This window comes from Enhydra lutris, unplaced genomic scaffold (assembly GCF_002288905.1).
Source record: "Enhydra lutris kenyoni isolate GAN:26980312 unplaced genomic scaffold, ASM228890v2 scaffoldscaffold7, whole genome shotgun sequence".
Classification (NCBI taxonomy): domain Eukaryota; kingdom Metazoa; phylum Chordata; class Mammalia; order Carnivora; family Mustelidae; genus Enhydra; species Enhydra lutris.
The window spans coordinates 36,335,911-36,407,999 of record NW_019154091.1 but is presented as its reverse complement, the minus strand read 5'-3'; the positions used below and the strand labels follow the sequence as shown (position 1 = coordinate 36,407,999).

Sequence of the window (72,089 nt, the reverse complement as noted above, 5' to 3'; positions counted from 1 at the left end):
GTTGCATACATATGCATAGGAGCAGAAGAGGAGTAATGGGCTCGGGTGAACTGTCTCTATAGTAACAATTACAGAAATCTAGTATATGTATATACACTTTCAGAAATACCTATCCATGTGCTACAAACAGATATGGTGCCCAGGAATACTTTATGGCATCTCCAATCATACTTGTATATATCTTACAAGGGACTATGTTTCCTTCTCCACAGGAAACTTGTCAGAGCAACAGAATGTCAGTGGGGTTTATCAGGCATTGGCTTTCAGGGTCAATGTCTCTGAGGACTAAGATGCAAGAAGTTCATTATAAGATACTTACCATATTCAAGTTGAACCAAAAAGAGAAAGGACTTTTTTTTAACAGCTGGAAAGAAAGTGAAAGATCCATGAGTCTAATTTTTTTTCCATTTTACATGTGAAAGCTACTTATAGTTGACTTGGATAAGTCACAGATTAAGCATTAATTGAGCCAAGACTAAATACTAGATTTATCCCAATCAGTCCTTGCTTCTTTCTATTTCTGTGTTTCTTCCACTTTCCAGCATGCCTATGTGAATGTTAACTTCTCAATTTTAAGTGTGAATTTTCTCTGTGATTCTTACCTCCAAGATTTTTACACATTTCTCTAGTTGAAGATGTTGTGTTAGGAAGTATGCTTTTCTGGAAGCTCCTTTCACTGCAGAAGCGTCCCTATGAAAATTCAAAAGTGAGTCTATCGCCACCTTGTGACCATCGTGTGCAGCTGCAACTGTAAAAGTGCAGTTTGGGGGGCACCTGTGTGACTCAATAGGTTAAGCCTCTGACTTTTGGTCTCTGCTCAGATCATGACGTCAGGGTCCTGGAACGGAGCCTCCAGTTGGGCTCTGGGCTGAACGCGGAGTCTACTTGTCTCTCTCCCTCGCTCCTACCCCTCCTAGTGCACTCTCTCTCTTGCTATCTCTCATAAATAAATAAAATCTTTAAAAAATAAGTAAATAAAAGTGCAGTTTCCAGAGGGAAAGTTTCACATTTACAAAAAAAGTTCAATAAACATCAGTATTTTCCTTACCTAGATCTAATACTTATTACAACTTTTCCATGTGAACTTTACCTCTCTTTTGCTTTTTATCACTTTATTTATCTCTTTTCTGAATGATTTGAAAGTTGCACACAATAGAAATTGATATATGCAAATTAAAAATTATTTAATGTATATTCTAAGATATATTTTGTATCCAGATTTTCCCAAAATGTCTTTAGAACCCCTTCCTTCCTTAAAAATAAATAAATAAATAAATAATAAAATCCTGGTTTAAAGGGATACCTATTCTGTTTACTCTACTACCATACATATGTTTTCAACAAAATGTCTCAATCTGTAAAATACTGTTTCTCAGTGTTACATGTGAGTGCTATATGACTTTTAATATCATCCCCACATCATTTATTTTTTTGTTTTGTTTGCTTCAGAGATGAGATAGGAGCTCACTTTTTTTATCACTTTTTTCTAAAAGTCTTTTCTGAACAGAAGTGTAATATAGATTAAGCAATGAGAAAATAAATGGGTTCAAGTCCTAATCCAGCCACAGAAATTGTATGATCTTGCATAAGTGAGTTAAACTCTTGGATATTTAATTTATCTACTGATAACAAGAGCGCTCAAGACAATGACATTCTTTCTGGGTAGGAAATTGGCCCCAATCCTATACTTAGGATTATGCAATGCTGTCAATATCATTTATTATAAATTATTGTTGAAATTCTCTTTTGTTCAAGAATTATTTAGAAGAGTGATCTACTTTTTTTCCGAGCATTGAGTTTTTTGTTTTAAATGTTTTAGTGGTTTCTAAAATAATGACAATATATTTAACTTTATGCTTTGTATTTTTTCAAAAAGAAATGGTGTATTCTCTGAGGTGCATAATTTAAATAGCTCATGAATCTGCCCTATTATTTGTATTACAGTGTGTTGTATCTTTATGCATCTTTAGTCAAGTGAATCTATAGAATGTGGCATCTGGGATGACAAAGTTTCCCACTGTAATTTTCATTCTACATATTCCACATATATCTTAAAACATTTCTGTAGATATTCATAATCTGTACTGTGGTACATTAAAATTCAGAATCAATTATTCATTGAAGAAATAGTGGCTGACCTACACGCCTGCCAATTTTTGTCTCTTGGGATATGTCAGTGAACATAGCAGAGAAAGATCCCAGACCTCATTAAGCTTCCACTCTTTAATGTTTAGAATAACAAAAAAAATAAGTACACATGTAAAAGGTGTTAAATAATAAGGAAGGAAAAAAAGGAAACAAAAGGTGATGGATGTGAGGGATACTGGTGGTATAGACTGCTCTACTAAAAAAGACGGTCAATGTCAGATATATTGAGCATAACCTGGAAGAGAGTAGATGAGACAGGCAAGAGACTACCACAGTGAAAGCAGATCCCGGTAAAAAGGAAGAGCCAATGAAAATCAAAAGTAGGGCCAGCACGTTCCAGGAACAGCAAGATGGCTGGAGCTAAGTCAATGACGGTGCAGTGGCAGGAGCTGGTGTCAGCAAGATAACAAGGTAGGATGGCACAAGCCCTCTAGGTCATTGTAAGGAGTTTGGCTTTCCCTCTGTGGGAAATGGGAAGCCATTGTGAGGTTTAGAGCACAGCAAGGGCTTGAGCTGGTTTACATTTTTAAATGTTCCGTGTGGTTTCTGTATTAAGAGACTCTGCAGGGCAAAGACAAGCAAGGGAACAGGTACGGAAGCAGCTGTGATAACGTGGGAAGGCAAGGATGGTGGCTCCGAGCGGGGTGACAGCAGTGGGTGTGGCGAGAGGTGCTTAGATTCTGGATATATTTTAAAGGAGAAATTAATAGGGTTTCCTGAAAGATTGGTGTGGGATGTGAGAAGTAGAGGACAGTTGGGAATAACTCCAGATTTTATGGCCTTAGCATTGAAATTTGTTATCAAATGAAATGGGGGAAGACTTTGAGCAGAAACAGGTTTGGGGTAGATTCAGGGATCTGTTTTGTACAGGTGGGACACAGATGCTCATTAGATCCCTAGCATGTAACTCAATACTCACATTTCCAGTTAGGGCTCTGGGCTGCAACCAGAAATACGGAGGTTGTTAGCCTATAAAGCTAAGGAACTAAATGAGGCCATTGAGAAAGGGAATGTTTACAGGAAAGAGAAGGGCCTAGGACTTCACCCGGGTGCCACCCCAACACTGAACAACGGAAGCAGAAGAATCAACAAAGACTGTGGGCGAGACATGAATGAGAAGAAGGAAAACCACATAGGGGCGGTTCCCTGCGAGGTAAGGGAACCAAAGGTATAACGAAAGAGGAAGGGTGTCAAATGGTGATTTTTCTTTTGTAGTTAAGATATTATCAGCTCAACTTCCTTTTTTTTTTTTTTGATACCCAGAAGTAGCCACTTTAATATTTTCATACACAAATTCCAAAGAGCTTTTCATAAATACATTTAGATTATGTTGTATTCCAAAAATTGCATTAATTATAAGTGTTTTGAGTCAGTATTATGCTGGAAATATCTTGTTCCAATGTCAACACATGGAATTATCTACTTTCTTAATTCGCTTAGGTAGAAGCTAGACAGGAGCTGTGGAAGGATGGCCCCGAGGCAGAGTCTCAAGTCCCTGCAGCAGAATGATAGAGACAGGAGTAGGAAGCAAGGATGGTGATGAATGAACTACACCTTATAAGCCCAGAAGCTCAACATCCAGACCTTGTGGCTTCCAAGACCCTGGGCCTGACAGATCAAAAACCACAGGTGCAGAATGTGTGCCCTCCTCCTCCACCTCTCTCCAGGGTAACCCCTAGACTCATTATAATTCATTTGCATATCAGGTACCGCCCATCTGCTGGACAAAGGCTGTCCCAACTGTTCAGGACACTTGGAAGGTCAAAAACGCCCCCTGACAACCTGTGCAAGGAGTTTCCCAAAAGACTGGAAGCAGCCTCGGTTATAGACCACTCGAGAGTGTATTTTCTCTTTAATCAATTGCTTTGTGCTTGCTGCTTTCCTTCTGGTGGTCTTTATTCTGGGCCTGGATCCCCACCTTTCACACAAAGCCGACCTCTCTCTCACCCCTAACAAATCCATGAATAACTTATAATGTTGTTCAGGGTAATATTCTCAGGTCAAAATCTCAATACAAACAGACACAAAACCTCTGTAGGCGGCCTCTTGTAGTCTCCTAGTAATTAGAGCACAGAAGTGGCGACCAGCCTGGTTTTGTTCTTGGAAGAAAATCTGTGGGTTTATCGCTGGTCCCCAGTCTCCAGTCCCACTTCTAGCCTTTTCTTACAATAAAAGGACAATTTTAAAGGCTATTACTAGGCATCATTCTCTCTTAAGAGATAGCTTTAATTATATGCTGATTTTCAGTTTGTGTCAGCTAAATCCAAAAACAGACCTGATCGCTCTTGTTTGTTTTGCTGATCTACACTTTATCCTAAAACAAAGGAGTATATTAGTGGGATTATGGAAGAGTCTTATAAACATTTCCCCTGGGCTTACTGTTCTTCTAAATAGAGACCAGCAGATCAAGACTTTCCTTTTTGCATCATTCCTTTTCTTTTTTTTTTTTTAACCTTCCTGCACTGTCTCATACACACATGGAAGACACTCTCTCCAGTTTCCAGTACCCATGCAAGTTTTCTGTTTTTGTTTTTTATTCTTCTTTATATTTCGAGGGTTCTGGAAGAGAACAGTTTTATGGCTACATTTATAGTTCATTGCTAGCCTCTAGCTAGCTAGGTTACTTCACCATTTCCAGCTGTCCAACTTATTATCTTTCAGGAACAAGAAAGAAAAGAAGAAAGAATGTTAAGTCTTTTAATTTTTTAATGCAGAGCAGTTCAGTTCTCCTTAACCCTGACCCCAAACATTTTTCTGGGCCTTCTTTTATATATAAAATGATACATTACTATACTCTTCTAAACGTAGCCGTATACTATGGTTCCATCTGTTTTCTCTCTAAACGTTCTGTTCAAAAAGTAAAAGGGAGGGGTACCTGGGTGGTGCAGTAGATTAAGCTCTGATTCTTGGTTTTGGCTTAGGTCTCAATCTTAGGGTCACGAAATCGAGCCCCACGGTAGGCAGGCTCCACGCTCAACATGGAGTCTGCTTGAGACTTTCTGTCCCTCTCCCTCTACTCCTCTACCCCGTGCTCATGTGTTTGCTCTCTCTTACTCTCTCTCTCTCAAATACATAAATAAATCTTTTTTTTTTTTAAGTAGACTGTAGTATAGATCTTTGTTTTCCATTGATACAAGCTATGTCTGTCCACTTTGGTGGCAAGACGTCTACCTTGATTTCCCACATCGATGTCTGCCAGCTGAAGACAAGGACAAATATGAGTGTGCTATAGCAAGGGGTACCCACACCATAGGAATTCACAGGTGTAAAGTTTTTGACAGTTGGGATATTTGAGCAATTCCAAGACTCCACAGAGCATACTCACGTAAGCCCTTTACCTAAAAGGCACAGACACAGTCCAGCCAGAGAAAGAGATGTAGGCAAACATTTGGGATCCTGGAGACTTCTGGGCACAGTCAGCCCAGGGTTCTTGTTCACACATAGTTTGCATTCTGTTTCCAAATGGAACGATCAGTATCTATGCAAGGAACTGTAGTTCTGGGAAAGCTCAGGACAGAAGTTCCCATCTGGGTTTTTATTCCCCATTGGCCACATTATTGTCAGGCTGCCTAATGGGTTGTGGCCAGTTGAAAACCATCAACAAACTAGCCCTAGGGGTCACCATGGGAGTTTTGAAGTTTCAATAGTGCATCATAAATCTCACTGTGCTTATCTCTGCTGAAAGTCAAAGACAGACAACCAACAGTCCTCAGAGGTTATAGCTGTTCTTGTCCAGTTCAACTGTAAGTCAACTCTATCTTCCATAATGGAATATTTGAGTAGGAGAGTATTAGGGAGGACTTGTTTTAGGGTTTGGCCTTATGCTGGGTGATTTAGGGAAAAGGGTCAAAACATGGCCTTGCTCTGGATTGGATACTTTCAGAAACTAGCATTTTGGTCCACAGGGCAATTTGATTATTGAGTATAGTAGAGGGATAGGGCTAACCTACAGCTGTTTTGTGGTAGCCCTATCATCATTTCCAGAGATGCTTGAATAAGTGTGCTAGTTAATAATTTATTATGTGAGGTTCAACATGCCAAGAAGCACATGCATGTGCCCTCTATCAGCTCAACTCTAATTTTCACTGAAAATATACAGATTGATGTTCTGTACAAGGTTAACCTGGTTTCAGAGGCTGGTTTGGCTATGTGACCAGTGGGCGATAAAAAACCTCTCAATAGACTTGTCCCTTGATTTCCCTGAGACCAAAATATCATACCCACATCATGGCAGTTCATGTTCCAGAGACCAAGAATGCCTGTGTGGAAGGAAGAGGACCTGGTTGGTGTATAGGGATATCTAAGACCTTAGTGATATTTGCCTTTTTTTTTTCTTATGGATACAGATCTTTTGTCTTTATCCAAACTTTGTCTAGGCATGCTGTTTGGAGATTCCTTTCACTTATATACCCTGTGTAATTGCTGAAGGTTTCTCAGTAGTTTTCATGTAGGAAGCAGGAAGATCATAGCAAGACCTGAGCTTGAGAAAGAAGCTGGAGTCATGCATGTCTCTGAAATAGGGAGATATTTGATTAGTTTTAGAGTTTTCACAAGGTTCTGATTTGAGTTTGTACTATGAGTCGTACTAGTACTAGGAGTGGCCTTGCTCTTGTCCCACACTGATGTGATCCCAGAGTGATCTTGGGTTGTGTTTGCAGTGTGTAAAATTATTATGTTCAGCAGGAACACCCGCTAAGAGTTGGCACGTTGGTTTTTTTTCTATTTAGTCCCCCGCTTTTGGTTAAAGGCAGAAGAATTCAAGCCATTAAGACATTAATCAGTGATGCCCAGGTCTTCAGGTCTTCAGCATTACTGAAATTCTGTAAATCAGGAGATTTTCTAGAAAATGTTGTTTGCAGTTGGATGAAGAGTTACTCCTTCATGCAGTGACAAGTTGTGGAATCGTGTGATATGATAATGGATGTGTGGTGGCATCTACAAAACTGGATAAAATGCAGTCAAAGCCAACACAGACATCTGCCAACAGCAAAACTCTATTAGTCGTTGAAATAGATAACAAAGCAGGAAACTTAGATAACCATATCAGACCATTTAAACGTGTCTCAATATCCTTTCTAGGTCAGTTTCAGAGACCTTGGTGGCTTTTTCCATTAGCTTAGTCATGGGCTGTTTACTTGAATGTATTTATATGGTACAGAAGGAAGATTTGCTATGGCACAAACACCCACCCCCTTGGGAGTTCCTTAAGAGGTAATCATAGGCATGCTAGATTTGGTTGTGAATTTAAAATGGTTTCTTGAGGCTTGTTGTTGTCGTTGTTGTTTTAAATTTTATTTATTTATTTGACAGAGAGAGAGCACACAAGCAGGGGGAGTGGCAAGCAGAGGTAGAAGGAGGCTCCCTGCTGAGCAAGGAGCTCAGTGCAGCACTTGATCCCAGAATCCTGGGATCATGACCTGAGCAGAAGGCCAACCCAACCAGGCATCCTTGTTGAGTTTTAAGAGTAGAAGTCATGTCCATGTCCATGTAGGAAGTTGTAGCCCCTAGATGAGCACAGTCCCCACTGGTAATATAAGTATCATTCATTCCAACAGGAATGAATCAATCATTTGTCCCTTAAGGCAGTCACATTTTCTGAGTAGAGTTAAATCATTTCTGAAGTGTCGCTGAGAAAACAGAAGAGATACTATTTTACAAATGATAGTTCTGAAATTAGTATACTTCCAATGGGCTGGATTTAGCTGCTAAGAATACAATGACCTCAGGGTGCCTGCGTGGCTCAGAGGGTTAAGCCTCTGCCTTCGGCTCAGGTCATGATCTCAGGGTCTTGGGATCAAGTCCCGCATTGGGTTCTCTGTTCAGCAGGGAGCCTGCTTCGCCCCCTCTCTCTCTGCCTGCCTCTCAGCCTACTTGTGATCTCTCTCTCTCTGTCAAATAAATAAATAAAATCTTAAAAAAAAAATTAAAAAAAAGAATGCAATGACCTCAACAGAAGTATTCTATTGGAGGGGTGTGAGGGAGTCAAGGCCCAATTTTTACAAGATTAAAGGTTATAATTAATAATGTAAGGGTAATTTAAGTACCAGACAAGACCTGCAAAAGAAAATCTAACTTTTGAAATATTTTTCCAATGTTTCTCAATCTTTCTTCAGTTTTGTTCCCCTAAGGAGCACTTTTGGGCATTTTGTTTCTAATCGTCATACCCAAGAAATTTTAATACCAAAAATTTAGATATGCTGTATACCTGTTTATGCACTATATGTATAACCATGCTTATACATATAAAACTAAGACATTTTCAACCCATGAGAACTTATTTTTGCTCTCGTAGAGACCATGTCACCCCTGTTGAGAATGCATATTTTAAAGAAACAGCTGTTGGATGCTCGATAGCAGGAACAGATGGAGGTTGATAGACGCACCTGACACTTCATTCAAAGTGGTAGCTATGGTCAGAAAATGCATAAGAAAATTTTGTTTTTCCTGAATGACAGAAGACCACAGTTTGTCAACAGTAAAAAGACGGAGAAAGACTCCCTCAGGGGAGATTTTTTGGGAAATCATTCAGTCAGTCAATAGGGGATGTTAAAATACAATAGTAGGCAAGATTAGAGAAGAGAAAACAGAAAGAAATATGATGGTGGGGAAGCAAAAAATTAATTTTATTCTGTCATCTTATATGGAAGTTTTCTATTCCCTGTAGCTGCCTCTTTTTAGAGGACACTTAAGAACCTACACTTTAAATTCTTCCAGGAAAGTGGATACCAGTGATCAGAACAAATGATACCCAGTGGTCAAGAGAAGATGCTGTCTTCTTAAGTGGGAAACATGGATCTAAGGAGCAACACTTTGGAGTTTTACTGCAAAATTAGTTGTTATGTTACCAGTTTAGATCTTTTCCTTCAAAAGACAGGGATGGATATTTTTTTATGGTATTTCTTTGAGAGGACTAAATTTCCATGTCCACATTAGGAAGGGATGTGTTGAGTGACTATTTTAGAAAAAGTGTTTGTACCTATTTAATAAGATTGGTTGTATCTAGTTGTGTCTGTTCATAATAGGGAAGTACCCTACCATATGGGGCAGCCTGTTATTAATCTATAAGGGAGAGTCTGTATCCCATGTATCATCAAGGTTTATGGAAATTCCTTAGGACATGGAAGTTCTAGAGTCTCTGAGACCTTTGCTACTTTTTGGGTTTTTTAATTCCATTTGTTCTCCTTCATTTCACTGAAGATTGAGGAGAAGAACAATAATTTTTAAGTAAAAAGTAAAGAAGACTTACAAAGGTATTTAATAACATTCTCAGTGAGAGGTAGTTCTTAAAATAAGCAAATAATGACCAGGCATACTAGAACATGATAAGTGTTGATCTTTATCTTTTTTTAACCTGGAAGGCCCAGATGAGGATAATTAACTCCGTCATGTGGATTAATTCAAATTCAGGAAGTGGTTCATGTTCCAAGATTGAATTTAAATCTGTAATTGGATAGCCTTCTTGATAATTTCAAGTTTTTCTTTTAAGTGTTAACCATTATAAAATAAAATTAAATCAGGATTATCCAAGGAAATTACAAAAGGCCTGTGTACGTATAAAGCATAGAACATTTTCTAGCAGAGATTATACCACTGAGGAGTTTTGTTAAGTAGAGGAAGGAGCACTCCTGGGTTCAGCACATTACAGTGGTTTTTGCTATGTTATCAGAGACAAATATGAGGACTTTAGTATAACTCCAAGTGCCTTCAGTTAACAAGAGTACTTAAAACTAGGATCCTAGAAACAACAAATTTTTGTAGACAATTATCATACCAGTCTTTATGCCTCAACATGGGTGTCCTTTTTTTAAGCTTTTTTTTTTGTAATCCTTATTTATAATCATTGTACTATGCTCACAATATATTACTTAGCTTATATGTAATAAATCTAGGAAAATGTACTTTCTTCTAAATTTATCAGTTCTTTTAAGTTCAGTAAAAAAGTATTCTTACAGGGTGCCTGAATGGCTCAGTGGGTTAACCTCTGCCTTCGGCTGGTGTCATGATCTCAGGGTCCTGGGATGCTCTCACTCTCTGCCTGCCTCTCTGCCTGCTTGTGATCTCTCTCTGTCAAATATATAAATAAAATCTTTTTTTAAAAAAGTATTCTTACAGTAGTGTGAAATGTCAAATTTTGAGGCTGACAAACAAACTTGATTATTTTTATTATTACTACCCTACTTCTTTGAATAAAGTAAAGGAATAAATGTGGTACCTGGGGACCTTTCTGGGACCCAAAAATTGTTTATACAAAAAAAGATATCTCAACAGTTCTATTATTCCTATTTTGGGACCTAAATTTGAGAAAGGCAAAATTGACTATTGCCAAAGGAATAAGAGATAAATAGAATACTCTGTTTTAAAGATACATTTCAACGAGAACCTAAGATGAACATGAACATTTAATATTAAAAAAAAAAAAGAAGAAGAAGAATTGGGCGCCTGGGTGGCTCAGTGGGTTAAGCCTCTGCCTTTGGCTCGGGTCATGATCTCAGAGTTCTGGGATGGAGTCCCGCATCGGGCTCTCTGCTCAGCAGGGAGCCTGCTTCCTCCTTTCTCTCTCTCTCTCTACTCTCTCTCTTTCTGTGACTACTTGTGATCTCTCTCTGTCAAATAAATAAAATCTTAAAAAAAAAAAAGAATTTTGTTAAAATACATCAAGATCAAGTTTAACAGAATAGATTGGCAAACAAAAAGAGCATTAGTTATCCGGACACAGAAAAATAGTCATTTTATGGAAAAAGAAAAAAAATTATAATTTTGCTCATGTGTACCATTTATGTGAAAGTTTGCAGTAAAGAAGATTTATTAACACATTTCTATGTATGCATTTACACATACAAATATATATATGTATGTATAACTATACAAATGGAAGATAAATTTAACTAAAAATTAAAGTAAATTTAACTTAAGATATAATTAACACAGTACATTAAATATCACATTCTCTGTATTATATTACAACATAACAATGTTACATTTGGGCACCCGGGTGGCTCAGTCAATTAAGCATCTGCCTTCTGCTCAGGTCATAATCCTGGGGTCCTAGGATAGAGCCCCACATCGGGCTCCTTGCTCAGTGGAGAGCCTGTTTCTCCATCTCCCTCTGTCCCTCCCCCTGCTTGTGGTCTCTCTCTCTCTGTCAGATAAATAAATAAAACCTGTTTCAAAAAATCAACAATGTTACATTGATAATACAGGATAATATTCATATTATATTGAAATTGCCATCCTAATAAAGTGTAAAAATGTCCTTAATGAGCAGATAAATCATATTATCTTGTATACAAATTCATGTTTCTCTGTAAGCATTGAACCAAAAATGTTTAGTCATTTAGATTAATTACTATATTCAACCACATTGATAATTCTCTATATACGGGTAGCCTCTATAATTTAGTGCATGCAGAACAAGTAATTTTTTTAACTTGCATTCGTTTGGCTCATACAGACTTACGGATTTTCATATTTAAAGAAAAAGATATTCTATGTAAGTGAAAAGAATTTATTATAATGTAGTGTACTAGATGTAGAGAAGACAGTTTTTTAGTCTCTGCCCTCATTAAGGTCACATTTAAGTAGAAGAGAGCAAACACTGAATTATCGATTTCAAATGCAATACAATATGAAGGAGGAATCATTAAGTGGTTCCATGGGTTAAAAAAAGGATTATGATAGTTTGAAGATTTCATTTCCTAATATATTATCTTACACCTATGATCTAGGATAAAGGTATTCTAAGAAATGAAAAATAAAAGTTTCTTCATTATAGAGCATAGTATGGGTAAAAGACCTTTCTATTTGAGGAACTGAAAGAAGGCCACCAGATCTTAAGTGGGGCAAATATTTTTTTTAAAATACATTTGCAGGGCTGCCTGGGTGGCTCAGTGGGTTAAGCCTCTACCTTCAGCTAAGGTCATGATCTCAGGGTCCTGGAACTGAGCCTCACATTGGGCTCTCTGCTCAGCAGGAAGCCTGCTTCCCCCTCTTTCTCTGCCTGCCTTTCTGCCTACTTGTGATCTCTCTCTCTGTCAAATAAATAAAATCTTTAAAAATAAATAATACATTTGCAAAAAATAAAGAAAAAAGAACAAAAAAGAAAATACATTCACTTTTGTTGAAGACTTTTGAGCTCAGGCTTTGTTATTGTAAATTAGGGTTTGAAAAATGAAAGCAAATTCTAACTAGAAAATTTGCCTTATTCTAAAGTTATGTTAATGAAATCATATAAAGCAAAGACTGCCAGGGCTCCACATCTTCCAAGAAACAGACAACCTTTGTTTACAGTTTTTTTTTCCATTTTATTTTATTTTTTTCTATTCAGTATTCCAGCACTCACTGTTTATGCACCACACCCAGTGTTCCAAATAATACGTGCCCTCCATAATACCCATCACCAGGCTCACTCAACCCCCCATTCCCCTACCCTCCAAAACCCTCAGTTTGTTTCTCAGAGTCCACAGTCTCTCATGGTTTGTCTTCCCCTCCTATTTACCCCAACTCACTTCTCCTTTCCATCTCCCCATGTCCTCCATGTTATTCCTTATGCTCCACAAGTAAGTGAAACCATATGATGATTGACTCTCTCTGCTTGACTTATTTCACTCAGCATAATCTCCTCCAGTCCCATCCAAGTTGGTGCAGAAGTTAGGTATTCATCCTTTCTGATGGCTGAGTAATATCCCATTGTGTATATGAACCACATCTTCTTTATCCATTCATCTGTTGAAGGACATGTTGGCTCCTTCCACAGTTTGGCTATTGTGGACATTGCTGCTATGAAGATTGGGGATACATACGGCCCCTCTTTTCACTACATCTGTATCTTTGGGGTAAATACCCAGTAGTGCAATTGCAGGGTCATAGGGTAGCTCTATTTTTAACTTTCTGAGGAAACTCCATGCTGTTTTCCAAAGTGGCTGCACCAACTGGCATTCCCGCCAATAGTGTAAGAGGGTTCTCATCCTTTCTGATGGAGGCTTATTACTCCATAGTATATATGGATCATATCTTCTTTATCCATTCATCTATTGAAGGGCATCTTGGTTCTTTCTACAATTTGGCGACTGTGGCCATTGCTGCTATGAACATTGGGGTACAGGTGGCCCTTCTTTTCACTACATCTGAATCTTTGGTGTAAACTACCCAGTAGTTTGTTTAGAGTCTTGACCTCTGTTAGTTATACTGGCTCTAATGCAAGGTCAGCTCCTTTGGCTAGGCACCTCAAGCCTCAGGGTTATTCTTTTTTTTTTAACATTTTATTTACTTATTTGACAAAGAGAGACACAACGGGAGAGAGAACACAAGTGGGGGTGTGGAAGAGGGAGAAGCAAGCTACCCATGGAGCAGGGATCCCAATACTGGACTCCATCCCTGGACCTCGGCCAGGATCATGACCCGAGCTGGAGGCAGGTGCCCAGGTGCCCGAGGGTTATTCTTGGTCATTTTCATAAATAGACTAAAGTCCATAGTCCTACATATTGTAATATAGAGGAAAGTGAATATGATTCGACTTAAATATTGAAAGAGGGAGAATTTTCATCTATTTTTGGTAAAATTTTTTGTTCGATTGCATATTGCAAAGGCATTAGCAAAACTGTACTCCTACAGATACAATGAGGCAAAAACTAGTTGGTTCAAAATATTAGCTTGCTTTAGCCATGGCCCAATTATATAGGTAGTAATATTTCACAGACATGAATAGAAAGGATCTAAAATACAGGTGGAGGAAGAATTTATCTTAAATGAAGGAGGGACATTTAACCTTCTGACATTAAAAAAAGAAAAGAGAGAGTTGAGGAAAAATGGATTCAAATATTTGAAAGTTTGTGAGAGATGTGGAATGAATCATATATGATGTTCTCAATTTTATTGATGCAATAGGATAAAACTATGAAAAAGTAGAATTCACATGTAATACTGAGTGACTTAACTAGCTGAACCATCACCAGTTTTGCTCTACAAAGTGTTAACTTGCGCAGTTGTGTTATTTCTTCAAAACTAGGCCCTGATTAAAAAGAAGGGCACATTTATTCTTGGTCAAGGCTATCTAGAAAAATAAGGATTTTACAATTTAAAAATGCTCCATTTCTTTTGTTTGATGTAGGATAATAGATTGGTAGCTTCTCTCTTCTTTGTAATACTTTAAAGATATCACATGTCAATAGACGAAAGAAACATACATCATTCATATCTTTAAGAGGCTTTCAACAAAGATTTAGTCATTTGTGACTCTAGAATATTTTCTAATCCCAAATAAGTGCTTTCTTATTTATACAATCTTTAGTTTACAAAGGAAAATGCCTGACTTTCTAAAAGCTGAGTTACCCTTGGATTTTTTTTTCCCTTTGGTCCCAGAATGGGTTTGGTAAGAAAGAAAACTGCCCATGTTTGCATTGGACTAGATTAATCAAATATTGTTGTACTAATTTACACAATTGCAGACCAATTAGGCAGAGTCCAAGTCACAGCAAGCAACTGATTCTCCTTCCTCCTTCCTGGAACAATGCAAATTACTGCTTTGGCACCAAGCAAATGACCACTTGCTCTCCCAAACAATCAATTCTATTTATTTCTTAGAATATCAGTTAGTCTAACCTCAGAGGTAGGATGTATAAACATAGAAGGAATCATAGAGATTGTGTATTGCTCATTCACCACCTTCTACAAAAGCAGACTTGAGTTTTACTTTGCTTATACCACGTGTCTTACCTTCCCTTATATGTCCTAACATTTATTGAGTTTTTACTATGTGACAAAGATTGTTTGCTTTATTTTTAATAACACATTTAATCCTCAGAAGAACTCTGTAAGATTGGTACTGTTATTTTCCTTATTTTTGCAAATGAGGATATCAGTTTCCAAGAGGTTTCAACATGCCCAATATCAACTCATTTGTAAGTGAAAGAGCCTGGATTTGAACCCTGTCAGGCTCCACAGCCTACACTTTAAACATAATATATTCTACTTCTCCTAATACTAGCAATATTGCCTAATGAATTTACTCACATGTGTAAGATTATACACAAATATTTTCAATACTATATCAGTATGACTTAGTCACATTTTACCTATCTTATTTGTCAGTGTTAAGAACATAATTTAAACTATACTTACTTAACTTTAATAAATATTGTATTTATAGGTTTAGACAATTATGAATCCCTACCCAATGTCTACTCATCCCACTGAAACCTTTATGAAATGTAGCAAGGTACTAACACTGAATCCATTACATATATTACACCACAAAGTAAGCAGCAGTGTTTCTTTAGAAATTTTATACTACAATATCTACCCCCTTTCCTAGTCAGATAATAACATCAAATCTTAATTACAATCAATAAAGCATTTTCCCCCCAAGGCAAAAACAAAACCCAGCTTATTTCTTTCCTTTGCTATTTAAAAGGATGATCTCCATTGCCAGGCATATAGCAGGCACTCAATAAATATGACAAATTAATGCGTAGAGAGAAAAGAACAAATTCATGCACATCACTGAAATCTGAATTTTTTTCTGTGTGATTACAATCTGTAGAATCTTCTACCTAAATGGTAGTGAAAATATATATATCTGAAAGTGTCATTATCTGTAGACAATATTACTCAAAGGAATCATTTGACATATTCCTATAAAACAAGTCAGCAAAATATAAAATGAATATTCAGAAATCAATGGTCTTCATGTGCAAAATAAAAGACCTCTTATAATACATAATTAAAGATAGCATTTTAGTAGTAACAAAGAATAAAATAAAATAACTCAGAATAAACTTAATAGAATAAACAGAGTAACTTATTAAAATATCCCAGAAGGTAACAAAAGAGACTTGACAGATTGAACAGACATGCAATGCATTAAATGGGAAAATTCAACATTAAAAAGCATCAGTTCTTCCTAATTTAATGCAACTCCAATAAAACCGACAACAGATTTTTCTTTTATCCCAGAAATAAGCTGACTCTAAAAAGGTTATGGTGAAAGAAACAGTCAAGATGAGTCAAGAAAACTCTAAAAAGCAAAAGCACCAAAGTAGGCATGGAAATTAGAGAGAAGGCAAGCATGACCAGATATTAGAATATATAAAAAAATTTTTATCATGTAAGTGGGTGCTTGTTTATTTTACATGACTGAGTAGTAAAACTAAAGGAAAGGAAGAGAAAAATAAGAAGTAAACTAATATATGAATGGAAATTAAGTATTTGATATAAACAACATCCAAAAAAGCAACGAGGTAATAAATGATACTTGAACAGCTAGATAGCCATCTGGAAGTGGAAAAGTTGGAACTAAACCTCACACTGTACATCAACATAATTACCAAATTGATCAAATTGTAGCTGTAAAAGAAACCCATAAAAAAGCTTAAAAGACAATGGAGGGTAATTTCTTCCTTACTTTGAGTGAGAGAACTTTCTAAAGATAACTCATAAAGAACAACGGCACAGTGAACCATAGGGGAAGGGAGGGAAAACTGAATGGGAAGAAATCAGAGAGGGAGACAAACCATGAGTGACTCTGGACTCTGGAAAACAATCTGAGGGTTGCAGAAGGGAGGCGGGGTGGAGGGATGGGTATGGGTAAGGGATGAAGGGGGACAGGGTGGTGGGTATTAAGGAGGGTATGTGTGGTGATGAGCACTGGGCATTATACACAACAAATGAATCATTGAACACTACATCAAAAACTAATGATGTACTGTATGTTGCCTAATTGAACATAATAATAAAAAAATAAAGTAAAAATAAAAAAGTAAAGATAACTCAACATCTAGAAGCCAAAAGAGAAAAGATTTTAAAATTTGTCTACATAAAAATAAAGGTGCCTGCATCATTTAAAGAAAAAAAGTCATAAGCAATGTCAAAGACAAATGAAAACATCACAACACGAAGACCTCATTTTCTTTGGGTATAGATAGCTACCAGAAATGGAAAAAATCAGAACAACCCAGTGGAAAAATAAACAAAAAATGTTTTAACCAAAACTTAGCAAATAAACAAATACACATGGCATTTAAACATATGAAAAGATGTTCAATTTCACTCATCATAAAACACAAACCAAAATTACTATTTTCACCTACCATATTGGGATGAGTCTCAAAGTTGGGCTGTACATTCTGTTGATAAGGCAGTTATCTAACAGGCATCGCTAGTGGTAGTGCTAAATGCTACAGCACATATGCAGACAATTAACCAGTCTTTATTCTAATTGAAATTACATTAACTTTGACCTAGTCAATTCCACTTCTGGCAAAGTTTTCCAACCAATAACACTTGTCCATGTATAAAAAGATTATATTAGAAGTTATTGTAGCACTGTTCCTAGGGGCAAAATATTTGAATTAATCTAAGGGTCTGGATAATTATATCTCTGCTTTTGTAAAAGCCAGTGATGACGCACTCCATGTAAAATTTCTAAAACAGATTAGCAAATTTAAAAAGAAAGAAGCAAAACAATGCATACAATATACAAATATTACTGGTAGACAACTGTCCACAGGTTTCTCTGCATATTGTGGGAATAGAGACACTAATAATTTTTTCTCCCAGACTGTCTTTTCAAGGATACAGTGGACAACCTTGGATAATACAGACCATGTCTTCCTCCAAAGCAGAAGGAAGATTCATTTGCTGTCCAATATAATAAAAGTAATGTCTCTTTTATTTAAAAAACATTATTTAAGCTATTTTTAGTATTTAAAAAGAATAACCTTTGTCTGAACCAAAGATCAGGTAGGTTTGTTGGAAGCCTAGTGTAAAAGATCAAAGTTTCTCTTTTTTAAGAATGAATTTATTTATTTATTTATTTATTTGACAGAGAGACAGAGAGAGAGCACAAGCAGGCAGAATGGCAGGGAGAGGGAGAGGAAGAAGAGAAGAAGAACCACTGAGGGGAGAGACTGACACAGGGCTCAATCCCAGGACCCCAGGATCATGACCTGAGCCAAAGGCAGACACTTAACCAACCAAGTCACCCAGGTGACCGAAGATCAAAGTTTCTTATGGCTGGGGCTGCTGAGCTGTGACTCACACCCACTACCTATGCAGTATCTCTCTGGGTCACCCAATGTTGTCCCAGTGGAACTGGGAGGGACCATGGAAACCAAAGTGAACCGTGATTTAAACTGCTTACCATGAATTATAAAGTTGTTTGTTTCTGCTGGAGTCTAGTGTCTAGTGTCTAGTGTCTTCTGCTGGCATTCACGAAATAGATAGCTAACTTTGTTAGCTTGAAAATAGGATAAAACTTCAGATTCTTCACAGTTTTTTGACACTTTTGGAGGATGAAAATGGGATACTCACAGATCATGCCCTCTAGAAGAGAAAGAACAAGAGTTCCATGGGTCAAGCTAGGACAGTCACTGAAATGTTCAGGTGGACAGTGGTTCCAGCAAAGAATCACATAACTATGAATACTACATCATATTATCATTCTTATGCATTCTTCTTCCATCTCATCCACCCCTCACCTCAGCCTTTTTCTCTGGTAAAGAAAAGGGTTATAGAACTGAAGGTGTCTGAACCCCCATATGAGTAGCATTTGGTAAAGACTCCATTTGACATTCGTCTGTAAATTTATTTGTCTGTTTGGGAGATTAATATTATTTAGGAGTGGTAGTGGGTGTTTAGGCAAATGGAAGGATAAAACTGCCCTAAATGATCTTGAATAATCTCTTTGTCGACCCTGATGATTTTTGTTTGCAGAGTTGAAAACTATGGCTTTGTAAGCCTAGTCATATCATAAGTATTCATGTGGCCATTCATCATCCATCTGTTTTTCCCCATTACTTATATTTTAATCACTTATCCACAGGTGGGTATTATGTGATTAGAAATTTCTTGGCAGACTTAACAACCAATCAGTGATGCAGAAGATAAACATCTCAGAACAAGAAGGGCGATTTCACTTGTCAAACAGGTTGTTTTAGGAGGAGAAGGTGATTTCCTTTTCAATGGATTGCAACATCAGGAACTGAATAGTTTTATTTTAAAACATAATTAACTGTCTATATTTTACTGGTCTTGAGAAATACTCTTATATGTAGTGTTGACTTAAACATTGCATAAAGGGGAGCCAGAAGTTCAAGATTTTCTCAGGAACTCTGAAATATTTTAAATTTCTGACACTTAAATTGACTAATATTAATTATGTAGCTAAGAAAATCAAGAAAAATTTTCTTGTTTCTCAAAGAATTTGTGCAACATATAATGTCAAAACATTTTAAGGGATTGCGTCAGATCCACCTCAATGGTGCCAGGGAAATAAACCAATATTGCCCCATGCCTGATAAATATCACTCAGCTGAAGTAGCAGAGAAGCTAGATCTTCACCAGTCCATGAGATTTAACATCATATATGTGATGTAATGATTTCCAAATCTATGTACACATCTCCAACTTTTTTCAGGCCACCAGATTTATTATTTAAACTGTCTACTGGGTATCCCATCTTTATTGCACTGTAGTTCCCTCATGTTTAGTATATACCAAACTTAAATCATCACTTCATCTATATATTCATTTTGTCTTTTCTATCTTGTCTAATTGCAATGTCGCTCAGCTGGAGTGTAAAAAATGTTTCTTGAGGAGATACTGCCATTGTCCAGTCTCGTACCTTTATAACTTAGAATAGTCTTTGAGAAAACTTACTTATGGCTCTCTTGCCATATTTTTACTCCTTTCTGTTTTCCATGGAGTACAGTCATTATATCCACTACCCTTCAAAATAACATTCAGTCTCCTTAGCACAAGAAAAAGACTTCTCACAAGCCAACCACAACCTTTTTCAATTTCCTTATTGAATGTCATTGCATGCCACATTGCTTTCTCCACCAATAGGACCTATCATTTTAAAAATATACATAATATTTGATTGTAGTTTTATAGTTTTCTTCAAAAAGCTGTTATGTCCAGAAACAACAAATGTTGGTGAAGTTGTGAGGAAAAAGGAACTCTCATACAGGGTTGGCAGGAATGCAAGCTGGAGCAGCCACTGTGGAAAAGAGTGTGGAAGCTCCTCAAAAAATTCAAAACACAGATACCATATGATCCAGTAATTCCACTACTGGGTATTTGCCCAAAGAAAACAAAAAACTAACTTGAAAAGGTGTATGGACCCCTACGATTTTCACAGCATTATTTATAATAGCCAGGATATGGAAGCAGCCAAACCCAACCATAGATGAATGGATACAGAAGCTGTGGTCTACACATATACAATGGAATACTACTCAGCCGTAAAGGAAAATGAAATCTTGCCATTTGCCACAACATGAATGGATCTAGAGGGTATAATGCTAAGTGAAATAAGTCAATCAGAGAAAAACAAATACCATATGATTTACTCACATGTGGAATTTAAGAAACAAATGAACAAAGAAAAAAAGACACAAACAAAAAAACCAGAATCTTAAATATGGAGAACAAACTGGTGTTTGCCAGAGAGGAGGTGGGTGAAGGGATGGGTGAAATAGGTGAAAGATGAAGAGTCCACTTATCATGATGAGTACTGAGTAATGGATAGAATTGTTGAATCATTGCATCATATACCTGAAAATGATATAACACTGTATAGTAATTATACTTGAATTTAAAAAAAACTTTATTAAAGCTGTTACATCCGTAATAGTTTCAATTTTACTATACCTGGAAAATTCGTAATCATGTCAATATTCCCAACTCAAAGCCTTCTTATTAAATTCTTTTCCAACTTTCCAATTTATTGTTTTAAAGTGATTCCACTGAGCATTGCTCATGGTTTCAATATAGGGTAGTTCTTGCAGCACATGGCATTGCATTTTGTGTTTACACATTCTGCCGAGGGAACAATGAACTATTCTAGGAAAAGAAATGGGCCCGCTCATCTGTTCATCACCAGGATCTGGTTTAATACTAAGCACTCCTCAACACGTATTCCCATGGTGCCCTGTTGTTGTTCCTCTTCTGCTTAACATGATTATAATGAGTTACTAGTTATTGAGCCTTTGCCCTTCCTGATGGAATGAAAATCCCAAAACTTAAATTCACCTCTTCATTCCTACCATCTACCACAATTCTGGCAGATAGAAGGTACTTAATAAATATGTACTGAATGAATAAGTAAATAGAGTTATTCCTGTAGCAGTAAATACCAATAATTCAAGTAGTATTGAATATGTCAAATGATGACATAATATGTTTTCCATTGCATATGCTTTTGCTTAGCAGAAACCTACTGAGAACTTAGAACATAGTATATTAATCCATGTCCTTTCATGTTCCTACATATGAACATTCAATGTCATTCAATTTATGTCATTAAATTTGTCATTCAATTTGATGTCATTCAATTTATGATTGTTAAAAGAACTTCTTCCCAGACTTACTGTCTGAGAAACTCCATGAAAATTAATGACTTTTTCTGAGACTGTATATTCTTATCTGTAAGATGAGATGAAGTAATACACATTTTCTGAGAATTCAATGAGATACTATCACCATCAGCCCCTAGTATACTGCCTGCTACATGGTGAGTACTCAGGAAATACCCTCTCTTGTCTGTAGTTCCTCTCCTCCTTCATCCTTTCTCTCCTTCTTCCCTTCTCCCATGTCCTTCCCCCTTTCCCTCGCTTCCTTTCTTCCTTCCCTTTTTTTTCTTTCTTCCTTCTCTTCTATCCTCCCTTACTACCTTCCTTCATTCTCTTCTCTACTAGAAGGTAAACTCCTTTAGAGAATTGATTCTTATCCATCTTTTGACCTCTAGAGCCTAACACTATTGCTGATACATCACAAGTATTCAATAGATAAGTTTGGATTCATACCTGAAGTCTCTGGGAGAAGAGCCCATTAACCTGTAGACCCCCTTAATCAGATAAAATTATATTTGGGGAAAGAGATATCATAAAAACATGTTAGTCCTGAAGATGAATTAAGACAATTGGGTAAAACATACATTTTTGTTAGCAGTAAATTGCCTTGATTAAAGTTAAGATAAACCGTGTCACTTAATCAGCATGAAAGTTTTACATTTGGAAAAATGCAAATATTTTTTTGTTTTTTAAGATTTTATTCTGGAGGGGAGGGAGCCTCTCAGTCAGTGGAGGGTATGACTTTTTCTTTTTTAATATTTTTATTTATTTGACAGACAGAGATCACAAGCAGGCAGAGATAGAGGGAAGCAGTCTCCCCACTGAGCAGAGAGCCCAATGCAGGGTTGGATCCCAGGACCCTGGGATCATGACCTGAGCCGAAAGCAGAGGCTTTAACTCATTGAGCCACCGAGGTGCCCCAGAAAAAATGCAAATATTTCAAAGAAGTTTCAATCCTTTGGATTTATCAGCCATGGGAATAAAGAATTAGTTGCTTGGATCTCTAAGCAATCTGCCTCATGGAGCCGTTTATCTTGAATACTAGTGAGTAAAAGCTGGTGAGCTTTAATTGTTTGGGAAGTTAGTGATTTCATTTATTTTGTGAGTCTGGGGAGTGGAGTGGAGAGAGTGTTCCAATAATAAGCCTGAGGGGATATCAGAGGTTAAGGTGTTATTCAAAAACAGAGAGGTTCCAGGGGAAATAAATCATAAATCTGGCAGGATGGGTTGAGAATTGAGCATTAGCGCTGAAGCAGAAATTTCAGGGGAGATGGTTTCCTTCACCGGGTTAGAGAAAAGACAGACAAAAACCAAAGTCCTATATAGAAATGAGGAAGGGAGCAATGTCTCAATTGTACTGAGAGAGCAACAGGGTCAGAGCTTTTGTGAACACACTTCTGCACTGGAGCACAAAGTGTGCTCCACTAGGAGCCCTCCCTCTCACGTTCCTGAGGCTTTTTACTACCTCACTACAGCTCCTCATCTGTATATTTGCTATCGTTTTTCCCTTTGGATTTGCCCTTGCCCTGTTGCTAGCCAGCCTGACTGAAACCAGTTCTCTCTTCATGACACAATGTAACATTCTTCAAACCAGATGTTTTAACTCTGGTTAGTAATAAAATATTATTATTATAAATAATACAAATATTATATATTATATATTATATATATATTATAAATAAAACAAATATTATAAAATATTTGCAATAAAAATATGTTTTAAAAAAAGGAAAGGAAGATAAGTGGGAAAATTAACACACAAGAGACACAGTCAAGAGGTGGTCAGTTTCTATGGCTCATTTTCCCTGTAGAAACATTTTACGATCAAAATTATGATAAAACCCCTCCTCCTTCTTTTTTTTTTTTTTTGGCCAAGAAGTGATCAGTAGGTGTGTACACAGTCACACATAAATTTATTACCTTTTATTTATTTGTTTTTATTATATTTAGGGTAGAAAAGGATACTGAACATTGTAAAGAAAATCTTCCTGAGAAAATCATAGTAAAAGTTGACTGCATATCAACATTGTAAATGTTGTATTCTGTATTAGGAATGTATAAAAGAATAACAGTTTCAATTATCTGTAAAATGAGCCTATATTGAGATATCTAATTGTATCTGTGTTTTGACAATATCAGATACACTACTTTTCTCAGCAGCCTGAAAAATTTACCTTTTAACAATTGGGATGGTAATAGCTCTTTGAAGAGGTATTTTTCTTATTAATGCTTTTGATACTGCAGTCAGCCCTGGAACAGAAATGCTGAATTAAACTAATGAACTCCCACGTGTCACACAATCGCTTTCTTTGTTCTCTCTTTCTTCCTGTACAACCTGTGCTGCTGATTCCAAAAGCAGAAAGCTTTTGAAAGCATCCAGTGAACTTGAGAAGGAAGTTGTATACAAAATGACAACCTCCACCCCTTACACACCGCCCAGCCAAGTAATGGGAGAGGCCATTTAATTGTGATTGGTGGGTCCCTGTGACTTTTTCCAAAACGTATCTGATCCTTCGTTGACTTTAAAAGCAAAGAGGTACAGAGAGAGGCAGAGTAGAAGGAAGAAAAGAAAGTGGATAGTTGGGGCAGCTAACATCTACTAAGAAAAAAAGAGAGAGAAAGATTAAATATTTACGTTGAAGTCTTTATGATTCAGACACTGGGATAAGATGGAGCCCGTCATTTTTCTGAGCACCTTTTTGCTTCATTTTGCTGTTTCTGTGGCTTCAGAACCGTAAGGAAATGTTATATCCTTTATTCTTACTATAGTACTAGCAAAGTGACCTTATTAAATGCATTCTATGTTAAAATTTGACTGTAGTTCACCATTTCAACTTCTGAGATTGAGTGCTGGTTTGCCTTATAAATTTTGAACAAGTGTAAGAAGGGAATTGACATCTTTTTCTTAGCCCTCTCTGCATACTCAAGTTTATTATATGTAATACTATGAAAATATTTCAGGAATATTTCAATAAGCCAAAATTGTTTTTATGTTTTGCATTTCAGCTACACTTGTTTAAAGTGTTGATCACTTTCTTTGTGTAGACAGTATATACTATGGGTCTCCTCCGTGATCCAGAGTCATTCTGCCGAAAAGGCTTGTCTCCACCTTTCAAATCTCAATGAATCTGTATCCTTGAGTGTCGTCTTAGAATCTGATGGCTACAATACCACTATTTTTGACCAGTCTGTGGAAGAGGATAACTTTTATGCTTGTGCAGATTTCCAGGTGAGGCACTAGATTTGCCCCTTCTCATTTTCTGTTAGGGTGATGAAATTATGACATAAAAATCATTTTAGGAGAGATAAATCTTGATTTGGGATGAATTGTGGAAGCTAGGGAGTGTAATTAGAGAATTCCTGAGAGGAACCCATGCAACAAAATTTGTGAAATATTGCCATTTTTCTTTCACAGGAAGTGATAATAAAATGCAATCACTTCTTTTTAGATACAACTATTTAACAATATGAGGAAAGAGAATCCAGATAGAGAGAAGCAAGACTGGGACTCAGGGCAACGAAAAAAGAAAACAGAAGATTAGCAGGCATAAAAATAAGTTTATTAGAAACTGCCCTAATGCTATTTAAATAAAAGAATTGTAAAAAGTGGTGTCCATATCTCCCATTAAGAAATAATTTATTCTCTGGAGGCTCTCAGCTTGAGAAACCAAATTAAGACACTGTTTGCAAGCTTGATGTCTAAAACTTGTTTTCCCATTCTCTGCTCTGTAACATAAACAGGTTTCTCAGAAGTCGTCCGAGCAGTTGGCTTTTGTGACATTGCTGGCTAAGGGAGAGACGCTTAGAATCTTTGAGAGGAGATCTGTAGCACTCACTTCAGAGGAGACAGTAAGTTTTATGCAAACAGATAAACCCATCTACAAACCCGGAGAGAATGGTAAGTCAGTGTTCGTGTTTCCTTCATATCATTGGCCTCAGGAGCACATCCTTCAGATTGAGAGCAATCCAAACACATGAATGTCAGAGTCTTCAATTTAAAATGTTATGGGATCAGGATACCTGGGTGGCTCAGTTGATGGGGCTCCCTGCTCAGCAAGGAGGCTGCTTCTCCCTCTCAATCTGCCGGCTGCTCCCCCTGCTTGTGCCCTCTCTCCTGCATGCGTGCTCTCTCTCTGCAACTAAATAAAGTCTTGGTGGTGGTATTATGGAGGGCACATATTGCATGGAGCACTGGGTGTGGTGCGTAAACAATGAATTCTGTTACACTGAAAAGAAATTAAATAAAAAATTAATTAATTAATTAAAGTTACGGGATTGTGGATTTCTTGAATTTCTACTGGTTGTCCAGATCAGTTATGAAACAGTTTCCTGTTTATTTGGTTTCATTTGTTTCTCCATAATTTACCAATTGCGCAAGCTAATTAAACCTGTGTTTAAACTCATTTCTTTTCCTCTTTAGAATAGAGATACTAAAAATGACTCACTTGCAGAAATATTGTGAGAATAAAATAAGATAGTCAATGTAAAGTAGTACCTAGCACCCAGTAAAGACTCTGCAAATGATATTATTAATTATTATTATTATTCATACCAGTAGAAATAATCACAAATCTGATAACCTAAGCAGAGTCGTTCTAATTTTCTTTATTATTGCATTAAGTAAAAGGCAGCAGAAAGAACACCAAACTAGGATTCTAAAGGATGTGGTCTTTGTTTTGAGTTTTTTGATAAATTATTGGGTTTTGTCAAGTAAATTCAGCTCTTTGAGACCTTCAGTTTTTTCATTTGTAAAATTAAGGGGTTGGATGATAGCATCTATGTATTATCTTCTAAAATTATGTACTTATATGATTAATTTAAAAGAAATAAAAGAGTTAAAACAGAATTCATATTGTGAGATTTTTTTTGCTGCATTGCATTCTATCGGCTTGTTAAAATGCTTTGATGACAGTTATTATACAAAGGTAGTTAAAATGATCTTTCTGGAATTCTGCTGAAATTAATTTAATGTTTGCTAACATTAATAAATTTTCCAAGAAAATTATAGGAGGAATGTAACTTCTACTATATATATTTCACATTTGTCTTTCTATGATTAATTCCAGCACCAATTTTTAAGGTATCCCTGTGGGCCATTAGGGTAGAAGTTTCTGGTGGTGGCAGCCGCTAGTGTCAGCTTTGGTAATAATAACAAAGCAATTGACAACAGAGGAATTACAAATGTATTAATAAGAGATCGTTCCAAATAGAACCCAAATTTCAAAGGGTCAAGTGAGAGCTAGGGGAGAAGGGAGTATAGCATTCTGTAATAGCAAGGTAATTAATTTCTATATCTATTTATAAGCAATCATACCTGGAAAGGAAATAACAAGAAAAAATATTGTCCCCTCTTCCTCTTTTCTTTTAGTTCAAATTCGCATTGTGACACTGGATACCAGGTTCAGACCTGTTGAGGATTTGGTGAGTTCAATAATTGCAAATGGTACAATGAAATTGAAGCAAATTAAACAAATCCATTGCTGTGTAAAGTGTCATCAGAAAGTTTTCCATAAGTACACAAATCAGTTCTAGCATGGAATGCTATACAGGTATACTTTCAATGCTGACCGCCAAATTTAAAACTTCCCTCTATAGTGAGCTAACTGATACTTTTTTTAGGTCTTCTTATAATATAAGGGGGAAAATGGGTTGCATGGAACCTGCTTTCGACTTCCTGGTGAAGGTCAGGCTCTCCTTAGCATTTGGGGTTTCCTTGGCATGCTTCATTGTAGAAATTTTGTCTACAAAAAAACCACTATTACAATATTAACCTGCATTTTTTTTTCTTTTCAGTATCCATTGATCACACTTCAGGTAAGCGATCTGCTTTATCACAATTTCTCAAGATTATTTTCTGAAAGCACTCGCTTTTTATTTTTTTAATTTTATTTATTTTTTTATAATGTTATGTTTGTCACCATACCATAAAACGTCATTAGTTTTTAATGTAGTGTTCCAAGATTCATTGTTTGTGTATAACAGCCAGTGCTCCATGCAATCTGTGCCCTCGTTAATACCCACCACTGGGCTCACCCATCACCCCACTCCTCTCCCCTCCAAAACCCTCAGTTTGTTTCTCAGAGTCCACAGCCTTTCATGGTTCGTCTGATCTCCTCCCCTTCATTTTTCCCTTCCTTCTTCAAATGTCCTCCATGCTATTCCTTATGTTCCATAAGTAAGTGAATATTATCTGAAAGCACTCATTTTTTAAATATTCAGATAAATTCCATGTAGTTAGAAATTAAGATAACTGAAATAAGGAGAAGAAAAACCTTTATCTACATACGCAGTGTAAGGCATCAGATGAAGATGTAAATGAAGGGCTGCCATGTTTAGTGGAGGTCCTGTGTGGCAAGCACCATAATGAGTTTTCATGGAAAATGAAAGATTGGGCTCCTTCTAAGGGAGGTTTATATTTAAAATTGCTTGGTTTGGGCTACTGGCTCTTTTCAATCTTAATTTAATCACATCTTATCTTAAGGAAATAGAAAACCTATAAAGGTTTGAAATAAGTTAGGTGATATTATTACAAAATGGACGCTTTGCTTTCAAATCTCTATTGCAGTGTGACTTTCAAACTCATTTCAAATCTCATGTCTGTCATTAAATCATTTGTATCAATCAACTCCAACATAAGCATTTTAATTTCTACATGCAATATGTACCATTACTATTAACTCAGTCTAAATGTTGTTACATTGAGATCATCATTAATGAACATGTATGTAAATGCCTACTTCAAATAGCCTTCTTTATAATTTGAATTTTTTTGACTCTGTTATATGGGTGGCAAATAGTTCATCCTTCTAGTAGGATAAATATCAAGTTGGCCATTTTCATACGTCATTAGTAATCCATGAATAGTACTATCTTCAGATCCTAAATCAGCTAGTGTCTGTTCCACTGAAAGCAATAGAAAGCTTAACTAACATTGGCTTCAGAGAGTAAAAGGTTTATTGTTTTCACAAACTGTTATGTCTAAGTGTAGGTGCTTTGGGATGGGGATGGTAACAGCATAATATTACCAAGGATCCAGGCTTCTTCTACTTAACCTCCCTGCCATCCTCTGTGCATTGTTTTATTCTCAATGCCAGCTGCATCTGATTTTTGTAGAAATAATCTCCCAGTGACTTCTACTTGTATTCAGTTGGCCAACACTTGGTCATATGGGCAATCCTTACTGAAAGGCCGCATGGAAAATTAATTTAGTTTTCTAGACTTAATCATAGAGGAAAGGAAAAAGAATTAAAACTAAGTGAGTAGTAAATACTATTTTTGTTTCTTTGTAGAAACCTTTTTATCAGGAGTTCTTTACTCACAACTGGATGATACCAACAAACTTATAGAACCAGGCTCACATAAGCTGCAGGATACTAAAAGCAAATAAAGGAGAAAGGGTGGCATTATCTATCTTTCTTTTTTCTTGTGTCAATCCTTTCTTATTGTAGAACTTCCATTGAACCACTGTTGCATGCAGTGTGAAAATTCATGACCAATTTACTTACCAAATGAACACCACGGACAACCTGTACAACTATCTGTGAGGATAAATACCTCCTTATGCATCTGTTGGTGTGGGTCTACTCTACTTTGGAAAACACTCCACTGGAACAGACACACTGAGTTTTAAATTTTTTAACTTTGCAGCTCTGGTTCAGGAAGATAAAAATTCAAAGCATTCATTACAGGTTATTGTTCTTATCTTTTGGGGGCTTACTAGAGATATACTAGATCAGTTGAATATTAATATTAATTAAATATGAGTCCTTGAGAAAGTTATGTTATTTTTACAGTGTGAGATATCAGTTCAATAAAATGGTAGTTTTCTTTATTTACAATAACTACAGAACATACCCAAAATAAAGAAGGAAAGACTAATACTCTTTATGACCTCTGATTTTATTTCTTCTTTATTTCCAGGATCCTCAAAACAATAGAATTTTTCAATGGCAAAATGTGACCTCTTCTCAAAATATCACCCAACTCTCCTTCCAACTGATTTCAGAACCAATGTTTGGAGATTACTCTGTTTTTGTGAGAAGAATATCAGGAAATACGTTGACACACCAATTTACTGTTGATAGATATGGTAACCAACTACTGCCTGGTTGTTCTGAGTAAATGTAGAGCTCAAAGGACTCAACAAAACAATTTTTATGTTAGATTTAAGCAAAAGTCAATGAGGCTTGATTTAGTTTTCTGTCATTTTCCTTTCTTGGGGTTTTCTGCTTTATCATCTTTCTTTTCTTGTTCCTCACTCCTGGTCCCATCGCCTGATTCTAACCTCTGACTCTTCTACCAAGGAAATATCTTCTACAATCCAGACAATCTTCTACATGATGTAAAAGATTACAATAAATAAAATGTGATGTTCTGAGAGCAGGAAAGAGAAAGGAAAGACACTATCACTTACACAGAATTTGGGGCAGTTGAATTGTGGTTTATATAGATGCATACATAGGACAGTGTTGTGCACAGAGGTGTACTTAGTTACCTGATTGCTCTAAGTTTTTCTCACCAGTGAGTGTAAGAACTGAAGTCTGTTTCTTTGTATTTCCAGTGTTGCCTAAGTTTGAAGTTAAGGTCAGTGCGCCACAAACAATAACTATTTCGGATGATGAATTCCAAGTGAATGTATGTGCTAAGTAAGTATTAAGGAAATTTGACTACACAGGTCAATACAAAGCTCAAAAAGAATGAGAAATAAAATTAACCATGTAACTTTAATTACTTATTTGCTTACATTAAGATTATTAGAGAAGTAATGAATTTTCATTGTAAAATATTTGAGAGATAAGGAAAAATATAAGAAATTACATATAATTAATTCTACCAATTGCCATTTGCGTTGTGATTTATTTTCTTCCAAACTTTTGTGAATATTTTGCAAAACTGCAATCATACTTTTCTAGCCATTGTAATTAAGAAAACATGTCTTCATACTCAGCCACACTTTCATAAATCCTAACTCCTTGCTGCATAAACATATCACTATATGGTCATGCCAAATTAACTCTTCTTTTATTATATAACACATAAGAAATTTGATTTTGTTTTCCCAGTAACAAATACTATTATAGCCTATGTCTTTGTGTATAAGAACTTCTGAATTAAAAAATATTTACTTAAGGGGCGCCTGGGTGGCTCAGTGGGTTGGGCCGCTGCCTTCGGCTCGGGTCGTGATCTCGGGGTCCTGGGATCGGGTCCCGCGTCGGGCTCTCTGCTCGGCGGGGAGCCTGCTTCCCTCTCTCTCTCTCTCTCTGCCTGCCTCTCTGTCTACTTGTGATCTCTCTCTGTCAAATAAATAAATAAAATCTTTAGAAAAAAAAAATATTTAGTTAATAAAGATGTCCAGTATTGGAACTATCAAAACAAAATGTATATGCTCTTTCAGGTTTTGATTGCCATATTACCCACTAAATACGTTGTGTCAGCGTTCAATTCTAACAACTGATACAGAAGTACCTGCCTCATTAAATCATCACCATAATTGGAGTTTTCATTTAAAAAATAAATGAAAGAAAAGAAACTCTTGAAAATGTCATAGTGGGGAAAAAAGATATTTTATCAATTTAATTAGGATGAATTTGAATCCTCTTAATGTGAAAAGAATTCCTATACGATTTGAGAAATTTTCATTTTCTTTTTGAGAACTTGTTTCTAATGTCTTATATTTTTTTAAAAGTGTGATGCCTTTTCTCAAATTTCTGATAATAATTAATATAGTTACTATTTACTGAATGCTGATTACTGCATTGAGCATTGCATTCATTATAGTCTTACCACAGTGCTACAAAACAAAAGCTATTATCATCTCTATTTTAGAAAGAAAAATAATAAGATACAGAGAACTAAAATAATTTATCAATTAGTGGAGCTTTTGGATGGCAGACCTAGCACTGGATTTAGACAAATGCTATTTGGCTTCAGAGGTATTCTCCTAACCAAAACCTCTGTTATAATTTATGTAAGCAATTAAAAATGTAATATTTGATCTATTTGTTTAAACTGTTTATTTAACTGAGGACATGGAAATTATTTGCTTTTGAGCATTTTCAAAGTATTTAAAATTTTTTTTAGTATTTTTAAATTATTTTGAGACTATTCAAAGTATTTTCAGGACATACTGGGTAAAAGGCTGACACTTTTTACAATGTCCTTTGGACTCTAGGAAAATCATAACAATATTTTTCTTGTTGTTGTTTCAGGGAAGAGTAGCTGACATGTGCCAGAATTTCATAAATGTAATATATGAGAGATGGAGGTTACATGTGTTAAAAATAAGGGAATAATCAATATAAGCTTCAAAAAATCCAGGGTCCTAACCTAATTTTACTAGTAAAACCCTACCAGAAGCCAGAATTAATGAGATTAACACCTGTAATTAATCTGCCCATTGTTATGCTAAAAAAAGTACAAACTACGTATCAGGAGAGCCAACATATTTATCAAGTAACGCCTTCATAAGAGACGTACTAAGCTAAATGCTGATACAGGATTGAGACTTCTTGACTCTTCTTTAACATTACATTCCACTTAAATTTGACATTAAAGAGTATGTCAGTATCAGCAGTAATGATATCTTACAGAAGCTCTGCTGGCTATAAGGCTATTTCTGGGCAGGCTGCAGGAACAGGAGGAACGAAATCAGGATGTCCAGGAGTGAACAGGAGTGAACGAGTTGCCTCCTTCGGGTTGTATGTACTGTGCTCTGCGCATTGTTTCTTTAGTATTCCCTGGGACTTAACTTGGGACAGCTAAAAACAATAGCAAATCAGATTATTTTAGCCAACAACTTCCAAGATGAATTAAGCTTTTAGAAAGGAAGAAAACTTGACTACAGGCAAAGGCATTTTAATAAACTGCATTAGTATCCACCAAAAACTTTTCAAATCACAAAGGGATAATATTTATTCTTTCTGACCTGTTTAAAAATTTGAGCTACATATTTCATGAGCCCGTGTTAACCCACAGATAACACTACAGTGAGAGTTTTCTTTTATAAGCAAAAGACAGTAAGAATAACTATAAGACATGTGCAGGTAGAACATTTGTGCCCTGATCTTAATTTTCCCTCTATTTTGCATGTAATTGATATTTACAGCTCACAGATGATTTTAGTGATTTAGGTTGAGTCTCAGAAGCATTGAGAATTTTTAAATAGAGAAAAGCCAATTAGTGGAATGTGAAGAGCATGGGCTATGGGAAGTGAGGAAGATGGAATGGAATATGGAATTTCAATTCCACATCTTACAATGTAGAGAAGTGTGTTGCCTGATCTCATTTCACTAACCTTCACAATGAGATAATACATCTCCATCTCAGGATAACTTAAAAAAATAAATGAGATAATCTATGTAAACATCTGGTATATATGAGTGTCCAACAATTAGGGAAAAATATTATAATTGGTAAATGGAATTATATTCAGTTTTACTATTCACTAATCTCACATTTATTAACTGTTTTTCTAAACCTTAGTGGAAACAATCCTCAAGTAACAAAAAAAACTCAAATCAACTGTATTTGCCTTTGACTGAAACTTTAAAAAAAACTTGTGTTGTAGTTTTTTGCGTGTTTTAGGAGAAAGTGAGATATTTATTTAACCCTACCCCTAAGACATCATGTGTTTCATCAAAGTTTATCTAGTTTATGCCAATCTCCATACCTTCTACATTTATGGAATGCACAATGAGAATTGTTGTTTACAGTATTGACCTAGAAGGATTCTAAGATCCTGAATAATTCACGTGTTACTTATATGCATATATATTTTCTGCTAAAGAAAAAAGTGCTGCAAATTTTATAATTTTTCTAACAGACTAAAATATAATTTTAAAAAATCAATTTAATCATTGAATTTGATTTACTGAGATTTTAGGTTCCACATTACCTTGAATTTGATATTTTGTTGTTGTTGTTGTTCTTTCTTTCTCTTTTTTAAAGTAAGCTCTGGACCCAACATGGGGTTTGAACTCAGGACCCTGAGAACAGGAGTCACATGTTCTACCAGCCGAGCCAGCCAGGTGCCCCCTAAGTTTGATTTGTTAAAAAGCAGCTGAACCCTCATAACAAAATCATGTGCCTAATTTAACCCAAATTCCGTGGTGAAGATAGCACTAATAGATGACGATCGCAATTGAATTTGGTCATTGGAGTAGTCCTAGATTACAGATTTCATATATAATTTCTGAAGAAGCCCATCAAATACTCCCATGGTATTGTTCATCTGTAATTATGTATACTTCCTCCTACCAGGTACACGTACGGCCAGCCTGTGCAAGGGAAAGCCCAAATCCGGGTGTGCAGGGAATTTTTTTCCTCTGGGAATTGTGAGAACAACAACAATGAAATATGTGAACAGTTTATTGCACAGGTACAGATCATCATGTTTATTTAAAAAAAAAAAATGATCTTGTTCATTTCATTCTGTAGAGAAGGAAAAATTCTCCCTCTACCCTTCATGGTCTTCCACTGGACAAAGAATTTAATTTACATGAAGCAGGTTAACAGGAGGGAAAAAAAAAAAAAAAAAAAACAGTTTTATTAGGAGCACATGGAGGTCCCATAATGAAACTGAGATCTAACAAAGTGACCAAGACAGGCAGTTTTCAGACAATAAATTTGTGAGGAATTGACAGGATAAAGAAAACAGATGTTTGGGAGCTTTTAATTAGTAAGGAATTTTAATCGGAATTTGGTCTGAAGTAGTAGATTAGAAAGAAAGTAACAAGGTTTGTTTCCATAGCTTTCTTCGCTTCAAAGTCTGTTCTCTCTAGGGGTAAGAATGTCTTTTTACTTTTTAGTGCAGTGGCCGTGCCTTTCACATAGGAGATCTGTTTCCTGCTTTCACAGGTACCAACTAGGGTCTGCGTGTCCTCACACTGGCTGTTTCTTAAGAAACTTTTATTTAAAATTATCAATATGCCAAAGTGGCACGTTTGGGGAAGCCTGCCCTTGGCCTCTACAATTTCATTTGTAAGAGGGACTTAACAACACTATTTTCATTTTGCGGATAATGGGGATTTCAACTAGATAAAGAGAAGAATGAAGAGCAAGTACAACATCCTCCAATGGTCTCTTATTCTCTAGGCCATGTAGATTGTTACCCACCGATGGATTCATAGAATTGTCAAATGTGAACAATCTTATTGGCTTTTCTTGCTTTATATACTGTCTACTGACCTCTCTGATCTTTCTGTGTGGAATCATTAGTTATCTGTTAAATAAATGAATCCCTGATCATACGCACCATGCAACCTAGAACTGTCCTTGTGGAAAAAGTTCATTTGCAAACACCTACAATTCAGAGTATCTACTTGTATTACTTTAGATTTGAGGTTCATTTGTGAAGGCATGATTTGTTTTCCCAATCTGTAGCATCTTCACATAAGTAAACAATTCTGCCAATTTCTTTGAGAAGCAACTTTGGACTTTGAACATGAAATCTGTATACAGTTCAGTTTATAATTTAAGTCTGATTGTCCTGAACTTATTCACCAAAGTGATGAACATCCTTTAGGTAAATATCAATATTTGGTCAGGACAAGCAGAAATCTTTTAGATAGGAATGCAGGTGAAGAAAGGCTGATTAGAATTCTTCCACATACGCAGCACATTTTCCCATGGCGTGATTATAATGTACATTAATTAACTATTTTACCAAGTGATAGGTGTTCCCTTGGCTAATGCCTTTTTCCCCCCATTGTGAAAATAGAGCAGTAAATAATCTGCTAAAACTATCATCTGAGTGGTTTTACTTATTCAATATAGATTCCTTGGGGTGGGTTCCATGAGTTAAAGTAGATAGATGATAGATCGATAGATAGATACAATTGTATATATACATACAATTTCAATTTTAAAAAAATATTATTGTCCAAAAAGCTTTTTTTTTATTTTTTTTTTATTTATTTATTTGACAGAGAGAGATCACAAGTAGGCAGAGAGGCAAGCAGAGAGAGAGGAAGGGAAGCAGGATCCCCGCCGAGCAGAGATCCCAATGCGGGGCTCAATCCCAGGACCCTGGGATCATGACCTGAGCCGAAGGCAGCGGCCCAACCCACTGAGCCACCCAGGTGCCCCAGTCCAAAAAGTTTTTAAGCATTCAAATTCTTGTCAGCAACATGTGAGAACACTATATTTCCCAAATTTCGGTCATCTGCATATGTATAGCAGTTTTTAAAATGTTGCCATTTTGATAGAAATTTATTTTGTTTTAATTGCTTTACTCATGAGTTTGAGCATATTTTCATATTCTTGTTATCAGTTTGAGTTTGTTCTTTTAAGAACTCTTAATAAAAAAAAAAAAAGAACTCTTAATTATCCATTTTTCCTGTTCATGTGAAATTGAAACTTTCTTTTATTATAAATATTACCCTCCATCCTCTAAGCAAATCTTTTAAGTCTGTTATTTAAATACCAACGTTGGCTGTGTTATTTTTGAAACATCAAAGTTCCTAATGTTTATAAGTTCTCAGCCTTAGAAAAAGTTCTCATCTACCACCGTGTTGTATATACAACTATTATAGCACTTTAAGATTTTAAGCATTTCTCTAATCAACATAAAATAGTTTTAGATTATATTCTAAAAATAAAACATTTTGTTTTCTTCCAAATGGATGTTCAGTTGTATTATCACCTAATCTTATACAACTTTCCTCTCCCTCTTTATTCTACATCATGCTCATAAAAGTTTTATCTATTTTATTGGCCTTTCTTTGACTTTAGTTTTATTATTTTCTTTCTGATATTATTTTTGTGTTCCTAAATCATTTGTTTTTATTTTCAACATATTCATTCTTTTCTCTAAAATTTCATTTTGTTGGTTTTAAAAAACCTCAGTTCTTTCTTTTTGTTAAAAACACATTGTGTGGGGCTCCTGGGTGGCTCAGTGGGGTAAGCCTCGGACTCTGATTTCAGCTTAGGTTTCATGACCCCAGGGTCCTGGGATTGAGCCACATGGGGCTCCCTCTTCAGAGGAAGGTCTGCTTCTCCCTTTCCTTCTGTCCCTCTTCTCTGCTCATGCTCTCTCTCTCAAACTAAAAAAAAAAAAAAAAAAAAAAAAAAAAAAGAAAACCCTTTGAAAAAAACACATACACACACACTGTGTTTTACTTTTTCCTTTAACCATAGCTTAATACCATAGATTTTCATGCAAAGCACTTTTTTCCTTGGTATTAATGTTGAGATTCTTATCTCTTTGTCTCGGGGATTACTGAAAAATATTTTCTCTTAGTTTCAAGGCACTTAAGATTCTTCTGATGACATTTTATATTTCTTTTTAATTTGAATTGTAAATATATGAAGTAAAATTATCTTTTTTTATTATTAACGTTATAGTTGATAATTTAGAGGAGCACATATTCTCGGATCAGAATTCCTAGCTACCACTTTCTATTTGTGTGACCTTGGGCAGATTATATAACCTACCTCTATTTTAATTTATTTATCCTTATAGTGGAGGTCTAGCTCATATGGTAGTTTTGAGAATCAAATAAATTGCTATATCCCTCTAACATTTTAAATTTAGAATTAATAGATGCTGTTTATTTTAAAATATAATTAAATCTATATTTCTCTGATTCTTGATGTCACTAATGAAAGATTATCTATAGATCTTTCCTTATTTTAAATGAACAGTTTACCTTAAAAAGTGTTTTGATGTTACACACTTGAAGACTCAAGATGATTTTAATCTCTAATTCTTAAAATATCATTCAGTTCGAGACTCATTCTTTAATTTGTTTCCATCCGCATTGTTTTCAGTAGATTATCCCTGAAATCTATAAAAAATACATTACCTCCTTAACTTGCTTTAGTTGCTGATGAACTCCCACCCCTTCTTTTGTAATTCTTGGTCATTCAACAAGTTTATGGGGTGGTGTGAGGGAGTTAGAAATCTGTGCTAAAATTTTACATCCTTTTAAGACTTTTAATCCCTAATCTTTTCGTTATACCTTGTCTTCATTTTTCAGTTGAGAAACGGTTGTGACACTCAAACTGTAAACACAAAAGTCTTTCAACTCTACCGTTCAGAATTTTTCATGTCATTTCATATCACTGCAACAGTTACGGAATTTGGGACAGGTAACAACCACATTTTATGGGCAACCTAGGGATCTATGCAGCTTACTGGAGAGAAGTTTATCGAGTTAGCAATACTCACCAAATAGAGATCATTCATTCTTCAACATTGTCAAGTAGAGTATATTTGTCAATAGGTCAAACTGAAGGTTGCTTTTGAAAAGACTTTCTACGTAATATGTAAAATAAACAAATTATGTAAATGCTACATATTTATATCTGCTTCTGTGCCTGCATCAATCAAAACAAGGAAGTTTCTCCTAAAGTAGTAGAGCTAAGCTAATAAATTATGGATCTCTCTTTAACTTTGTGTAAATCAGTTGATAAATAATTGCCAGGGTCTAGTCTTTAATTTAATGCAGGAGATCACAATTTATATCTAGAAAGTCAAATCCAGCTCCATACTTACTGATGTGAAGTTTACTGGAACAGGACCCCATATGTTAACCTTGCTTAAGAGCTACAGTTACAAGGTTGAATAGCTGTGGACCTTGTGGTGCAAAGCTTAGAATAATAACTATGAGATCATCTTCACAGAGAAAGTTTGTCAACCTCTAATTTGATACAAATGGAGACAGTGGCAAGTGTAAAATATTAATGAGACATTTACATGTAATAAGTGCTCAATAAATAAAGAATGGAAAAGAAAAAGGGGAAGTGAAAATTAATTTGGGATGGAGAAAACCAGATTCAATTACTAATTATTTCTTGTTACTTAAAAATGATTAGGATAATATTATTTATAAAGTGCTTTATAGAAATGTACTTGATCAATAGTGTATGACATTCATTATGGATGTTTGTCACATTCATATTATAACTTAGCTAGATATGTTTACCTCTGCTTACCACACAGTTTGCTGATACCATAGTGCATTTTTATTTACTTTGCTTTCAGGTATTGTTCTTATCCGGCAAAAGTCTAAAAGCATAGTTATCTGGTAGGCTAAGGAAAGGTTTAAAGGAAGGGAAAAATTTATTCTTGAGATATCTGTGAGATTGTGTCATAAAAGGAGTTATAAGCCAGAACTGAGTAGAATGGTGAGAGGAAGAAAATTAAAAGCATTTTCTCCTGCTTCTGATTCAAATACTTTCATTATTCAGTTTGATGTATACTATAACTACATAGATATGGAGCATTCTGGAACGTGCTCCAAAGCACCCACATCTCCCTTTCAATGTAGAACAAGAATGTAATTCTGTATACAGAAGTTTGCCATGTCCTTTAAGCTGTTCTTTCGAGAGTCTTGATCGAACAATTATCCTCCCTCACACTATTTTTCACTTCTTACAGGTGTGCAAATCAGTGAAAGAGCTTCTACTTTTATCACTCAATTGCTTGGCAGTGTGAGCTTTGAGAACATGGATCCTTTCTATAGAAGAGGAATTTCTTATTTTGGAACTGTAGGTCTAACTTAAAAATACATGTTCTCTTTTCATTTTCAGGGATCATGGATTGCCCTTTGAAAGTTTCTGGAGATATTTTTCCTATTTTCATAACACATTTGTAGCCTTACTGCATCTGATAGATGAAGAAAAAGTCCCAGAGAAAAAGAAAGCAATAGATAAAATTGTATCTGTTTCCATTTTATGTATCTTTTAATAGAACACTTTTCTGGAATTTCATAAAATTACAAGTCAATAATCACATTAAGGAATAGAAAAATTCCTTCTCTGTAGAAATGTGATGTTTGAGTTTTAAAACTTAATTTTTTTTTTTTTTTTGCACAGCTTAAATTTTCCGGTCCTAATAATGTGCCAATGGCAGACAAGTTATTGCAATTGAAGCTCAATGACAGAATTATAGGAAACTACACCACAGATGAGAATGGGGAAGCTCCTTTCTCTATTGACACTTCAGATATATTCGATCAAGCGTTCAACCTGCAAGTAAGACATCAAAAGTAGACAGAATACCACAACGTATTTGAGTGTTAGGGATTTTGAACATTAGGAATCGCTTAAAAGATTATTTGTATTAAGAATATATTTTAGGGGTGCCTGGGTGGCCCAGTCAGTTAAGCATCAGACTCTTGGTTTTGGCTGAGGTCATGGTCTCAGGGTCATGAAACAGAGCCCCCTCGGGCTCTGTGGTCAGTGTGAAGTTTGCTTAAGACTCTCTGTCCCTCTCCCTCTGCCCCTCCCCACTCTCTAAAAATAGATGAATAAATCTTTTTTTAAAAGTATCTTAACAAAGTTTTAAAATTTAAAGTATTTTATGTTTGTTCATTCATTAAATTATACGTGAGAATACTTATTCCAGAAGATGTTGTTATAAAATCTCTACCAACCAATAGTTTCCTCTGAGAAACTAGAGAGAGTTCATGCAGTTGAGTTGTTTTTTCCCCCCTTTGATCATTTGATGCATAGATAGGGAAGTACTATGATGTCTATTTTTCTGCTTCTTTCTTTTTTTTCCCGCACTTTTTAAATTAACATACAAAGTATATTTTCCCCTGGGGTCCAGGTCTGTGAATCATCAGGCCTACACATTTCACAGCACTCACCACAGCACCTACCCTCCCCAATATTTTTCTGCTTCTTAAACAGAATTTTGGAGTTAAACAATTTGTCCATGCACATAGATAGCTAAAAGACACAGGGTGTAAAGCTGTCCCCTGACTTCAATTATAAAGTAAAAAAAAAAAAAAATCAGCATAGGCCTAATAAAATATACATACAATCATGGTCATGTTTTATATACAAAAAAGAAGGAAGTGTTATCATTATTTTACTCCCAATAACTTGATATTTGAAACGTCACCCACAAGTTAAGATTCCTCCCTACTACTTTGAAGAGTTAAGAAGCCTTCCGTTCTGAAATAATCCCTGTCCTTAAGGGTCTTTATTTCCCTAAGATCCTTTGCTTTCCTTTTCTTATCAGGCCACATACCTTCGACCTATGAGCTGCCATCCCTCCAGCTGGCTAACACCTGAGTATGTGGATGCTCATTTCTCAGTTTCACGCTTTTACTCCCGAACCAATAGCTTCCTGAAGATTGTTCCTGAGCCAAAGCAGCTTAGATGCAATCAACAGAAAATTGTTACTGTGCATTACTCCCTAAACAGGGAAGCATATAGGGATGATTCAAGTATCAACTTTTTTTATTTGGTAAGTCTCAGTTGATGGATCCTTGGGTCTTGTCCAATTGTCTGCCTAGCACAGGGCAGGTTGGAAAGGGTATGTCCATCATCCCGTGGCATCTGAATGAGTTGACCTCCTCACTTTGCTGGGAATGATATTGGAGCTATTAAGAACAAACAGAAACTAGTAAATGAACCTCTAAACATAAGCCAACAAACACATAAAAAGATCCAAGGCAATTTCAATTTCCCTAAGGTTGAAAAACTTGCTATTCAGGTCTACAATTTTAATCATTTGATTATAATTTATACCAAGCATTTATGATCCTTCATGAGACTGCAACGTTAGGTGGATACCAGAGAGTAAGGCACAAGGCTGCTCATTTTGATAAGCAGTAAAAGGAATTCGCTTTTTTGGTTCTTTCCCCATATTTATCCATTCTGTCCTTATAAAGCATATTGAAAGGTAGAAGAGATAGACTTTTCCACCCCCAAGGATGCCTCCATTTTACAAATAAGGGAACGGTGGTGAAGAAGTGAAATGACTTGGCTTATCCAACGCCAGACAGTCTAAATAATTCAGAAATCTGTAAACGCCCTTGCACAGTACACTGTGTATCATTCATGAAGTTTCTAACACATAATGGGCTTTCAATTAATCATAGTTTCTGTGTCCTTTTCCAAGTTGTGCAGAGTCTACGTTTCACACTTGTTCACAGAAACTACCTTCTCTTCGGAGTAGAATTCTCATTAAGCCATTAATTATCCATTTTTAATATCTGTGAATTGGGTGATGCTACTCATTTTGTTTTCTTTGTTCTACATAGGTGATGGTGAAAGGAGCTATCTTCCTCAGTGGACAGAAGGAAATCAGAAACAAAGGCATACTTAATGCATTCATTTTTTACTCTGTACTCTGCTTTCATTTTTCTTTCCTTTTAAGGAAATGTTACAGGGATAGAGTCAAGAGGTTAGGAAGAGCACTTAATGTTAACCCTCAGTGGCTGGAAAGCAGTAGTACGGCCCAAGGTCTCCTTCCAACTATTTCAAAGAAAGGTTTCTACTTGCTTCTTTTATTGCCAGGTCATCAAGCACACTAGAGAAAAGTGGTGTCCAAAACCCAAACATTGTTAGTGCCTAAATTGTGCAGTCTTTTTTATTTGTGCACATAGTTCCCATTATTTAAGTACTTTGCCTTTCAAATAAAGCCCAATTTGCTCTTCCTTCCCATTAGCCATTCTCTTTTAGCTAAGTGTAGCCAGGAGCCTGGAAACTTTGGGCACTGTACCGGTTAATGACGTCTCCTATTCACACAGCCTGGAATGGCAGCTTCTCATTCCCGATCGACATCAATGCTGATCTGGCTCCTGTGGCTGTCATGCTTGTCTACACCCTTCACCCCAGTGGGGAAATTGTGGCCGACAGTGCCAGATTCCAGGTTGACAAGTGCTTTAAAAACAAGGTGATGTTTCTTCTATTTCTTGCCTGTCTTGAGAGAGAGAGAGAGCAGTGAGCACTTTTCTCCCTGTTGTCTTCTAATATAATTACTATGACCTTTATGTGGTGATCTCAGAGTAAATGCTGGTATAATTAAATTATTAGGGATAAGGGAATTGCCAGCAGAATGAATAACTTTTGGTAGCAATGCCAATCTTGAGATGAGAGGAGGATGGTGAAGATGTCCTCGTAGGGAGAGTTAAGGGTGAGAATGGGCAGGAGAAACATAGGTACAGAAATCTATAAACTTTTATTTGGAAAAGATCACATTTATTCAAATTATTTTGAATGCATTCAAACGTATTTATTCAACTTATTTTTAAAGTGATCTTACTCTCCTTTTCTTCCTCCACTGCAGGTTAGCATAAAGTTCTCTAAGGAGCAGGGGCTACCCGGTTCCAACACCAGTCTCTACCTGCAAGCAGCCCCTGACTCATTCTGTGCACTCCGGGCTGTGGATAAGAGTGTCCTTCTGCTGAAATCAGAACAACAGCTGTCAGCTGAAAGTGTAAGCTCTCATTTCCTCATTTTCATCTGGCTTATATTTTTTTGTTTTTTAAGATTTTGTTTATTTATTTGAGAAAGCAAGAGAGAAAAAGCATGAGCAGAGGGAGCAGCAGGCAGAGGGAGAAGCAGACTCCCCACTGAGCAGGAAGCCTGATGTGGGGATCCATCCCAGGACTCTGGGAGAATGACCTGAGCCGAAGGCAGCCGCTTAATGGACTGAGCCACCCAGGCATCCTCGGCAAATGTTTTCATTTGCGATGAATATACTAAGAATATCAAATATTTCTTCCTTTGTTCATGGGTTACATGTTTGATTTTTCTTGAAACCTAGGGTTAAATCTCCATGTTAAAGGATAAGTTTGGGTACAGCACCCAAAATTGTTATCTATGAACAGATCTTATATTGTCATAAACATTTCCAGACCATCCATTCTCGAGTTTGAAACATCAAAATTATTCCCATTAATAACTGTTGGATATTTTCCCTTTATTTTTAACACAAGAACATATAAATATTGAGATGTATGATCCTACTCACAACTAATTTAATAAATTAAATATTTTCTTATTATTAAATATACCTATTACTTTAATCTATTTGAGCTGCTACCAAAAAAAAAAAAATAAAATAAAATGCCCCAAATTAGATACCTTACAAACAGTAAAAATACTTCTCACACTTCTGAAGGCTGAAATTCTAAGATGAGGGGGCCAGCATGGTCAGTGAAGTCCCTCTTCTGGTTTGCAAATTTCTTGTATCCTCACACAGTGGAAAGGACAAGAGGCATCTCTCAGGCATCTATTATAAGGTCATGAATCTCATTCTCTATTCGTTCTACCCTCATGACCAAATCACCTCCCAAAGTCTCCACCTCCTAATTCCCACAATGGGCATCAGGATTTCAACACATTTATTTTGGGAAGACACATTTAGCACCTGTGTAGTTTAGAAAATGTGCAAAATACACAGAGAAATGAAGAAGGAAATCTTCAAAATCATTCAGAATCTTAACACTCAGACTTTTTTATTTCACAAAATGGACTTTTATTTTACAGAAGTGAACATTTATGATACTATTTTTTAAATCTGTTTTCTGAAGGTATATCTATGTTACAAATGAAATCTCCCTGAAAAATGCAATTTTGTTTTCTGCTTTTAACATTCTATAGTACATCTAATTTTAAGTATAAACTATAAAAATTAATTAATAACAATATACTAATAATGATAATCATGACATAAACTGTGTTTTTTCCCAGTGTGAAAGTTAAATACATATAAATTTCTTATTGGTGCTAAGAAGCTTCTAACTGATTTCAAAGTCAGTTAGAAAAGGATCAGAAAATAAAGGATAAACATATCTGTAAGTGTGGAAAATATATATATACTTTCTAAGAGTTTCATGGAGCCAGACTAAATAGCTTCTGCTCATTCTTCCTACAACTGGAGGTAGCAAAGTCTTAGAAAAACCACCTTGAGGGAAAACCATTAAAGGTCCACCATAGAAAATTCCAGAAGCACCTCACCAGACCAGAAGATTCAAGAGAATGAGAATATGATATTAGAGCCAAAAGAGGTTGCCCTTGGTTATTATCTATAGTCATATTAACAGTGTAAATCAAGCAAAGTTATATAAATGAGTGTATTCCAACTCATATTATTAAAGTTTGTTCTACTTTTAATATTATGTAAGTTTAATTTTTAGTTCTAAATAGTGTTAAAGATTTTATTTATTTTATTTTATTTTATAGAGAAAGAGAGAGAAAGCCCAGGTCAGGGGCATAGGGAGAGGGAGAGAGAATCTCAAATAGACCACACTAAGCAGAGCCTGACTCAATCTCACAACTCTGAGATCATAACCTGAGTGGAAACTTAGAGTCAGAAACCTAGCTAACTGAGCCATACAGTTGTCCTCATTTTTTCTAAAGATTTTTTTAATTTATTTATTTGACAAACAGAGATCACAAGTAGGCAGAGAGGCAGGCAGAGAGAGAGGAAGGGAAGCAGGCTTCCCGCTGAGCAGAGAGCCCGATGTGGGGCTCAATCCCAGGACTCTGGGATCATGACCCGAGCCGAAGGCAGAGGCTTTAACCCACTGAGCCACCCAGGTTCCCCTGTCCTCATTTTTAAAAAAAAATTTTACTTATTGATTTTTACTTTGGTGGGGGCAGAAGGAGAGGATAGAATCTCCAGCAGACTTCTCACTGAGCATGGAGTCTTAAATAATTTTAAAAGATGTAAGAATTATACAGAGAACTCTCATGTACTCTTTACCACAGTCACCAATTTTTAGCATTTTGCCACATTTGTTTTCCCTTTCTCATTCTGTCTCCCCACCCCCACACACACAAACATGCCCACATATATATACATAGCATTTCCATTTTTTTTCCTAAACCTTGTGAGAGTGGGTGGAATCCTTCACGCTACACTATTCCTTAATATATCAGTGTTCATTTCCAAAGAGCAAGGATATGCTCCTACATAATTACAATACAGTTGTCAAATTTAGAATATTAAACATTGATTCAATACTTTGGATCAGATGTCCCCTTTGCCACATATTTTTCCTGATTTAGTACAAGATCCAAGACAGGATAACATACTGCATTTGGTACTCATGTTTCTTTAGTTTCATTTAACCTAGAACACAATCTTTCTTTGTCCCTTATGAAATTGATATTTTGGAGAACTTAAGCCAAATATTTTATTTGTTTGGGTTTTTGTTGTTGTTATTGTTGTTGTTGTCTTGGGGTTTTGTGGGGAGGGTTATTTGTTTTTTTGGTTTTTTAGAGAGACAGTATAAGCAGGGGTATGAGGGAGAAGGAGAGAGAGAAACTTAAGTAGCCTCCATGACATGGAGCCTGACACAGGGCTCCATCTCATGACCCCAAGATCATGAACTGAGCCAAAACCAAGAGTCAGACTTTTAACAGACTAAACTAAACCACCTAAGTAGTTTTTGATAAATGTTCCTCATTTTAAGTTTTTTCTGATATTTCTCATGATTGGGGCAAAATTATACATCTCTGTCCAGAATACCACATACATGATACTGTGCACTTTTCAAGGTATGCAAGATCTATCTGCCCATCATTGGTGATAGTAATTTTGATCACCTGATAAACGTGTTTCCATATATCTCCATGGGGTATTTTCTTCCTTCAACTAATAAGCAATTTGTATTTATTAAAACTATTTGTATGCCCTGCTCCTCATCAAAATTTCCTTAGAGTTAGCATCCATTGATACTTTTTACCTAAACCAATATTGGTGTGATAGTTGAAACATGATTTTCTAATTTTCCTTCTTCCTCTTTATAATGGCACAAAACTTGCCAAATTTGTCAAAATAAAAGGAATGCTTAAAATCATGGGAACCATGTGATTTTTTTCTCATAGGTGTACAGATTGCTTCCAAATATAGAACTATATGGTTATTTCCATCATGGGCTCAACCTTGATGATAGCAAGCTTGACTCTTGCATTCCTCAAAAGGATATATTTTACAACGGTTTGTATTATGTACCTGTAAGCAATTATGGTGATGGAGACATCCATGATATTCTCAGGGTAAGATCATTTAAGATTTTAAAAATTATTTCATCTCAATTTTAATTTTAGTATTCAGAATTCATATCTATGTCTTATTAATTGTGTGCTTTTGTTCCTATTCTTGGAGATTGGTGTCCATAATTTGTTTAAAGATCACTCTGCAATTGTCTTATAAAAAGGAGATATTAATTTTTGTTGATTTTTCTCTTTTTTAAAAAATAAATTAGTTGCTGTGAAGATATAAAAACCTTATGTTTGAAGTAATGAGACAGTTTTCAATTTATTGCAAGAGATGTTATGCAAAACTCATCAAATCAGGAGGCTAAAATATATTCCAAACTCTATCTATACTGAGGCTATCCATTGGATACGCTGAGGCCTCTAAAAAGGATCTTTACAATTGAGGTCAAAGGTATAGAAGAAAAGGGGCATATAATTGGGCAGACTTTAGCTTAAGTCCCAATTCTCCAAAAGACTGCATTCTGTGTGTGTGTGTGTGTGTGTGTGTGTGTGTGTGTGTGTGTGTATTTGGTGTTAATTAGGGTGATGATAGTGCTTATATCAGAAGTATTTTTCCCTTTGAATTAAGTGGGGAATGATTTAAAATACTTATCCAAATCCTAGCACATAATTGCTAGATAAGCCATAGTGCTTATCATTTTTTTTCCAAATTAAAGACTTTCCATACATCCAATAGTGGTGACTTGACTTCTAAAATCCCAGACCCTTGCTAGCAGAGGAAACCTCTTTGTGTCATCTCCTTATGATTATAGTATAGTTGATAGGACTTTTTGGGTTTCAACATGAAAGAAATGCACAACTTTCTTTTGCTGTTTTTTTCTTTGAAGGCTATGGGTCTGAAAGTCTTTACCAATCTTCATTATCGGAAACCAGAAGTATGTTCAATGGAGAGAAGGCTGCCATTCCCTGGGCCATTGTATCTAGCCTCAGAAGAATATGCACCAATGTACAGTTATGCCCCATCTAGAATTGTGTGTGAGTAATCTAGAATTTCGTGTCTGAGAGATGGCTAAAAGAATTCATGGAATTGGGTATATTTGGGATAAAACTATACAAATTGGGATTTGGGTGTGAATTATACCATGTTTTTGGCTACAACTAGACATCTTGCAAGTGAACAAAGCAGGATAAGGCAGACCGGAAATGATTTTTGCTTTGGTTTGGTTTTTGTTAAAAAGAAGAATTAGCTTCAGCTATGAAAGGAAGTTTATTTTTATTGGTAGAGCACAATGTCAGAAGAGCATAGGTGTAGGGATGTGGGAAGACAGTCATTTTAAGTGAGTGTGATACTTGAGAATGAGGCGTCCTGATGGAGCCCTTATACCTTTATTATGTATAAACCATAATACACAGAGTTCACAAGAAAGGGTATTTTAACTCCCAGATAGCCAAAAAGCTGGCATCAGAGAAGTGTGTTCAACTATTAGTCCATTTTCTGTTGGAGAGCCTGTAAGCACAAAAATCAGCCATAGTCTTAGATGAATAAGGTAATTAAGCAGATTTTCAAAACAGAAATTTAGTCAGAGAAGCAAAATGAAACAAATCATCGAAACAGAAATAAAATCAAAGCTGAATTCCAAGTCTGAAAATACTTGAACAACTCTCTTAAATCCTTCTATGTAACGTTGAATTAGTCCATTAATTGAAGTGGGGCTGATCCTGAAGGTGAGTACCAGAAACTACATGAGAAAAATGAAAGGCCTGACAACTTTATGCAAGTGTGGACTCAGGGGGTAGTCAAGAGGCCTTAGAAAGTCGAGTTTGAAACTACTTTGGAGTCCTAGTCAAGAGGTTGAAGCTTTCCACTTTTCTGCTCCTCGATGACACCATATTCAGTAAGCCTTATCAGAAACATTTCAACTTTTTAGTATCTTTCAATAAAATGTGCTGAAACCTAAAGTCATTCATTTTAATATCTTCTTTCTTCTGTTACGCATTTGTTAAGTCACTCAACAAACATTTACTGAGTTACAGGCACTGAGTTACACGTTGTAAAGGCAGTGGCTTAATCTTTACTGTCCTGGAACTTTTAGTCTAACAGGGAAGTATTACAACGAAACAGGTAATTCCAAAAGCCTTGGGAGAGTACATTGCATGGAAAGAATATGAATAGAAGACATAAATTTCTCAATTTCTCAAGGGCCTCTTATATCCCCCTGAAAGAAAGAGCATTTATACCAAGACCTCAATGATGAATGATAATGCACCACAAAAAGAGATAGAAGGGCATTCTAAGCAGGGAGGAAAATATCCTGAAACACTAGCTAAGAAAATAAATTCCGAATGTCAGAAGGGTGGCTTCCGGGCCAGGGTGAAGACAGCCGAAGCAAGAGGGGTAGACAGCTCGTGGAGACCTTGTAAGGGCATTTAAAGAGTTTGGAACTCATTTTCATGAATAATGCACAATGACAAGTTTTCAGCCAATAATCTAATATGTGTTTTTCAAAGTTATCTTTGGCTGCTCTGTGGAAAAGGAGATTGGGATTTGGGCTGTTTGTATGAAATATTCTAAATGTAACTAAGTAAATTGAGAGAGGGTGATGCTTGGACTACCATAAAAAGGCATGGAGCACTGGGTGTGGTGCATAAACAATGAAATTTGGAACACTGAAAAAAAAAATAAACAAATTTTTTAAAGGCAATGGAAATAGAGAACCATGGATAGATTTGAGAGCTGTTTTCAAGCAGTTTTCATCAGATTGGTTAGGATAGGAAATGCGGGATGGAAGTGCTGAATCAAGGACAACTCTTAAGTTCCTGATTTGGGTGAGTGGATTTTGGTACCTTTCATGGAGACAGGAAATACTGGAGAGTAGTAGGTGGAAGATATAATGCATTTGCTTTTGGAAGAGTTTCACTTAAAATGCAACTGAAAAGAAAATGTGTGCATAAGACTATGACACGCATAAGTCTGGAACTCGGAAGAGAGGTCCAGGCAGGAGACACAGAGGTGGGGGGAGGGAGGGCAGACATCAACTCACATACTGTAATGGTGTCATGTGTGAGGATATCAATGGGGAAACAGTGAATAAGGAAAAGAAGAGGACCTAAAACAGCTCTTAGGAACAAGTCAAAGAGGGAGAAATTACATCTTCAAATGAGAATGGCAAAAAAGAGAACTAGAAGGATATGACGTCACAGAGGTTAACATCAGGGACTATTTAAAAAGAACACTGTGATTATGATTGCCAAATACAGCCTAGAGGCAAAGAAAGTGAAAGTAAGTGTTCTTTAGAATTAGTGATATTGATAACACTAGAAACTCTAGGGAAGGTTAGCAGAGTGGAACTGGCAGACACCAGAATTTCAAATGAGAAACTCCATTTATGGAATAAACATCACTTTCTCTAAATTTGGTTGTGGAGGAACAATGTAGGCTGATTGTTGTTTGTGTCTGTTTGTTGTTGTCTTTAATAATGACAGAGATTTGAACAACAAAATACTGATGCCTTGGTTGAGATGCACATTTATTGGCAATGAGCCCCGGGAGCAAAGCATTGTGTGGTTATACACATGGCAATAGATATGTGTCATTGAAGCCCATACCTTCATTCTCTCCTAAGAAAGCATTTCTTTTTCTTTTAGCTCACGAAAGCATGAAGGAGAATTTTGGCTATGTAGAACAGGCTATAAGAGAAACAGTAAGAACAAACTTTCCGGAGACATGGATATGGGACCTCATCAGTGTCGAGTGAGTTTTTGAGTTTTCTCTCCTACATGTCTTTATTTCTATTTTCTTTTTGTTGTGATCTCTTAAACTTTACTCCTGGATATATAAAGCAGTACCATATTTGTAAAAGACATTATACTATTCATTTGTATGTACTGACCATGTATTTTATTTTTTTCTATAGCATTGTTTCTCATTTATTAATCTCATGCAGATAGATGTAAACTACTCAAATTTTTTTTTAAAATGCACCGTTTAAAGAAATGTGATTTTTTTTAAAGATTTTATTTATTTATTTGTCAGAGAGACAGGCACAAGCAGGGGGAGTGAGAGAGGGAGAAGCAGGCTTCCCGCAGAGCAAGCAGCCTGATGTGGGGCTTGATCCCAGGATGCTGGGACCATGACTTGAGCTGAAGGCAGACGCTTAACAACTGAGCCACCCAGGTGCCCCAAGAAATGTGATATTTTTAAGGATAAATTTCATAGAAATCCAGCTCTCAAGATTATTACCCGGTGCCCTGTCTAACCGTTTTAGCTTACTTTTAACCTTCAGTTAAAATCTTTTTGCTTATGGGACACTTGAGTAGCTCAGTCAGTTAAGTGTCTGCCTTTTGCTCAGGTCATGATCCCAAGGTCCTGGGATGGAGTCCTGCATCAGGCTCCTGGCTTCTCCCTCTGCCTGATGCTCCCCTTGCTTGTACTCTCTATCTCTCCGACAAACAAATAAAGAAAATCTTTAAAAAAAAAAAAAAAAAAGCTTTTTGCTTGCTCTGGACTTAATTTAGTTTCCTCATTGAGACAAAGAATACGTTTCATCAATGATCTCTTCTTAGTTCCTCAGGCTCGGCAAATCTGTCCTTCCACATCCCTGATACTATAACCCAGTGGCAGGCAGATGGCTTCTGTGTGAATGGTGATGCTGGATTTGGCATTTCATCAACAGCTACTCTGGAAATCTCCCAACCTTTCTTTGTTGAAATGACCTTGCCCTTTTCAGTTGTTCGAAATGAACAATCTGATCTGATTGTCAATGTCTTCAGCTACCTGAACACATGTGTAGAGGTAAGTTCTTCCCTTTGACCTAGAGACGAAATCTACAAGGCCGAAACATCCCTCAATAGTTTCCTTGAATATCACCATATTCTTTTTATTCTCAAGGGCAAAATGGTATGATAAAGTGATAAGACCTGTTTCCATATTCCTTAGACCAAGACAGTTGCTTGAATTCACAGCAAAGATTTAAATACCGCTTTGACAATGCCATTTCATAACGATGTGTGTTTTACCTTATTTTTCTTCTTGTGAGAAGTCATTTGGTATCTTTAATTTTTGCTAACTTAAAATAGTTAATTTTCTCAAGATGGGAAGAGGATTAGTAACAGCCAAGTGTTTGGAGTGCCACCCTCATTGCATGGCGATTTTTTTAGATTTCTGTTCAGCTGGAAGCATCTCAGGATTTTGAGGCAAATACCAGCACCCCTAAAAACAATGGCAGTGAGGTTATCCAACCTGGAGAGAGGAAAACATATGTCTGGACTCTATTACCTAAGATATTGGGTAAGCAGCTATGTGTATGCCAATCTCTCATGGAAAGCCAAACTTTTCTCCTTTCCTTTTTTTTTTTTTTTTTTTTTTTTTTTTTACTTTTATTTCCAGTATGGTTAACATATAGTGTTATATTAGTTCCAGGTGCACAAAATAGTGGTTCAATAATTCTATACATTAGTCAGGGCTCGTCACAATAAGTATACTCTTAATCCTTGGGGTGGGTGAATTAGGTGAGGGGGGAAAACCAGCTTATTTTTATTGCCTTCATTTATTTTCCATACATCCTCTATACAAACATAATTTTCTCCCTCTCTTTTTTTAAAATCCTCAGTTAAAAATCCTATTTTTATAATCTAGTTTCTGGTAGCTCATGCTTGTGTAGAGCAAAACTACCATTCATTTGTATAAAATTATTTGTATTTGTATTTGTATTTGTATAATGGGATTGAAATATGATATAAATGCCAGTTTTCATGATCTATCAAATCCGTATATCATATCCTAAAAGAAGGTGGTATTTTCACTAATTTTGCCCAATTCCTTCACTTCTAACTTACTTCTTCACCTGTCATCATGAACGTGTGTCACTTATCCCAAAATTACTCCTTGATCACAAATTGCCACGATTTGCAGATTTACTAAATATATCCTGAGACACCAAAAATACTGAACACTTAGGTGGAGATAAAACACTGAGAAGAGTAACATCTTCATGCATATATTATTGCAATATAGAGAAATAAATTTGGAAGTAGACTGTTGAAAAATATAAGGGAAGGGTTAAAAAAGAGTCTAGTAAACAGAAAAAGCTAGATGTGGTAGATGCATAAGACTTATTATCATTTATGTAAAAATTGTCATTAAAATTTTCTTTATTTCATGTCCCCTATTCATTGTATTTTTGGGGAAGCAAAGAGTTTATTTATGAGATCATTTTAGTTCACCTGTGAGATTGGTCTAAAAGTAGTTTTCCTGTTAGATTTTGTTTCTCAGTTGTTCTAACTACTCTAGGTCTTCAAAAATCTTCCCCTGGCAATTAAGATAGAACACTGCATGGCATTTTTTACGGCAAGTTTTATGGCCTTAAGTGGGGGACACAGTTCTAAGAATGAAGAATTGACGGCTTTCTTAAAAAGAAATAAATGAGGCAAAACACAGCAGCAAGGAAAAACAAGAATAGTAAATTGTTTATATATATATATATATATATATTGGTATATAGGTATTCAGTAATAGTAAAACAAAAGAAATCTCTTTTTCAGTCTTCTAATTTTTACAAGTAAGGAAACTGAAGATCAGCTTTAATTGCATGACCTATGATTCACAAGAAGTTAAAAAAAAAATGGATTCCTTGCTAACACTCATTTAAATCCAACAACCTTTCCACTATGGCATATTTTACTCTTTTTGCTTGTTCAAACTTGGGATAAGTTAAGAGTCCTGGTTATTTGATGTTATGTTCCGATATGGGCATATGTAACCTTTACAAACAATCAGTTATCAAGGAATTGTCTCTGTTGGTTTTGTAAATTATTATTTTTCCTTAAAATTTCTTACTTTTTAATTAAGTAAATGAGTCATTTATTTTTTGTTTGGTTGGTTTTCAAAAACTTCTTTATTTGATTATAGCTGGCCCACAATGTTATATTAGTTTCAGGTGTACAAATAGTGATTCAACATCTCTATAGGCTATGCCGTGCTCAGCACAAGTATAGCTACAATTTGTCATCACATAAGGCTATTACAATACGTTGACTCTATTCCCCATGCTGTACCTTTTATCACCATGACGTTCTTTCATTAACTGGAAGCCTGGATCTCCCTCTCCCCTTCACCCATTTTGCTCCTCTCCCCCACCCCCTACCCTCCGGCAACCATCAGTTTGTTCTCTGTATTTATAGGTCTGATTCTGGTTTTTGTTTGTTCGTTTACTTATTTGTTTTGTTTTTTTTTTTAGGTAATGAATCATTTTCTTAATGTAAGGAATCTTGAAACAGATAAAACAGAAAATGCCAAATTATCTTCAGGCAGGAAAAAGAGCAAGTTATTTTGGTTTAAGCATAAATATGATGATAGTATTCAGTTCATTCAGTCCAAGATGTGCTTCATTAGACTCTAATCATTTCCCATTATAGAAGGGGCCAGTCGTCATTTAACTTACATTCGGGAATGTTTTCCAGGGAAAGTGAATATCACTATAGTTGCTGAGTCCAGACAAAGTAGTGCCTGCCCAAAAGAAGGACCTGAGCATCAGAATCTAAACTGGAAAGATACGGTAGTCAAAAGTCTGTTGGTAGAGGTATGTACATGTGAAACTCTCAAGCTCTTCCAGATAAAGTTAAATATGAAAAGACGTTCTTGAACAGGCTAAATTAATGGACTCAAGTTACTTTCACACAAGATATATTATTTTATATGAATTAAAACAGCAATAAAATTCATCCTTTCTTTAATTAATACCTGAATTGATTAATTTAATTCATTTTATTTAATTAACTTTCCTTAATTAATACCTGAATTAATTAATTTAATTAAAATTAATTTACTGACCCTAGGAGAGTAAAACTTAATACTTGAAACAGGCTTGATGGCACTTAGCTTGCTCCTGACTCGTGTTTCCTGTAGGCCTGTTGCTCTTTCCTTCCTTTTTTTTAACCGACTCTCAAATCAGAGACAAATCTTCTTGTCCTACACTACCATGTGGTTCCCATCATCTTCAAAAAGAACTAACACTCGCCAGTGCATATTTCTCAAGTTGCCTCTTGGCCTGTCCCTACTCTGCAAAACACTTTTGTTTATTAATTGGAGATCCTAGACAGGATCAGAGGAGTTGAGAGTGTACCACAATGACATCAAAGTTATCTCTGTCTGACCTATGGGAACACAGGGTCTAAAGTGGGTCATGGAAATAAATGCACAGTGACTTTCAAAATTTAACAGAGGGGAACGATGAATGGCTCGCCTCCCAGAGACAAACGGGAGCCAGCCATGCCTATGTGGAAGGTGGCCCAGAGTCATTATTTTGTGCTTGTTTTTGTTTACTCTTTGACAGCCTGAAGGTATTGAAAGAGAAATGACTCAAAGTTTCCTCATCTGTACAAAAGGTAAGAGGATCTTTTAGGTGGTCAAATTAGTCCCAAAGAAAAATTATCAGTTTATTTCCTCTCCTTCCACATTGGTTCCTTTGCCATACTGAGTCATTTCAGTGATTCCTTTTTCAGTAGCTAGTGGAGGATTATTTCATTTCTTGCCCTATCTTCATCGTTTAATTTTGGCTAACAAAAAAGTTTATTTATGAGGTATTTTTTTAATTCACTTATGACACTGGTCTGCCTCAGCCCATTTCCCCACCTTATATATTTTTGGCTCCTCTCGTCATGACTGCAGCAAAGTATTGGACAGAGGAAGATCAGGATTAGGCTCTTTGTACTCTTGGGATAAAGTAACTGAGAGCTACATCACTGCCCCCCCCTTCCCCTGCTTTGTGGCCAACTTGTTGATGATGATCTGATTTCAGCGGGAGTCTCCAAGTTTTTCCTTTTGTGTGTGCTATTTAATCTGTCAGTAGTTTTTTATATTTTTTTCATACATAAGTAGTTGAGGCACTAAACTAGTGGAAAATAAGGGCCACATTATCCAATACACACATATATACCATTTTCTGAATATACCATTATTCCAAACTAGGTCAGAGATGGCAATTTCATCTTTTCAAACAAGCAACTTGCAAAATAAAAGTAAATAACAGAATCTATTTCCTAATATGTTTGTCCCACACATCTGCCGCTATTGTTTAGAAAAGAAAGTTATCACACTATTGTTTTTATCAATATTTTCTTTCTAGGGACAAAAGCCTCCAAGCAGGTAATTTTGGACTTGCCAGACAGTGTGGTAGAAGGATCTGCCAGAGCCTTTTTCACTGTTGTGGGTAAGTTGGTTAAGTATTGTCTTTCACGATGATTTGAAAAATTTAAATGAGGTAATTTTTTTAAAAAATGATAATCCTTACAATAACAGGATGGAGAGATTTTTCTGTAAGTATTAGTTGGAGAAAAGTACTATTGAAGGTCATCCTCTCTATGCTTGTTTCCATGTGGGATCTGAAGGGATTACATACCATTTTCAAATCCATGTCCTTAGGAAACGCTTGTTTCACTGGATGATAACTGGCATTTAGAAAATAAAGCCTTCTATTATATAACTAATGAATCTGAAATATTAAGTTCCCCTTTTTTAAAAACCTCTATTTATTCATTTAACAGAGAGAGAGAGAGTGCACAAGCAGGGGGAGTGGGAAAGCAGGCAGAGGGAGTGGGAGAAGAAGGATCCCAGCTGAACAGAGAGCCCACTTGGGGCTCGATCCCAGGACCTTGGGATCATGACCTGAGCCAAAGACAGACACTTAACTTACTGAGCCACCCAGAGGCCCCTTAAATTCCCTTTTGAAGAATCAGAATAAACCCTGCTTGTTAAAGATGGTGGGAATTTCTTCATAACAGGAAAACTCATGCATAATAATAATAACAAACAAGCAAACAAACACACACTCTTATCTAATTTCCCCCTCTCTCTGGTAATGAGATTTCCAGAAATATTTTCATACCATAAACTCCTTTCACTTCACCCTTCATGCCTATCTCCTCTTTAGAATTACCTCACGGAAACTTTCCTTATCTCCACCTTTTAAATGCAATTTTAAATATTTCCTGCTTTCATTATGCCTCTTTTATCCACAGTTACTCATGCTGAGATGCCAACTATAAGCAGTAGTAACCTTCAGCTTTTCTTATTTTTAGGGGATATTTTAGGACTTGCGATGCAAAATCTGGAGAATCTTCTCCAAATGCCATATGGATGTGGAGAGCAGAATATTGCCCTGCTAGCATCGGATACCTATATCCTTGACTATCTGAAATCTACTAAACAGTTAACGGAGGAAGTTAAATCTAAGGCTTTCTTTTTCTTGTCTAATGGTGAGACCATTTAAGTAATTTCTGCCTATAAAAAATAAAATCAATTTTTACTAATACTAAGATGTCACAAAGTTATCATTATAAGCTATTCTCATGGGGAGAAAGTGGGTCTGAACTCTGAACTGGGGTGTTCTGAGTCCTCACTATTCTTTTTTTTTTTTTTTTTTACCTCAGTATATGTGTGGTCATTTAGCTTTGTAATTAAGAACAATAACATTTCAAATTATGAGCCCAGTTTTTTTAATCTGAATATTTTGCCAAGCTACCTAGTTTGTTGCTACTGTTACTAATAGTAGTTATAAATAGTTCATTTATCAACTTCTATATTGGTTGGCTCAGTGGTGTTCCATTGCAATGAAGTGATTGGATTTGTATGTAGAAAAGAGGTATATAAATCTTGTGAAATATGATATCAAGGAAAGGCTCATGGGTACAATTTCTTCAGGTTTTCTTTTCAGAAAGATGACACAGTAGTCAATTAACCTTAAGGAAAAGGTATTAAAAGGTATTAATTAGTTAAGTGCCAGTTACTGAGCTGGGCATAGTCACATGTAATATCTTGTCATTAAAACCCTTTAAAGTAGGAGTTAGTTTTTCTCACTATGAATAGGGACCCTGAGTTTCAGAAATTAAAACTGAAGTGATCAATCTAGTAATTTGTCTGTCTAAAACCCAAACACAGGGCTTGCAGTATGCCATTCTTTTTCTTCTAATTTGCTTAGCTTAAAAAGATAATCTCCTACCATTTTGTACTTTAGGTTATCAAAAGCAGCTGTCTTTCAAAAACTATGATGGTTCATACAGTGTGTTTCGGCAGAGGAATCAGAAAGGAAGCATGTGGTAAGAGATGAAAATTTTATTTTAAATAATAGAGGGATGATCTGAGAAGGGCTTGGGACAGGCTGAGAGAGTTGAGTGTGGTGGGATTTGGAAGCAAAGTGGGTTTCAAAGTGAATGGATGGAGATGAACCAGAGAAGCTATTATTAATTCTAGTGCAGCCATATGCCTGGAGTGCCCTGACAATTTGCCTAGAAGTCTTATCATTTACTGACAACCCCCTGTACTTCCACAGCCTAACTTTGTGGAAAATGGCACAGGCTAGTCCACACTTCTCAGAGACCCATGTAGAGAGTCAATGGAGAGGAAAGAAAACTAGAAGGCCCCAGGGACACCTGGATGGCTCAGTCAGTTAAGCATCTAACTCTAGATTTGGCTCAGGTCATGATCTCAGGGTCTCATCCGGCTCTCTTTCTTCCTCTGCCCTTCCCCACCCTCCTTCCCTCTCTATAAAACAAACAAACAAAAAACCTAGAAGGCCCCCCAGCATCAAATTATACCCATTCCATCTCCATGTATAGATAATCCAATGAACCACAAATCAAGAAGCTTGTTTGTAAACATGCTGAAAATGACCTACTTTTCTTTTTACATATTGATATTCATAACATTTTATGGACCCAAAGGAAAAATGCACTATCAATAAAGATTCCCTACGGTCAGCATTGGCCAAATTAGATGCATCCATTATCCAAAGAGAATGAGGGTGCTGACCCCGTGGATTTGATGACATTTCTTTTTTATCTAACTTCTTTCTAACGAGTAATTTGTATTACAGGCTCAGTGCCCTTACTTTTAAGACATTAGAGAGAATGAAGGAATATGTTTACATTGATGAACAAGTTCAAAAAGAGACCTTAATCTGGCTTTCAAGCAAACAGAAAATAAATGGCTGCTTTGAAAGTGATGGCAAGATTTTCAACAATGTCTGGGAGGTGAGAAATTAACAGAACAAGGTTTCCTTGCCCCTTTGCATTGCCTACCTTTCCTATGTCTGATTTAACTAACCTGGAACAGGAATATTTTTCCTGGGACCATTATCCTTTCTGAGTCTGCTGGAGTCATAGGCACAGGGCATACTGGTCAACAGCATCATTCCACGGCATGCACGCTAATGCTAGCTAGACTTAGCTCTTCATGAATATGTGGTTTGCTTCGCTGTGTTAATTCTCCCATACAACTAGTCTCCTTTGGGGGAGAAACTGAAAACAAGAGCAAAGGAAGAGAAAAGAAACCTAGGATGGAAACATTCATAAATTTGGAACCAGACAATATGTCAAGGGTGGGAGTCCTAATTAGGAAATTCATTCCTATTTATGGATGGCAAGAAAGTTCAATACTTAGTAATTTACAACATTTCAGTGAAACACTCTTTCAATACCTTCTCAAGTCAAATCATAAAGGCCTCGCCTGCTGTGGGTCAAAATTCAACTGAGATGAATTATGTCCTTGACGGTACCTACGGCTTCCCTTTCCCTGTCCATATTAAGGTAAATCACAGGCATTTTCCCTTCTGATTTCCTGTCTTTGCAGATAGCTGTCCACCTCCATTCCATCCTCTGTGTTCTTTATTCTAACTTTTGTATTTGCCTCTGAAAACAATCCCTCTGATATGATGCTTTAGCGTGCCCTTATATCACCTGAAATATTCTGGGCTTTCTCTCTGGATCCTTCTTAATCACCACTCCTCTACTGGGATTTTGGAACATAAAGCTAATCCTCTTCAAAATATGGTCAAATGGCTACTTTGTGTGGTATTTAATTTAATGCCAATTGTTTTCAAATTGTTACACTGTTTGTGGTGTAGAAAAATGTCTTTAAATTATTCCCAATCTGTTCTTCACTACAGGAGCTTCCTGGTAGAGAAGAGTTCTTGTTCCCATGTAGAAAATGAGAATTTTTCATGTTCTCTTCTAAAGCCTCTCCACATCTTTCTTCTTACTGGATTCATTACTGATCACTGCTTCAGTTTGTCTGATCTTACCTAATCCCTCTTCCATAACTGTGTGTGTGTGTCTGTGTGTATGTGTGTGTGTGTGTTGAGTTAGGAAGAAGAAGTAAAGGAAAAATAAAAACCTACACTGCAGAGGAATAGCGATAGAACTTGTTATAATGTAAATGGATCCCCACATCTTATTTTAGTGTTTCCTTCTACAGTTATTTGCACCTTGAAAACTGAGCTCCTTGGATATTCATTTTCTAAAGAAGAAAGAGGTCATCTTTTGCTTAAATAGAGAAAATGAGAGGTTTATACCACATCAGTGGATCTCCAATGCCTTCTGAATGCTGTTTGCATTAGTATCATTAGAGCAACCCTTCATGTCCCTGGGTCTTGATCCTGATGGAATCCGAACCTCTTGAGCAGATGCTGGTTTATTTAAGGCTCCTGTTCCCCACTGCGTTTTTGTGCACTGTCAGCTCACAAATTGCGTAACTTAAAAACGCTTTTACACTGTAAGAATCTACGAGCCTTTATTATTACCACTTAGGGTACTTTTCCAGGCAAGTTCAGGCAGCTTCACAGAAACTTTCTGCCCCAAGGCAGCAGAAGTTCTTTGCTTTTCCAAATTAACAACAAATAGAGTAAAATAGAGCCATATGAATTGCTCAGAATTCATGTCCAAGAGTAGGTCACATCAGTAGATGATGACATATGTCATTAGTATACTTGATGGTATTTTTTTTATTTCATTACTATAATGAATCCTGATGGATTCTTAGATAGCATTTTTATTTGCCATTTAATTTTAAAATTACATTTTAGGTGTTTGGCTTTTTTTTTAAGATATTTCTTCCAGTGTTTCTTTCATTCTGCATTTCACTTCAGAAAACTAGCTTTTTTTTTTTTTTTTTTTTTTTTTTTGTGGTCTGCTGTCCTGTCTGGTTAATTTTCCCTTTGTGTTTAGGGTGGAGAAGAAGAGGACATTTTATTCACTGCATATGTTGTTGGAGCCTTCCTTGAAGCTGGACTCAATGTCACCGTACGGCTTTCCATCATTCTTAAATTCCAGTCACTTAATGCACATTAAATCAATTATGGATTCAGAGTGATCTCAGATTCTCAGACTGAATGAAACATCAAGAGAGCACTTAATACATGACCACCCCTTAAGTGAATGCTGCTCAACATTTTTTTGATTTGTAGAAACCGGCAATGAGCACTCTTGAGTTTTTCTCTAGGGAAAATACACAACTACACACATACACAAGCTTTTCATACCATTTCCGGTATTGAGCTAGTGCCTGAAGTTCAGCCATGAATTCTAGGTTAAGAACCCCTATTCTGTGTGTAGACATAACCAATATTCTGTTTGTCAGAATATTGGGTGTTTACACACCCAATTCAGTGTATAAATATTTTCGAGTTAAGCATGATTCATATTGGCTACTCCCCAATCCCAAATTCAGATTATCAGACTCAAAATTCTATTCCTGAACTAAGAGATCACTGTCTTTAGTATATCTCGAAAATCGTCTTTAGAAATATAAGCCTCTATTTCAAACATTAGAGTAAAATACCTTGGTCTAAAAATAAATTCATTCATATGCTTTGCCACATAGAAGAAATTCATATTACTAATTAAAATATAACTGATGAGATATAAAACTACTATTTTCATATTACTTACATTTTCTTTCCCAAATACTAATATTGCCATTAAAAATTAATTTCAACAATATTTTTAAATTGTATAAATAACACATGAGTGTATATGAATAGGTTTCTATGTAAACTATTCCTCAAGGATATATTATATACATTTTAAAGAATGGTTAGTTTAAATATTCAGCAAGCTTATAAAGCATTCAGGTATTATTTTAAAATATATTATCCTTCTCTTGACTAGTTTCCTGCTCTACGAAATGGACTCTTTTGCCTAGAGGAGGCCCTGGAAGATGGTGTCACTAATGGCTACATCCATGCGATTCTAGCTTATGCTTTTGCATTAGCGGAAAGAGAGAAGCAAGTGGAATCCTTACTCCAGATCCTGGATCAATCTGCTACCAAAACAAGTAAGTGTTATTATTCACTTTACTATTGATGGGAATGGCCTTGAGAATAAAGTAATGAAACTTACTTAGCAATCATATGGGAACCCTGTCATCACTGGTATGCTTCCATTTCTCTTACAGAATTTCTCAGTGGCCCCTTTGTCGTTAAAGAACATTGTATATTTTATACTTCCCTCTTTCTCCATTCTGCTAATTTCTTTTCGGATTTGAAAAGAAGTAAAGGAAACCAAGCATGGTGACCATGCCATAGACCAAAAGTACTGTTTGTGGGACCTCATCACACATGACTTTTAACCTTAAGAAGTTTTACTGGACGCTCTATTAGTGTGCTAGGGCCACCATAACAAAATACCACAGACTAGGTGGCTTAAACAACAGAAATTTTTTTTCTCACAGTTCTGGAAGCTAGAAGTCCAAGATTGAGGTGTCAACAGGTGTAGTTTCTTCTAAAGTCTCTCTCCTTGGCATATAGATGGGTGTCTTCTCCCTTTGTCTTCACATGGGCTTCTGTGGGCCTGCCTACCTGGTGTCCCTTCTGTGAATCCAAATTTCCCCTTCTTATTGGAACTCCAGTCATACTGGATTAGGGTGCACCCTAACAGCTTCATTTTAAGGGAATCATCCCCTTTTAAAAAGGCTCTATCTCCATATATAGTCACATTCTGAGGTACTGGATATTAGGACTTGAATATGTGAATTTTGAGGGGACATATCCCAGCCCACATCAGAGGCCAGGAATGCACTGTTCTTATGTGTAATTCATGGTGTTTATTCAGACTGTGTGAAAATTTTTCCTTTTCCTCAGATAATTTAATATATTGGGAAAGAGCAAAGAAACCCAAGACAGAAGCATCCCCATCCTTTATTCCTCACGCACCATCTGCTGAGACTGAAAAGACTTGTTATGTGCTGTTGGCTGTTCTTTCCCAGAAAACTCCTGACCTCACCTATGCGAGTAAGATTGTGCAGTGGCTTGCCCAACAGATGAATTCCCACGGGGGCTTCTCTTCCACTCAGGTGACTGATGTGGTCCTGAAATTAATAACAATATGTATATTGCAAAAGATGCTTCTCTTCAGTTATCTAGATAGCAAAGGTAATCATAGAAAATGCCTCCTGAGATGAAGAATATTTGATATTACATATCCTATTATTTAGTCAACAACTATTAATTGGGCAGTTCTTGTATAACAGACACTAATAAGAATTCCTTATATACAAATAAATAAATTAAGGTATCTTTTCAAGGAATTTATGACCAATTTATACCTCCACTTACACAGTAGAAGTAGAATATAGGACTAGAAGATATTGTTGTCATAGAGTCTTAATATAAGTTAGATATCCAATGATACTATGATAGTACATATCAACCAGCAAAGAAAAAAAGATTTTGCTCTATTTCTGTGCTGTATACATTGGGAAACACAAATGAAAGGAAAGAGTAACAGAAGAAAGAGGTATAAAAAGAATAGTGGTTTATGTTTTAACAGAAAAAAAATCAAAATTCAAAGAAATGCAGTTTCATTCCCACAAAGGAAATGTTCACGTCCTTCCTTACTTTCTTTGGTGTAGTCTTAGTTTCTGAATAAGACCATATGCTAATGAATCTGCCAACATCATTTTCTGATTCTGACTCCTTTCCTTGAAGATCAATGGGCATAAGCGTTACACAAGGCAGCCAAAATACTTAGCAAATTGACATAATGAAAATATTACTATATGATAATAATGTTATATAAACAATGTTACATTATGTCAATTTTTAGAAGCGGTTTGGCACTATTTTCAACAGCAGAGATTACACTTTGTGAAATCATTTAGACTACTAAAATCTAAGATTTGTTGAGGGAGACGAAATGACAATTGCATGAGCAAATGTATTGTCCTGTTGTTTACGATTTGATTCTTTGTATTCTGTTGACTTGGGAATATTTTTATGGATTGCCTTAAAGTTCAGGGTCAAATGATGACTAATACTGCATCACAATGAGTTAGATCTTTGCTTCTACTGTTATTTGCAGGATACTGCTGTCTGTCTTCTTGCCATAACCCACTACATGAAGTCCACCTTCTCTAATGATCAAAACACTGTCACCTTTAGCAGTGAACAATCCAATGAGATTTTCCAGGTTAACAATGACAACCGCTTACTTGTCCAGCGTTTGGAACTAACAAAAGCACATGGACAATATACAGTAGATGTAGAAGGACAGGGCTGTGCATTTATCCAGGTAATAGAAATCTACTTGAGGGGTGCCTGGGTGGCTCAGTCGGTTAAGCGTCTGCCTTCGGCTCGAGTCATGATCCCAGGGTCCTGGGATGGAGCCCCGCTTTGGATTCCCTGCTTGGCAGGGAACCTGCTTCTCCCTCTCCCTTTGCCTGCTGCTCTCCCTGCTTGTGCTCCCTCTCTCCCTCTGTCAAATACATAAATAAAATCTTTTTTTAAAAAAAGAAATCAACTTGAGACAGAGATAAATATTTGCCAGTTAAAGAGCTAGATTATCCTTTCAGTTATAGATGGAGTGTTATCTTACCATTGTGTATTTCCATTGTTATCTCCTTTCTTTCTTTCATTGCTATTTTCTAATCAATAGCCGAAAATGAAAGTCATTTTATGAAGAGATACTTACTCTTAAGCATAGCCGGATAACTGAGGGGTTTCAAAAAGAATGTCACTCTTAGAAAGCGTTCAGATATTTCCATTATGTCAAGATTATTTGTTTATAAAGATTTTTGCACCTTCTAAAAACTGAACAATTGCATTTTGCCTTATTCCTTGGTGGTTAAGATGTAAAATAATAATGAAAATAGAGGGGCACCTGGGTGGCTCAGTGGGTTAAGCCTCTGCCTTCGGCTCAGGTCATGATCCCGGTGTCCTGGTATCGAGCCCCGCATCGGGCTCTCTGCTCAGCAGGGAGCCTGCTTCCCTTCCTCTTTCTCTGCCTGCCTCTCTGCCTACTTGTGATCTCTGTCTGTCAAATAAATAAATAAATAAATAAATCTTAAAAATAATAATAATAATAATAATGAAAATAGAGAAAAAATAAGTCCTTCAGTTCTTACTACAAAATAAATGAATGGATTGTCTTCTGACTTGCTATTCTTCCAGGGTATCCTGAGATACAATGTACTACTACCTAAAAAAGCATCTGGATTTTCCCTTTCCTTGGAAATGACCAAGAAAAACACTTCAGATACATTCCAGAGTAACTTTGACCTGACAGTATCCATCAAGTAAGTGTTCCATTTTGATATCAACTCCTGGGTTAGAACAATGGTAATAGATGAAAAAAATAATTGTTTTAAACAGTAGCACAATAAGTATTAATGATGGTTACCACAATGAGTTGATATATTGGTGGTGATATTTCTAGAGCATAGTCTCTTTCTACCTCTCTGTGTGCACACCACAGTTCAGTATTTATGCAAGTAAAATTTATACTGTAGACGGGTATAAATTTGAAAGCTTCTGCCTCACTGATACTCCAGCAATGCCTCCATTGTTTTGCGTGTATGGAAGTCCTGTCGGATTTGGACAACGGAGAGCATATTTTTCCTTCTAAAGACAAGCACAGGTGGGCCAGCATGAGAAAACTTAGAGATGCTTATTCTATAACTGCATAGAGCAAAATTTTAGATTTTTATTTTTTGGAGTAGGCAAAATAATCCTCTTGAGCTAAAATATAATTTATAGCTGCCAGAGAGCTTTTAGTCCTTGTTAATATGTGGGGAAACACTGAGTAAACTTCCTTGGGGAATTTTTCTTAGGATTTCCAAATGAAAATCTCTTAAACATCCTAAACATCAGAGCTAAGATAAGAACTACATACACCATGGAACTCTCAACTTGCTTTCTAAACAAAGATATCCTTTAAGTATGGTGGAAATCTAAGACTAACATAAGTATATATGATATAAATTTATCAGCTTTGTTTATAAGCTAGGACTTTGAGGCCTCGGGTAAGTTTAAAAGAGATTTGGGAGATTCCAGGTCCAAATAATTCGCTCTTTATTCCAATTTATGTGTCCCTTGTCTATCTAGCTGTGCCTATCTTCAGATGTTTGAGAGTGACTTTCCTCGGGTGTTCCCACTTCAGCTTTTTGCCTCTGCTCCAGACATAAAGCCACTTGGTATCTATGTACCCACCATCCTTGCTGTAAGATAGGTCATTATTCTAGACTGCTGTCTAAACTTGTGTTTGTTTTTAAATTTCAGGTATACTGGAATTCGCAATAACTCCAATATGGTCCTTGTTGATATAAAAATGCTGTCAGGATTTACCCCAGTCATGGCATCCATTGAGGAGGTAAATAACAGAAGCCTACACTTTCAGCACAGAAGAAGCAATAGCATGCAGATAAAATAATTCATTAGCTAAATAAAGTCTTACAGTTCTTCCTTTAAACAGATTTATTCAGAGTTCATGTTTATTTCTGCTGTTATGCTGAAGAGACAGGGTTCTTAATTTGTAGCAACTGGCAGTCATTTGCCCATAGTTCATAATTTAGTTCTTTATTTAGTCACTACTTGTGTTTATGAAAATATCATGGCACAGGGAACATCCATAATATAGATTCCTGACAATTAGTTAAGTAAAAAGCATGAAACATTCAACACTGGAAGGTATTCTTTACTATTTATTGTCCTATCCCTCCCTGCCAATTTCTATAAAGCTTGAAAACAATGGCCAAGTCATGAAGACTGAAGTCAAGAATGACCACGTTCTTTTCTACTTGGAAACTGTAAGTTGAGCAGTAACTGTTTTTTCTTCCATGGCTTTCTCTTCTTTTCTGAAGGTAACTGGATGCTTGTATTTTATTCACATGTAAATGAATATATCCAGTTGATCCTTGAACAACATAGGTTTGAACTGCCTGGGTCCACACACACACGGGATTTTTTTATTTTTTATAAATGCAGTACAATCCTGTAAATATATTCTCTCTTCCTTATGATTTTCTTAATAACATTTTCTTTAGTTTGTTTTACTGTAAAAAATACCATAAAAACACATATATCCTACAAAATATGTGTCATGTTATCAGTAAGGCTTCTGGTCAACAGCTGTTGGTAGTTAAGTTTGGGGGGAATTCAAAATTTATATGCAGATTTTCAACTGCACAGGGGCTTGGTGCCCTTAACCCCTGCATTGTTCAAGGATCAGCTGTATATATCATAGGGTTTGTCAGAAAATATGGGACATTAAAAACGATCAGTGTTCTTCAATCCCACTGATAACTTATCTTCTCCCTGTTGACTCTAACATTATTTCATACATGCTTTGGTTATTTTACTAGATGACTCTCAAGTCAGAAATATCATGTCCCTGTTTTTCGTTCTTCACAGCATCTAACATAGTATGGCCACAGAGCAGATGTATAATTCTTTAATAGTCTGACCTGAACTCCAACAAAGGCTGGCATGAGTTTTAGAGTCATCCCTTCTAAGTGTACACTGCTACAAGTAACACAAATGCCTACATTACCTCAACGCTTTCAACTAAATTTCTTGCACCTCAGTATAAGCAATGGAACTTAAAATTTCATTCATTTAATGTCACCAAACTCATTATTTTGTCATTATGTAAGATCCTGATACCTTAGATCTGTTTAATTGGGTAAATCATGAACTTCTGGAGATCATTTGCCCCGTAATTTTCAATTTGCAGACCTGCTGATGTATTTATACCTAATGTACTTATGATTTGTGTCTTTGTGTGATGCAGACCTCATGTATTTATACTTTGTATCTTTACAGGTTTTGGGTACAGCAAACCATTTTACTTTCTCTGTTGAGCAAACCAACCTTGTGTCTAACATTCAGCCAGCCCCAGTTATGGCCTATGATTATTACGAAAAAGGTAGGCAAGCAATGCCATGCCTGAAGTTATGGGACATGATATCTGGATCTAAGACTCCCTGAGCCACTAAATTTTCCAAAATTATCCTCCATCATGAAAGTCTAAATGATGACTGGTTTTACTTTATATATTGATATTTTTTCCTCCCTGATATATATTCTGACTCGGTCGTTTCCCAGTTACCAGACTTTTTCAACTCTTAGAATCCTTTTGATATAGTGTGAGAGGGGGCCTCTTCAACTTGAAATGCAAAGATGCTCAGCCTCACGGTCTCTGTGTTGTTATTTTTGCTGTTGTTAATGCCAAGACTTACCATTTCATGCAACCTTGATGGACTTTGATTTGAGAAGGGGAGAAGGCAATATTCTGAAATATTATAAGACAGTCTTGATAGATTAGGTTCCAAAACAATTACTAGGATGTTGTAAAGACCATAAAAATTTTCCCTGAAAGGTCAATGCTGTTAGTTATTCATTGAATGTCATACAAAGTCTGTCGAGAAGGATTTGAATTCCTGCTCTGTCATTTACTAGTTGAATATACTGCATCAAGTGCCTTAAACTTTAATAGGACATTTTTGGATTTAGAAAATGGAGAAGTGATTAACTATCTTGGAAAATTATTGGAAAGATTAGACCTGATGTATCTGCTCTGTCTGACATAATCTGGCTGTTGGAGATTTTAAAATGGTAAACTTTCCCCCTATTTTCCAGATGAATATGTCCTTGTTTCTTACAACATCAACAGCGTTTCAGTTTCCCAGTGAGACAGATAAAGGCCTAGGAAAAGGTAAGAAAATTACAAATATCAAAAATATTGAAACCATTGAAAACACATCTGTTGCTAAAGTGAAAACCTAAAAAAAATAACAATGGATGAAGCAAGAAGAAGTCTGTGATAAGTCACAGGATTTGACCAGCTATGTGCACCAGGTACATATTCTGTCATTAAGATTTTATTTATTTCTTTAAAATAGCTTTAGAGAATTTACAACTATATATGTGGCTTTTATCCATGTCTCATTTTTAAAAATCACTCATCTTTGTTTTATAAGTTGATAGGTCATTAAATACATATGGACTTATATGTATACATATCCACATACATATGACATATGTATGCACGTGTTTGTATATGTTTGTATATATGTGTGCTTGCTTAGCTGTATTTATATATTTATTTATACATAAATACCCACAGTATTTATTGTTTAAACTATGTTTTTAAATCCTAGGTGGAAAGCTATTTTCTTTGAACAAACTCATTCTTCTGTATCAAACCTGAAAGAAAACCCTGAACCACCTTCCGTACTGAATACACTGCAGTCTGCCTCTGACTTCTTATCAGACTTTATTTCTTCATAAAATTCATAAATGCTTCATAAAATGCTCTCATTTCTCATCTGAGTCTGTGATTTTTTTTTTCTTTCAGTATACTATACAAAATTTTCATCCTAGGAAACTCGGGATTTTCTTTGATGACAACTCTCATAATTTCCTTTATTGACGTCAATTCTGAGTTTAAGCTTTTAGACATTATGGCATACATAATAAGGAATTCTCCAATATCCAGAGAAAGAGAGAGAAAGCCAGGGTCAGTGGACGTGAGGTAAAGAGACTAAGTTGGAAAGGACTTCATATGAGCTCAAGGAAATAAAAGAAACACACACAACACAAAACACACAGACTCTTGTCCACGAAATACCATCAAAGAATGGGGGAGAAGAATTTAGAAAATCATAAATTAATTGATGGATTTATTGAGTTCCCATACTTGATTGAGAGGGTAATCCAAGGTTATTTTATCTTTTTGAAAGTATTTTATTGTACTGATCTTGTCACTTATTCCTGAAAAGCAATATTCAATGTCTATCCTTTGCTCATTAACACTACTGATAAAGCAATAAAATAATATTGAGAAAACTGAGGCAGGAAGAAACTGGAGAAAATAAGGATAGAAGTGAAAATTAATTTCTCTACCAACTTTCATACAGGCTTATAACCCTGCTGAGATACTGCTACAGGCAAAAAACAGATACAGATCAATTCTCCAGTCATAGGATTAAAAAAAAATAATGGAAACTGAGTGCCCTAGAGTCTATCAGTGCCCAATAAATTAAAAATATAGTGTCTTAATAAATGATGGTTAGACTTACTTATTTCTGTAGGCTCCCTGCCCAGGGTATACTGCTAATAGTGCCTAAATTACAACCAGGTCCTTAAGGAATAATGTTTATTAAGCATACCCAACTTTTGTACCAACATGGACAGGACTGGAGGAGATTATGCTGAGTGAAATAAGTCAACAGAGAGAGTCAATTGTCATATGGTTTCACTTACCTGTAGAGCATAAGGAATAACACGGAGGACATGGGGAGATGGAGAGAAGTGAGTTGGGGGAAATCGGAGGGGGAGACAAACCATGAGAGACTGTGGACTCTGAGAAACAAACTGATGGTTTTGGAGGGGAAAGGGGTGGGGGGCTGGGTGAGCCTGGTGGTGGGTTTTAAGGAGGGCACGTATTGCATGGATCACTGGGTGTGGTGCATAAACAATGAATTTTGGAACACACATAAAAAAATAATAGAATTAAATTTTAAAAATAAATTGTTTATTAATTGATTCATCATAGATTAAACTGCTGGTGTCAACCCACATCTGGTGCTACAAAAGTTTATTTCGCTGTGCTAAGAATTTATTTATATCTTCTCAGTTCTCTTATTATACCAAAACACTGCACATCAGAGGGGTATGTATGATATCACTGCTCAGAGTTTTGAAAAACACACTAGGCTCTATACATACTTGGGATTTCACTTAAGGAAAAATAGGACTCTTCTAGTACATTTTGGGCTAAAGATTCAAGTAAAATAAAGGAAGTTTCTTTGTGGTAAATAATGTCTTTTGTGGGAAACTTTTTTTTTTTTTTGCCAAAATAAAGAATTTTCAATCCTCATTTTACTTGGCACATATTAAGTAGTTAGTTCGCTGATATAATAAAATTGTTTCTCAATTCTAAGCTTGCAAGAAGGGTATGGGGAGGTCTGCCACTGGCTATGCTTCAAGACACAGAGAAAGTCTAGAATTTAATGTTTACATTTGCAAAATTTCTTGGTGAGTATGGGAGGCGACAGGGAACTGAGATCTAAATATCTTTTTATTATTATTATGTTCATTTAGGCAGCATATAGTACATCATTAGCTTTTGATTTAGTGTTTAATGATTCATTAGTTGGGTTTAACACCCAGCGCTCATCACCACATGTGCCCTCCTTAATACCCATCATCCGGTTACCCATCCCCTCCCCCCCCCTTTCTGCAACCCTCAGTTTGTTTCCCAGAGTCCAGAGATCTAAATATCTTCTAAAGAATAAAAGACTATTAATGAACAATAGAGCTCTGTTACTTGCCTTTTGCATTGAAACCTTGTTCCAGCTTATGTTGGACAAAAAAACAAAATCATTTCCCTGGCCCACAGTTTTATATAAAATGGGGCATATCGGATAGTCCAGTTTAGGAATGTTGAGTGGGAAATGCCAAGTTTTGATGTGATAGTGTGTGTCTATGGGTACATGTGTGTATTTAAGAAGGGATCTTTGGTGAACTAGACCGCCATGGAATATTTCATGGAGGATGTACGGCTCTGATCTCGACGAGGCTCACATTATCAAAGCATCACATGACACTTGCCCCTCTTGCCCCTCTAAACAAAAGTACTTGGACAACGGGAATAATTCATTCCCTCTATCAGGTTTTGATGTAGTAATCACACTTTTTTTTGCATTTTGAAGTAAGTTATATATATATATATATATATATATATATATATATATATATGAAATAGTTAACCCTAAATCCCCTTTACTGTCTTCAAGAAATTTCATCCTTTTAGACTTCCTCCTCATTCTATCAATTTTTTTCTTATTTCTCTTTTCTTAGGTCTCAGCCTCTTTCCTTTCATTGTTCTATTTTTCTTCCATCATCACTTAAAAGTTTGATTCCTTCCTCTCCATAATGTACACATTTCTTTCTTACTGTCTAGATACTAACTGATCTTCTTTTCTTGGCTCCACTTTCTTTTCCCAAACATTAAATTGTGTTTTTCATCATGATTCTAGCCAGTCCTTTTCTCTTCTCACTATACACACTAAAAATCCTGTGAAACAAAAATTTACATCTGTATTTTTAGGATTCCCAAATATATGCCTGTCCATCTACATTTCAGCCCCATGGATCCCACTGTGTACCATACCTTAGCCAAATGTCCCACAGGCACCTCAATAATATCCATCATTACCCCCAAACCAGGTTCTTTTACTGAGTTCCCCACTCAGTGTATGACAATATCATCACTAAACAATTGCCTGACTATCAACCTTAACCGCTTCCCTGTCTCATCTCTCACATTCTACTGGATACTGTTGATAATGGACCAGTGTTGACCTACCACATGAATGACTCATTTATCCACTTGCTTTTATCCACACTGCCATGCTGCCCTAGTTTTGACCACCAGTCTTGAATGCCTATATATGCCGAAAACCTCTTCTAGATGGTCAGGCTCTATCAGTGATTGAGAATAGTAAGAAACAGCAACCCTTGCGGAGCTCACATTTTAATGGGAGAGATATACAATACATGTGATATAATTGAACAACAGATGTAGACATAAAATCAGCAACATAGATAGGCAAAATATAAGAAATTGGAAGGTGCTGTGTTATGGAAAATAAAAACTGTAGAGATGGGTGGGAAAATCCAGAATGCCCAGGGAGATGGGAAGAGGAGAAGGACTGAAATACTAGGCAGATTTACATTCAACCTCATTGAGGCAGTGACATTTGAGAAAAAGTTTGAAGGAGGTGAGGAAGTTAGGTACATAGATGTCTGAGGGAAGAATACTCCAGGCAGTGAAAGCAACTAGAAAAACAGGAAC

At 36.1% G+C, this 72,089-nt stretch overlaps 1 protein-coding gene across 1 annotated transcript; it reads left to right on the top strand.

The window, feature by feature from the left end:
• Positions 1 to 23,995: 23,995 nt before the first annotated feature.
• LOC111142224 (ovostatin homolog 2-like) lies at positions 23,996 to 68,518 on the top strand. The gene is made up of 36 exons (XM_022495256.1): positions 23,996 to 24,231; positions 24,543 to 24,726; positions 25,239 to 25,395; positions 26,866 to 26,918; positions 27,291 to 27,311; positions 29,418 to 29,586; positions 30,058 to 30,142; positions 33,756 to 33,873; positions 37,475 to 37,586; positions 38,878 to 38,987; positions 39,315 to 39,473; positions 40,468 to 40,695; positions 41,495 to 41,549; positions 41,984 to 42,129; positions 42,523 to 42,672; positions 46,074 to 46,244; positions 47,075 to 47,222; positions 49,833 to 49,938; positions 50,751 to 50,979; positions 51,345 to 51,474; positions 53,646 to 53,764; positions 54,518 to 54,569; positions 55,310 to 55,393; positions 56,262 to 56,438; positions 57,197 to 57,278; positions 58,055 to 58,211; positions 60,183 to 60,257; positions 61,125 to 61,290; positions 62,096 to 62,307; positions 63,315 to 63,524; positions 64,403 to 64,527; positions 65,510 to 65,600; positions 65,968 to 66,036; positions 67,052 to 67,154; positions 67,868 to 67,943; positions 68,389 to 68,518. Exons 1-35 carry the CDS (start codon positions 24,167 to 24,169, stop codon positions 67,918 to 67,920), a joined length of 4,371 nt encoding a protein of 1,456 aa, XP_022350964.1. The 5' UTR covers positions 23,996 to 24,166; the 3' UTR covers positions 67,921 to 67,943; positions 68,389 to 68,518.
• Positions 68,519 to 72,089: the final 3,571 nt, after the last annotated feature.

Excerpts from the sequence above, each read along its gene's own strand:
- LOC111142224 (XM_022495256.1), top strand. The coding sequence starts at position 24,167 with ATGGAGCCCGTCATTTTTCTGAGCACCTTTTTGCTTCATTTTGCTGTT. Across the intron at positions 49,939-50,750 it reads TGGGACCTCATCAGTGTCGA|TTCCTCAGGCTCGGCAAATC; the intron begins GTGAGTTTTTGA and ends ATCTCTTCTTAG. Across the intron at positions 62,308-63,314 it reads GGGGCTTCTCTTCCACTCAG|GATACTGCTGTCTGTCTTCT; the intron begins GTGACTGATGTG and ends TGTTATTTGCAG.